This window comes from Triticum aestivum, chromosome 2D (assembly GCF_018294505.1).
Source record: "Triticum aestivum cultivar Chinese Spring chromosome 2D, IWGSC CS RefSeq v2.1, whole genome shotgun sequence".
NCBI classification, from domain to species: Eukaryota; Viridiplantae; Streptophyta; class Magnoliopsida; order Poales; family Poaceae; genus Triticum; species Triticum aestivum.
The window spans coordinates 579,844,518-579,916,606 of NC_057799.1; the positions used below are offsets into that span (position 1 = coordinate 579,844,518).

A 72,089-nucleotide genomic window follows, 5' to 3' on the forward strand; every position below is an offset into this window, starting at 1 on the left:
CCAACGAAAATGGTTTGTTGGATCTCGATCGTAGTGATACACATATTCATAATAATGAAGCCAAAAGATGCAAAGTTAATAATGATAGTGCAACTTATTTGTGGCACTGCCGTTTAGGTCATATTGGTGTAAAGTGCATGAAGAAACTCCATACTGATGAGATTTTGGAATCACTTGATTATGAATCACTTGATGCTTGCGAACCGTGCCTCATGGGCAAGATGACGAAAACGCCGTTCTCCGGAACTATGGAGAGAGCAACAGATTTGTTGAAAATCATACATACAGATGTATGTGGTCCGATGAATATTAAGGCTCGTAGCAGGTATCATTATTTTCTGACCTTCACAGATGATTTGAGCAGATATGGGTATATCTGCTTGATGAAACAGAAGTCTGAAACATTTGAAAAGTTCAAAGAATTTTAGAGTGAAGTGGAAAATCATCGTGACAAGAAAATAAAGTTTCTATGATCTGATCATAGAGAAGAGTATTTGAGTTACGAGTTTGGCCTTCAGTTAAAACAATGTGAAATAGTTTCACTACTCATGCCACCTCGAACACCATGGTGTAATGGTGTGTCCGAACGTCGTAATCGTACTTTATTAGATATGGTGCGATATATGATGTATCTTACCGATCTACCACTATCGTTTTGGGGTTATGCATTAAAGACAGCTGCATTCACATTAAATAGGGCACCATCAAAATCCGTTGAGACGACGCCTTATGAACTGTGGTTTGGCAAGAAACCAAAGTTGTCGTTTCTTAAAATTTTGGGGTTGCGATGCTTATGTGAAAAAATTTCATCCTGATAAGCTCAAACCCAAATCGGAGAAATGTGTCTTCATAGGATACCCAAAGGAGACAGTTGGGTACACCTTCTATCACAGATCCGAAGGCAAGACATTCGTTGCTAAGTATGGATCCATTCTAGAGAAGGAGTTTCTCTCGAAAGATGTGAGTGGGAGGAAAGTAGAACTTGATGAGGTAACTGTACCTGCTCCCTTATTGGATCACAGAAATCTGTTCCTGTGACTTCTACACCAATTAGTGAGGAAGTTAATGATGATGATCATGTAACTTCAGATCAAGTTACTACCAAACCTCATAGGTAAACCAGAGTAAGATCCGCACCAGAGTGGTACGGTAATCCTGTTCTGGAGGTTATGTTACTAGACCATGACGAACCTACGAACTATGAAGAAGCGATGGTGAGCCCAGATTCCGCAAAATGGCTTGAGACCATGAAATCTGAGATGAGATCCATGTATGAGAACAAAGTGTGGACTTTGGTTGACTTGCCCGATGATCGGCAAGCAATTGAGAATAAATGGATTGTCAAGAGGAAGACGGACGCTGATAGTAGTATCACTATCTACAAAGCTAGAATTGTCGCAAAAAGGTTTTCGACAAGTTCAAGATGTTGACTACAATGAGAGTTTCTCACTTGTATCTATGCTTAAGTCTGTCCGAATTATGTTAGCAATTGCCGCATTTTATGAAATCTGGCAAAGGGATAAACAAAACTGCATTCCTTGATGGATTTATTAAAGAAGAGTTGTATATGATACAACCAGAAGGTTTTGTCAATCCTAAAGGTGCTAACAAAATATGCAAGCTCCAGCGATCCATCAATGGACTGGTGCAAGCATCTCGGAGTTGGAATATACGCTTTGATAAGTTGATCAAAGCATATAGTTGTATACAGACTTGCGGTGAAGCCTGTATTTACAAGAAAGTGAGTGGGAGCACTACAGCATTTCTGATAAGTATATGTGAATGACATATTGTTGATCGGAAATAATGTAGAATTATTCTGCAAAGCATAAAGGAGTGTTTGAAAGGAGTTTTTCAAAGATAGACCTCGGTGAAGCTGCTTACATATTGAGCATCAAGATATATAGAGATAGATGAAGACGCTTGATAAGTTTTTCAATGAGTACATATCTTAACAAGATTTTGAAGTAGTTCAAAATAGAACAGTCAAAGAAAAGAGTTCTTGCCTATGTTACAAGGTGTGAAATTGAGTAAAGACTCAAAGCCCGACCACGGCAAAAGATAGAAAGAGAATGAAATTCATTCCCTATGCCTTGGCCATAGGTTCTATAAAGTATGCCATGCTGTGTACCAGATCAATTGTATACCCTACACTGATTTTAGCAAGGGAGTACAATAGTGATCTAGGAGTAGATCACTGGACATCGGTCAAAATTATCCTTACTGGAATAAGGATATGTTTCTCGATTATGGAAGTGACAAAAGGCTCGTCGTAAAAGGTTACATCGATGCAAGTTTTGACACTAATCTAGATGACTCTAAGTCTCGGTCTAGATACATATTGAAAGTGGGAGCAATTAGCTAGAGTAGCTCCATGCAGAGCATTGTAGACATAGAAATTTGCAAAATACTTACGGATCTGAATGTGACAGACCCGTTGACTAAAATTATCTCACAAGCAAAACATGATCACACCTTAGTACTCTTTGGGTGTTAATCACATAGCGATGTGAACTAGATTACTGACTCTAGTAAACCCTTTGGGTGATGGTCACATGACGATGTGAACCATGGGTGTTAATCACATGGTGATGTGAACTATTCATGTTAAATCACATGGCGATGTGAACTAGATTATTGACTCTAGTGCAAGTGGGAGACTGAAGGAAATATGCCCTAGAGGCAATAATAAAGTTATTATTTATTTCCTTATATCATGATAAATGTTTATTATTCATGCTAGAATTGTATTAACCGGAAACATAATACATGTGTGAATACATAGACAAACAGAGTGTCACTAGTATGCCTCTACTTGACTAGCTCGTTAATCAAAGATGATTATGTTTCCTAGCCATAGACATAAGTTGTCATTTGATTAACGAGATCACCTCATTAGGAGAATGACGTGATTGACTTGACCCATTCCGTTAGCTTAGCACCCGATCGTTTAGTATGTTGCTATTTCTTTCTTCATGACTTATACATGTTCCTCTGACTATGAGATTATGCAACTCCCGTTTACCGGAGGAACACTTTATGTGCTACCAAACGTCACAACGTAAATGGGTGATTATAAAGGTGCTCTACAGGTGTCTCCAAAGGTACTTGTTGGGTTGGCGTATTTCGAGATTAGGATTTGTCACTCCGATTGTCGGAGAGGTATCTCTGGGCCCACTCGGTAATGCACATCACTATAAGCCTTGCAAGCATTGTGACTAATAAGTTAGTTGCGGGATGATGTGTACGGAACGAGTAAAGAGACTTGCCGGTAACGAGATTGAACTAGGTATCGAGATACCGACGATCGAATCTCGGGCAAGTAACATACTGATGACAAAGGGAACAACGTATGTTGTTATGCGGTCTGACCGATAAAGATCTTCGTAGAATATGTGGGAGCCAATATGGGCATCCAGGTCCCGCTATTGGTTATTGACCGGAGACGTGTCTCGGTCATGTCTACATAGTTCTCGAACCCGTAGGGTCCGCACGCTTAAAGTTACGATGACAGTTTTATTATGAGTTAATGTATGTTGATGTACCGAAGGAGTTCGGAGTCCCGATGAGATCGGGGACATGACGAGGAGTCTCGAAATGGTCGAGACGTAAAGATCGATATATTGGACGACTATATTCGGACTTCGGAAAGGTTCCGAGTGATTCGGGTATTTTTTGGAGTACCGGAGAGTTACGGGAATACGTATTGGGCCTTATTGGGCCATACGGGAAAGAAGAAAAAGGGCCTCAAGGGTGGCCGCACCCCTCCCCTTGGTCTGGTCCGAATTGGACTAGGGAAGGGGGGCGCCTTCTCTTTTTCCCTTCCTCTTTTCCTATTCCATATGGGAGGTGGAATCCTACTAGGACTAGGGAGTCCTAGTAGGACTCCACACTTGGTGCGCCCCCTCCAAGGGCCGGCCTCCTCCTCCCTTGCTCCTTTATATACGGGGGCAGGGGGGCACCCCAGAGACACAACAATTGATCCTTGAGATCTCTTAGCCGTGTGCGGTGCCCCCCTCCACCATATTACACCTCGATAATACCGTTGTGGAGCTTAGGCGAAGCCCTGCGCCGGTGGAACATCATCATCGTCACCACGCCGTCGTGCTGACGAAACTCTCCCTCAACACTCGGCTGGATCGGAGTTTGAGGGACGTCATCGAGCTGAACGTGTGTAGAACTCGGAGGTGCCGTGCGTTCGGTACTTGATCGGTCGGATCGTGAAGACGTACGACTACATCAACCGCGTTGTGATAATGCTTCCGCTGTCGTTCTACGAGGGTACGTGGACAACACTCTCCCCTCTCGTTGCTATGCATCACCATGATCTTGCGTGTGCGTAGGAAATTTTTTGAAATTACTACGTTCCCCAACACTTTGGTCCCGGTTGGTAGCACCAACCGGGACCAATAAGCTTCCACGCGTCAGCATTTCAGGGGCTGGGTTTTTTTTGAAAGGAGGTGGTTTAGGCGTTTTGGGGGTTAATTTAGGTTGTTATAGGTAGCTAATAGAGAGATGTGTCCTCTCTTATCTCCGTGCTACTGCTATACTCTTATTTCTAAACATGACTTAGATTGAAGTGAGGCAACATGTGGTGCATGTCGAAAGTAATACTAATCCTAACTTGATCAAGCTTGGATTGTAGTACTTTCGACATGCACCACATGTATGTTGGCTTCACTTCAATCCAATCCATGTTCATTTCACCCACATATATATAATAACTCTTCATGCCCGCATCATGCATCATCATAATAACAAGTCCTACTAATCATCATCATACAACTTCTACTCGTTATTGATAACAAGTCATGCGATCATCATCCTGATGGTCATCGAACCAACCCTACTTAATTGTTCTTAGCACATGATCATCGGTATTATGCAGGATCTAAATACCCTATTTAAGGTAAAATAGCATAAAACAATATAGACCCTGACTCTCCATTATGGAGAATGGAGATCATCCTGTCTCCAATTCTTGCGCGGCGCTTCCTTTTGCTTCCAAGAACCTCCTTACGACAGTCCATACATTTTTTTTCCATTCTCTGATTAGCATGTCTCCACTTCTTTTAGAAATCCGGTATGGACAGTTGAGATTCGTAGGATGACCTGGATATATGTTCAAAACATGAAGGCTGCCATTCTGATACATCAAATGAGGCACACAATCCTCTGGGATTCTCTGTTGAAAAACATAGTAATAACTTCATAGTTAGCAATGATGTACTAGTTTTAGAAGTATGCAAAAGATGCACTGATGTCGTAATAGTAAAAAATCTTACCAGGGTATCTCCATGGTAGTTACCGTAGTTCAACACGTGCACTAGTGGCACGTATTGACCATAATGTTGAGGAGTTTGATTGTAGATATTGTAATTCTCAAGATCAATACAAAATCCGACCAGATGATTTTTCTCCTGATAAGTTAACTCGGAGCCATCGGTGTAGTGGGTTTTGTCTACCATGTTCCGCACATTGTTTGAACAATCAAAATAAGCTGTCAATGGAAATAAGCTGTCAACTATTTTGAAATAAACAATATAAATTAGTTAATAATTAACTATGTTTGAGAAACTCACATAGCAGTAGAACTGGAGGCGTATCAACAAGGACCCAAATGTCCATATTGTCTTGGTCGATGTCAGGATCACCAAGATCCATGGTGACAAGCATATCCTCATCAAAACCATACATCTTGCAAAATGCTTCCCAATTTTTGCAACCAAAATGGGTTACGCTCTCAGCATTATACAGATTTACTTCAAAATCCACATCATGATGGGTCCTTAGGTGAATTTTCTTCGTTTCAAAATTTTCATGGTCTTCAAAATCCATCCTCTCCAAGACATAGCGTCTTGCATGACATGGGATAAGCTATACTCGAATTGTAAAAGATGAAAATTACACATTGAAATAGTTGAAGTCATGCTTAATTACGAAAAAAACACTTGTCGCCGTTGCGTACCGTTTCAACATCGAAGGTCTCCTCGAGCTTAATGCTGAAGCGCCGATCATCGTCTAGGTGAGGCCTGTCGCACAAACCTCGATCGTCGTGGCACCAGCCGCACTCCCCCGGGAGACTTTCGTCGTCCGATGACGACATTTCCTACGTTCATAATTCAAAGATTAAATTTGTACAATTAAATATATGTACTACAAAAACTAAATTAGATCATTATTATTCATCTCGGGTGGACTATCGGTTTGTCGAGTCTTTTCTTGAAAACTCTCAGCGCACGTGGTGTATACATTCGACCGTTGATGATGGTCGCCCCTCCATTTGTCCCCGAGTGCATTACACCAAAATGTCTAGCACACGGGAACGAAGGAGAAGCGACCCCCACGACAACAGTCAGGATTCTTCGTCCTCTCATATATATATATATGGTGAAACTCTCCCTCACTGATTCCTCTCTGACATTTGCGACCGTCGGTGATGGTAGCTCCTCCTTTCGTTCCCGAGTGCATTACACCAAATTTTCTAGCACACGGGAACGAAGGAGAAGCTACCCCCACGACAACAGTCGGGATTCTTCGTCCTCTTATATAAGGTGGAGACTCGACAGACTTAAAGTCAACCCGAAATATTGTTTAATTATCTTTCTAAAAGAGGATTTGGCTGGTCTCACCTCGAGGTCGGAGGGGGTCGGTGATGGGGACGACGGCGGGGATGATGGAGGGGCCGGGGGCTCCTAGATTTCTGCGAAAACAAAAACCCTATAAGCTATCAACTAATCATATGCATACGCCTTGCATAGTGCTCTCCAATTTTAGCATTCAAAGTAGGAGTAGTTTTCCAATTTGAGCATTCGATAAGCAAAATCAAATCGCAAAATAAAGTAGTATTCAAATAAGGATGCATTCAATTATAAGCGAAACTACATCATCTCCATGCGTCCGTACATATCGTCGAATATTATGATGCGTCCGTACATATCGTCGAATATTATCACTAATACACCTCGAATACTATCATACATATAGCATCGCTAGTACAGCTAGAACCGTAGCGCCCGACGGGTATCGGCACGGGCGGTGGACACCCAAAGAGAAGAAACCATCACAGGATCGCTCCAGTGAGATCCCTGAAGAACCTGCCAGGTATTGTCGAACCTTCCCTCCAACGCAACCATGTAGCGACGGACGTGCTCGTCCTCCTCGCTGACACGGTGACATACCACCTCCGTGGTGTCCGGAAGCCTCGGCACCGTCACTGGCCCACGTGACCGCCACCAAACAAGGATCGGGTCAACGACGGGCTGGCTCCTCACCAACCTACGCCCCCCGGAAGGTAGCACCTCCCAAAACCAGCCCGGCGGAGCCCAGTCCCGGACATGGCCCCTCTGATCAAGCCGGCCTCCTCCGCCGAGTCGACGACGAGGATGCGGGATAGGCATCGTCGACGTCGATGCGGGAATAATTGCTCTAACTAAAAAAAATAAACTAGTTCTATTAATTTCCTTGCTAAAAATGAACTACTTCTATAGTAAAATAAATAATTTTATTAAATCGACTAGTTCAACTACTAATTAAACACTTACTATAAATAAAATAAAGTAGTACTTACTAAAAATAAACTACTTCTATATATAGTAAAATAAAGTAGTTTTATTAAATCAACTAGTTCAACTACTAAGCACTTACTATAAATAAAATAAAGCAGTACTTACTAAAAATAAACTACTTCTATATATAGTAAAATAAAGTAGTTTTATTAATTAATCAACTAGTTCAGCTAAAAATAAACTAACTTTAAATGCACTAACAGTAGAACTAATAGCCTAAAATAAAACTATATAGCCTAAAAATGCTATGAACAAAAAACTATGAACAAAAAAACTATACAGCCTAAAAATGCTATGAACAAAAAACTATGAAAAAAAGACTATGAACAAAAAACTATGAACAAAAAAATGCTAAAAATGCACTAACGGATCGGGATGGGAAGGGGCTCACTGGGGGCTCGAGGCAGGACGACGATGAGGCTGGTGACGAGGACGACGACGAGGCCGGCGACAATGACGGCGATGAGGACGGCGCGCTCGTGGGGGAGGGGTTACGCGCGCGCGCGGCGATGCCTTAGGGAGGAGCGGCTTGGGGGCGGCGACGGCGACGGCAAGGACGACGTCGACGGCGGGTCAGGGGCGCGGCGACGGCGTCGGGGCAGGGGCTCGGGGCGGCGACGACGACGAGGAACGGCCTGGCGGCGTCGGGGAGAATGGGAGCAGTTGGCGAAATTTTCACAAGTGCTACCTTATATAGCAAAACCAATGGTACCGGTTCGTGGCACCAACCGGTACTAATGCCAACCTATGGTCCCGGTTGGTGCCACCAACCGGGACCATAGGTGGGCATTGGTACCGGTTGGTGCCACAAACCGGTACGAATGCCCACCTATGGTCCCGATTGGTGGCACGAACCGGGACCATAGGCCTTGTGCTGGCACGGTGCGGTGGGAAGTTTAGTCCCACCTCGCTAGTTGGGAGGGGCTCGGAGTGGTTTATAAGCTTCGCTGCCGCCAACCACTCGAGCTCCTCTCTATTGCTGGCTTACGGGCCTAATCTCTACTTTGCCATGCCTGTTGGGCCTATTAGGCCTTCTGCGGGCCTGAATCCTGGCCCATTGTAGGGTTTCTAGTCGTATTCAGGCCGTGGATGTCCAGTAGGTGGCATTTTTTCCTTTTTTTTCTTTTTCTTTTTTTATTTCTACTTAAAACTAAATACTTATAGTTTTTTAGTGATTTCTTTTTGCTTTTAGGTCACAAAAATTATAAACTTTGTGTTAGTGCCATTAGTTTTAAAATTTGAATTTTTTTAAATGTATGTGAATCACTAGTTTTATGAATAAATTTACTATAAAAATAAATGCTATTAATGTTTTGAACAAAAAATACTTTGTTAATATAAGTTGCATAAATTTTATATAATTTTAGTTTCAAAAATACTAGAGGTTTATATAAGCTTTGTAGTTGATTCCTTTTGCTATTATAGTTTTATAAAAGCTTTTTAGTTGATTTTTTTTGCTATTGAAGAATATTATAGTTTTATTTTAGTTCATCATAACAGAATATTTTAATTGATTTCAGTTTTTTTAGTTGATCATAACAAATATTATAGTTTTATGCATTTTATTATTTTTCATGCATTTACTGCTTTTTTGAGCTATAAGACCCGGAAATTGAAAAGCATTTCAAATGAACTCCGAAAAGGTTGAAAATTGTCATGGTATCATCATTTCACCCACATAGCATGTGCAAGAAAGTTGAGAGGGTTATGGCAAAAACTAGATGCACTTCATGTACAAAACAGACAATCTCTTTCGAAGTATCAGGGTTTCGGACGAAAGCTCATCTGTTACAAAGGGATTTCATTTTTTGAACTTATTTGAACTCCATAGTTTTTCTGTGTTTAAAATGCACCATTCAAAGCCACATCATCAATTTTCAACCCTTTCTGACTTCATTTGTTATTTTCCATGCATTTACTGATTATTTTGAGCTATAAGACCATGAAATTGAAAAGCACTACAACTGAACTCTGAAAAGGTTGAAAGTTGGCATGGTATCATCATTTTACCCACATAGCATGCCCGGTATCAGGATTTCATATGGACATGGATGCACTTCGTGTACAAAACGGACAATCTGTTTCGAAGTATCAGGATTTCATACGGAAACTCGTCTGTTACAACAGGCATTTCAAATGAACTACGAAAAGGTTGAGAGTTGGCATGGTATCATCATAATAGTTGTGGAGAGAAAGTCTTCACTTTTTTTCGCTTGTGTGCTTTGTTTATTGCGCCGTAACCATGGATAATCTTCATCGTTTATCAGGATGCTTGGGTCAGCCTTGACTTTGAAGGGAGGAATTTCATGAAACTTTTCATAATCTTCAGACATGTCTGTCTTGCCCTCCACTCCCACTATGTCCCTTTTTCCTGAAAGAACTATGTGGCGCTTTGGCTCATCATATGATGTATTCGCTTCTTTACCTTTTCTTTTTCTCGATTTGGTAGACATGTCCTTCACATAGATAACCTGTGCCACATCATTGGCTAGGACGAACGGTTCATCTGTGTACCCAAGATTGTTCAGATCCACTGTTTTCATTTCGTACTGTGGGTCTACCTGTACCCCGCCTCCTGACAGATTGACCCATTTGCACTTAAACAAAGAGACCTTAAAATCATGTCTGTAGTCAAGTTCCCATATGTCCATTATGTAACCATAATATGTGTCCTTTCCTCTCTCGGTTGCTGCATCAAAGCGGACACCGCTGTTTTGGTTGGTGCTCTTTTGATCTTGGGCGATCGTGTAAAATGTATTCACATTTATCTCGTATCCTTTGTAAGTCAATACAGTCGAAGATGGTCCCCTGGACAACGAGTACAACTCATCACAAACAGTGGTGTCACCTCTGAGACGTGTTTCCAACCAACTGCTGAAAGTCCTAATGTGTTCACATGTAATCCAGTCGTCACACTGCTCCGGGTGTTTGGAGCGCAGACTGTTCTTGTGTTCATCGACATAAGGGTCACCAACGTAGAGTTCTGTAGAACTGTGTAGTGTGCTTGAGACCAAGAATGCCCGTCCCTGCATATTATTGAGTCCGCTCCTAGCGTGCCTTTTACAGTCAGTCTCCCATCATACCATGATTTAGGGAGATCTATCTTCTTAAGGCCAGGAATGAAGTCAACACAAAACCCAATGACATCCTCTGTTTGATGGCCCATGGAGATGCTTCCTTCTGGCCTAGCACGGTTACAGACATATTTCATTAGGACTCCCATGAACCTCTCAAAGGGGAACATATTGTGTAGAAATACGGGGCCCAGAATGACAATCTCGTCGACTAGATGAACTAGGACGTGCGTCATGATATTGAAGAAGGATGGTGGGAACACCAGCTCGAAACTGACAAGACATTGCGCCACATCACTCCTTAGCCTTGGTATGATTTCTGGATCGATCACCTTCTGAGAGATTGCATTGAGGAATGCACATAGCTTCACAATGGCTAATCGAACGTTTTCCGGTAGAAGCACCCTCAATGCAACCGGAAGCAGTTGCGTCATAATCACGTGGCAGTCATGAGACTTTAGGTTCTGGAACTTTTTCTCTGAAATATTTATTATTCCCTTTATATTCGACGAGAAGCCAGTCGGGACCTTCATACTGAGCAGGCATTCAAAAAAGATTTCCTTCTCTTCTTTGGTAAGAGCATAGCTGGCAGGACCTTCGTACTGCTTTGGAGGCATGCCGTCTTTTTCGTGCAAACGTTGCAGGTCCTCCCTTGCCTCAGGTGTATCTTTTGTCTTCCCATACACGCTCAAGAAGCCTAACAGGTTCACGCAAAGGTTCTTCGTCACGTGCATCACGTCGATTGAAGAGCGTACCTCTAGCTCTTTCCAATAGGGTAGGTCCCAAAATATAGATTTCTTCTTCCACATGGGTGCACGTCCCTCAGCGTCATTTGGAACAGCTAGTCCGCCGGGACCCTTTCCAAATATTACGTGTAAATTAGAGACCATAGCAAGTACGTGATCACCGGTACGCATGGCGGGCTTCTTCCGGTGATCTGCCTCGCCTTTGAAATGCTTGCCTTTCTTTCGACATTGATGGTTGGTCGGAAGAAATCGACAATGGCCCAGGTACACATTCTTCCTGCATCTATCCAGGTATATACTTTTGGTGTCAGCTAAACAGTGCATGCATGCGTGGTATCCCTTGTTTGTCTGTCCTGAAAGGTTACTGAGAGCGGGCCAATCATCGATGGTCACAAACAGCAACGCCTTTAGGTCAAATTCTTCCCCCATGTGCTTATCCCACACACGTACACCTGTTCCATTCCACAGCTGTAAGAGTTCTTCAACTAATGGCCTTAGGTACACATCAATGTCGTTGTCGGGTTGCTTAGGCCTTGGATGTGAATTGGCATCATAATGAACTTCCGCTTCATGCACATCCAAGGAGGAAGGTTATACATACATAGAGTCACGGGCCATGTGTTGTGATTGCTGCTCTGCTCCCTGAAAGGATTAATGCCATCCGCGCTTAAAGCAAACCATACGTCCCTTGGGTCACTTGCAAACTCAGCCCAGAATTTTCTCTCGATTTTTCTCCACTACGACCCGTCAGCGGGTGCTCTCAACTTCCCGTCTTTCTTACGGTCCTCACTGTGCCATCGCATCAACTTGGCATGCTCTTTGTTTCTGAACAGTCGTTTCAACCGTGGTATTATAGGAGCATACCACATCACCTTCGCAGGAACCCTCTTCCTGTGGGGCTCACCCTCAACATCACCAGGGTCATCTCGTCTGATCATATACTGCAATGCACCGCATACCGGGCATGCGTTCAAATCCTTGTACGCACCGTGGTAGAGGATGCAGTCATTAGAGCATGCATGTATCTTCTCCACCTCCAATCCTAGAGGGCATACGACCTTCTTTGTTGCGTACGTACTGTCGGGCAATTCGTTATCCTTTGAAAGCTTTTTCTTCAATATTTTCAGTAGCTTCTCAAATCCTTTGTCAGGCACAGCATTCTCTGCCTTCCACTGCAGCAATTCCAGTACGATACCGAGCTTTGTGTTGCCATCTTCGCAATTGGGGTACAACCCTTTTTTGTGATCCTCTAACATGCCATCGAACTTCAGCTTCTCCTTTTCACTTTTGCACTTTTCCCTTACATCAACAATGACCCGGCGGAGATCATCATCGGGCACATCGTCTGGTTCCTCTGGATCTTCAGCTTCCTCTTGATCTTCAGCTTCCCCCGTTGCAGCATCACCGTATTCAGGGGGAACATAGTTGTCATCGTCCTCTTCTTCTTCGTTGTCTTCCATCATAACCCCTATTTCTCCGTGCTTCGTCCAAACATTATAGTGTGGCATGAAACCCTTATAAAGCAGGTGGGTGTGAAGGATTTTCTTGTCAGAGTAAGACCTCGTATTCCCACAATTAGGGCATGGACAGCACATAGAACCATTTTGCTTGTTTCCCTCAACCACTTCGAGAAAATTATGCACGCCCTTAATGTACTCAGAGGTGTGTCTGTCACCGTACATCCATTGCCGGTTCATCTGCGTGCATTATATATAATTATGTGTGTCAAAAGTAAGAAAATTAGACAAGTATCTATCTAAAGTAAGATTTTTTTTCTTTCAGAAAGAAGATAAGAACAAGAGGCTCACCATGGTGGTGCCGGCGACGAGATCGGCGCGGGTGATCAACGGCGGTGAAGATGAGGACGGGGCATGACGGACCGCTAAACCTAGACAAATCTCGGAAAAATGGAGCTCAGGGGACGAGCTTCGAGAGGAGAAAGCTTAACTAGTGTGGCTCGGGCATTTCATCAAACACCTCACATGCATAAGAGGTGAGCTAGGGCACCCAAATGCCCTTCCTCGCCGGCCAGCAAAAAAAGAGCACTGTGGAGTGCTCTGCTCGCCGGCGATGGGGTATATATAGGCAACTCATTTGTCCCGGTCCGTGGCTGGAACCGGGACTAAAGGCCATCCTTCTGTCCCGATTCCTGCCACGAACCGGGACCAATGGTTGTGGGCCAGGAGCGAGGCCCATTGGTCCCGGTTTGTGCCAAGAGCCGGGACAAATGGGCCCAGACGAACCGGGACCAATACCCATGAGGCCCCGGCCGGCCCCCTGGGCTCACGAACCGGGACAAATGCCTCCATTGGCCCTGGTTCGTGGCAGAACCGGGACTAATGGGCTGGCCAGGCCCGAACGAAAGCCCCTTTTTCTACTAGTGGTACCAGGTAGATACCATAACATAATAAATGTGATGCTACTATGTGTCATGCATGACAATAGATGAGACCATCTATGATACTAATCTATAATACTATGCACTATGGATGTAGTATCATGCACTAGTATCATATGCATGATACTAGTATATGATACTCCCGGAGCGCATTTTCAGTGCACGGCGGCATTGGCGCACTTTATCTAGGCCGTGTGCTGCATGCTTCGAGATGGAAACAACAAGTGCCAGCGTGTAATATTGATAAAATACCAAACTCCAAACTCGTTGTATTGTTGTGCTACACGCTCATGGTACGGTCCGGGATCTAAGTCTAGTGCATGCATAGTGGCTCCTTGGTGGGACTAGATGCTAAACTCAGCACAAGTCCATGTTTTGTGGCTCATAGTCATCAAAATGTGCCGGCGTCAGTGCATGGGTGACGTCCCTGCTAGGACCCGCTCGTTACGTGTAAACAGTTCAGTATATAATGGAGGCCGGGGCAACATCACAACTAGAAAATCTGTAAGGAGGAGAGGGAGCGCGGATCTGAATCTGCAATCTTCAAGGAACATGGAGTTCATTGACATGGATGGGCCGCTAAGGTTACATTCCCACTGTTTATACTATTTGATTTCATATTTTTACAATATCCTGATAAACTGCTTTCGTTTTAGATTTGATAGACTGCTTTCATTTTAGATCAACTGCTAGCTGGGTTCATTCTATGCGGCCTCCGTTACGAGCTCATGATGTTTTTTTTAGAAGAGCTCATGATGTTTTGTGTGGGCAGTCAACATGCTCATCTGGATCTTCTAGAGCTTGCCCGACGATAAACGATATGTTCGTCCAGCATGGGAATCATGGGGTTGGTCGCATGTATGATGCGATACACACATCTGAAGCAGAGAGAGTAGACGAGAACAACGACGAGGGATCAGGTTCGTGTGCTTTGGGGATAAGTACTTCTCAAAGCATGGAAGCGGTTATTTTGGCCAACGGATTGCACCCGCTATCTTGCATCTGAAAGTGGAAAATGTTGGTCCGAAAAAAGAAAAGATAAGTACTTCTCAAAGCATGCGTCTGAAAATTTTCATATCATGCACCCCGTTTACTTGATCGATTAATTAAAATAAAAAATTATTAATAGTGTGTGCTTGATTGGTCCTGGCAGCTCGTATAGATGCATGTGCTTGTGCAGTGACCATGGTTGTGAACACTGCGGTGGAGCGTGGTTGTGTCCGTCTACTGTATGTTGGAATCGTGCTCGAGATGTGTCAACTGTGTGTGGCGTGCTTTGCTTGGCAAAATTTCCTAAGCATGATAATTGGTACGCATTCGATGCGCCGGGTTGGGGTAGTACTAGATCGATCTTTTTTTTTTAAGGATAACTGCATATTTCTTAACCAACAAAGGTTACAAACATCACATAAGCAACATCGCCGAGAGACCACACGTGTCCCAACACAAATGCTAAAAGGACCCCCAAAGATGCCGAAAACCACCAAGCCCTGAACCGAGGGCACACCATCACCAGAAACGGTTCTCTGAGTCCAAGATGAGCCCCACCGCGAACGGAGAGGCATAGCCGCTGTGGCACGTCGACCGTGCAAATCCTCGTCTTCAGCTTCGGCACCTCCGTTCGACGAATCCGGAGAATCACCGGATCTGCCGCCACAAACCACCACCCGAGTGCTGGGCCACCAAATCTCTCGTCAGACGCCGCGGCCACCGCACGAGTGACCAACGACGGCCCGAGGACTCCTGTACAGGACTCCAACGGCTTCCCAAGACGAGCGGCAGGAATCTATGCCGATGGCTCGTCGATCCTGCCCGGGAAGACGAGCTCGAGGTGGATCGAGCCCTGCAATAACAAAACAGCGACAAAACGCACCTGAGCTGCGGACGCCACCGACGACGGAGCCCGTGGGCCAGAGCAGGGCCAGGACGAAGACATACTCGCGTGCAGCTCCTCCCGAGCTAGAGCCAAGGACGACGCCAACGAGCGCCCAACCAGATCGAGCGCTCGATTCGGAGCACACACAAGTAGCTGACCTGAAGCTGCCACCATGAACGAGGGCGACGAAACAATGCAGCACCCGAAGCACACCAAGTCGCGGGCGTCTCCACCACCCTCGCCGCCCGGCCGAAGCCAAGTGCTACGCCTAGGAGCCCACCCCGATAGCAAAAGCCTAGCTACAGAGCCACCAAACTACTCTGTATACAAAGCCCACACATGGATCTGGCCCCCCTCACCTCACAACGCCGACGAGAGCGGCGGAAGCTAGGGGACCCGACGAGATCGACGGCGGGAGCCCAGGGAGGTCGCCAAACGAGTCACCTCTCCTATGTGTATTGAAGCGAGAGGAAAGGGATGAAGACGCCGCTCGGTTTTGTGGCTGTACTAGATCGATTTCCTCCACCATGCATGCCGTTCATTAAGGCCTCCTTTGGTTTTTGTAGGAATCTTGTAGGAATTTCATAGGATAGGATTTTTGAAGGAAAAATTCCCATGAGGCTCTTTGGTTATAGGAATGCATTCCTATTCCTATGTAGGATAGGAATCAATCCTTCACATTTCAAAGGATAAAAAACATTAGCCTAAACTCAATGAAAAAATTCCTATCCTATGCATCAAATGACATGCCTTTCTCTATAGGAATTGAGATGCATGTCATCTCACTTCCTATAATTTTTCTATTCCTATGATGAATCAAAGGAGGGCTAATTGGTAGGCACGAGTTTTCGCCGACCGAGCGGACTGGGGCACAAGTCGGGAGCCGCGCTAGACGGGACAGGGCGAGGTGGGATCTGCATGCAACGCAAGAAATCTCGCATGCATCAGCCAGCCCATTAATTGAATGTGTACGAAAAGAAAAGAATGCATGGAATTTCTTGTGTAGGAAAACGTTCAAATCCTCCTGACCTGTGTGGTGACTAGTGCTATTGTGCTAATAACGATTAGCACTGGTGGAATGTGCACTGGTGTATGCCAAAACCTTGCTCTTCGCTAATGACTATTACAACTTGCATTGTGTTGATTAAAAAAACATGAATCTGTCTTAAACTGTACATTGAGAGTTTCATAAAACTTGATTACTGCCTTCAGACTCATTAAGCGTGGTTCACCATGACGAACTGTACATTAAATGTTTGAAAAAGAAATTGCATGCGAGTGACAAGACGGCCGAACGTGGTAGGCCAGGCTAATCATGTTTAGCACATAGTAGTGCATATAGAAGAGGGTGACTTCTTCAAAATGCACGCCGTCGAGCGAATAGTTCCTGGACAACGGTCGCAGCTACAGAACTATAATTAGACTAACGAGTAGTTATGGTGAACTAACTAAAATAATTTAATGTGAACGAAAGTTATGTGTGTGTGGGGTGGTAGGGGGGGGGGGGGCAGAAACGTGTGGGGCCAAGCGAGTTGCCATGCATTCTGACAGGTGGTGACCTGGTCCACCGAACCGGTACATGTCTTCATCAATTACGTGTGCCATGGTTGAGTACAAGTTACTACCTGAGCCAGAATTCGGCATACCGAGGAGATGGATTGGGGAACATTTGCTGCTACCAGTGAACGAATCCAGGGCCAAACTATGGGCTATACCAGTCATATACTACATGGTGTAATAGAACCGCTACGTTGATATACATTAATTCATAAATGCGCTATGGCGATTCACATGTAATCGAGTGGTGCCGATAAGCATACCACTGGACGCCGTGCACCAAAAGAGCTTTTCGATGATACTCCCCACTATGACCAGTCTAAGAAACTGCAGGCCTTCTTTAATTTCTGGCCTGGATCAGTTTCTTCCTGTGCATGGTTACGTTTTGTCCGTGAGACTCCCCCCTCCAGAGGCAATGGTCGGTAATTTGTCATGCAGAGCTCGTTGAACCCGCTACTCTCAAGGGCGGTGCCTAGGACTTCCGGCGACCGCGTAAGAAACAGAAGGCACTCGTGCTTGAGCCGATGAAAATGGTGCCGATTTGCCAGCGCGTGCATGGACATGATGGTCTCTGCGTCGATCCTCCGCACAGCTCTTCCTCGCACATGAGCTTCAGCCTGTCCAGCCCGTACCTGTCCGCCGCGACAAGCAAACGCTGCATCACCGCAGCGCTGCGGCCGCCTTGGTCGTTGCATATATGACGGCAGTATGTCCGTATAGATATAGCGAAGCATCATCTTGAAGATGGCCGACCTCATGCCGACAACCTTGATGCGCCGCATGTCCTTCTCCGCCATGGGGCCAAAGAGCTGAGCCTCGAAGACGGGCGACCGCTCGGCCAGGATAGAGCTGTGCGCGCGGAAGTTTCGGCCGCGCACCCGAAACCTGACGTCCGCGCGTCTTCCGTTCGCCAGCATGCGCTCGAGGTGGCCGGGCAGCTCCATCGGCCGGGACACGACGTTGATGACGGTGAGGACGTACTGTAACGTGAAGCCGCCGTCCCCGAGCTCGGACAGCGGTTTCAGCTCTGTGCCCCAGCAGTTGTTGGGTTCCACCGCAGAAAAGACTCCCTCCAACACGCCGAAGCTAGCTGCCGATTCCTCTCCCTCGTTACCCAGCACGCTCAGCGTGTACTTGGTATCCACAAGCCCGGCTGGGCTGAGAAACCACAAGTAGGCCATGGCATTGCTGGCCTGGTCGGCGCCCCACCACCCGTATGGGTGCAACTCGATGCCCACGCGGAAGGTGACGTCGCCGATCCATGGCTCGAGGTCGCACCAGCGGAGACTCCTTGCTGACGGTGAGCACGCACCATGTCGTGAAGCAGCCATCGCCTCCGCGGACCTGCTAACGAACCTGGGTCGGGCCCGCTCGTACGTCCTTGCGCTGAGAGAAGACATGCACCTTGGCGCGCCGGCTGACCACCTCTGCCTGGCCTTCACGTATCCTTGGCTCCGCCGAGGTACCCGTATGAGGCGTTGTCGCGACACCTGTATAATGGCTGGCCCCATCCGGCCCGGGTAGAAGTTGATCTCCCACCATGTTTTACAACTCGATCGAATCTTTTTTTTCATGGTAATACATGTCTCATTTATATCATAAAAAACAAAGTACAAGTCACGTAAAGACCGACATGACAAAACCGAAAAGATATCAGAACATCTCTGAGCTTGACACCAACGCCCGTCACCTGCCTCCGGCACCACCACAGCAGCCACCGAAGAAAAAAATGACGAATCACCTCCTCACCCGAGCTCGACGCGGCTCCATCGCTGATATGCAGCTTTGCGGACCTCCAAAGTGTCTCACCAAAAGTGAAGCCCTTACCGTTGAACGAATCAGACCGGGGCAACACCCCGGACACACCATCGAACTCCAGATTTGGCACCCCACCACGACTAAAACGCTGAAGGAGGAAACCATATCTGCCATCCACGAACCACGAGCCCAGCACATGCTCCGTCTTCCAGATGTCGTCGATGCAGACCATAATATGCATCCGCTCCTGGAGTACCTCCCAAGCTCCGCGCCGACGCTGGAGCAAACGCCGTCGCAACGGCGGAGCCCGAGGACACAGGTCCATCACGAGGATGCCGCCACCGTCACGCCATCCTTGCTTAAACAGACTGGTTTCCAAATCCATCCCCAACCATAGGATCGATGGCCTCGTCAGGGAAGGATATGAAGAATCTTTATTCAGTCATCATCGCCGCCGAAGCAAAGACGATGAACAATATAAAAACCTAGACTACGAGAGAGTAAAAACGATCCACACGCGTGGATCCAGCGACCACCCTCACCGCCGACGACCGAGGTCGCCGGCGGAGGGGAGCCGCCGGAGAGCGGCGTTGGAAGATCGGCCTTCCAGCCGCCAGGGACGAGAGGAAAACAGGAAAGAGTCGCTATCAAGACTCACGAGCCAACTCGATCGAATCCATCCGTCTGCATCCCCTGCGCACGTGCGTAGCTCTCTGGCCGTACGTAGTACTCACTCTATGTACGTGCACCTTTGTTGTTGTTGTTGTTGATAAAAGCGCAAGCGCACGCACCGTTTTTTTCCTTGGCTTGGATTCGAAAGATTCCAACAGTACGCACGCGGCGCCAACGCGACCCTCCTGTTGATGTTGACCAAAGCGCAAAGACACTTGGTCGATTGCTACGCTTTTCTGTTTCCCCGATCAAATCAGAAAACAAGAAACAAACTGCTACTCCCTCCGTTTCATATTACTTGTCGCCCAAGCGGATGTATTTTAGCACTGAAATATGTCTAAATATGTTCATGTCAGCGACAAGTAGTATGAATCGGAGGGAGTAGCTGATTGTCTTCACACGCATATGCATGTGCACATGCACTCCTTCACACGCACATCACTCTATTCAAAAAAGACAACTCGGATAACTCGGCAAGCAATTTATAGATAGGCGGTCCCCTTACAAACTCAAAGCCAAGCCTGCAAACTCAAATTGTATCATGACGAACATGATTTTTGCACAACAAAGATAAAATGTCTTGTCAGAAATTATATATGACACGGTCGCCTGCAGCACATGCGATGATAGAAATAGACCCTAGAACTTGAAGAGAGAGGAAATTTTGGTTTGATTAGAATGCACCACCGCTGTTGTCTCCACCATCGACGACGCACCGTCACGACACCCTAACCTTAACTTGTCTACAACTCGACACCATGGTTTCCCGACCCCTCACAAGGCCGGGGAAATCAGCGACCCACAGGCACAATGCGAGCGGTGCACGATGGGGACCAATGATTGTCTCTTATTGCCTCATGGGGGACCGGGCTAAGAAAAATGTCTCCTTTTCATTTCTAGACCTCAACCAAAAATCAATTTAAAAGAGGCGTGGCTCCTGTTCAGGCTCAAACAAAACAGGCCTTGCATTACCTGGTTGGTTTGCCCAAGATGCGGTAATCCAATGTCACACAGGCAATGCCAATCTGTCTACCGGGGCGTTGGGTGATATTCGAGGGGTGACCGCGGGATGTGCACCGGAGCCGGGGCCACGGGAGAGGTCGCGTGGCGGCCGAGAGCTTCAGGAGGGCGGTGACGGGAGTTCCGACCACGGGAGCAAAAGAGCTCATCGGGCAACACGAAGAAGCTTTGAGAGCACGACATGCGTTGTGGCATTGCCGACGCAATGTATCGGCGTTTTCTAGTGCATGAGAGAAAACAATAAATGACAACCCTTTGATGAGTGGGTCCCACGTGGCGGAAAAGAAATAGCGGATGCGGCTGGAAAGTAATCATTTCAACATTGTTTTTGTTTACTACTCCGTCCGGTCCTTTTTAGTCTGCATATAAGCTTTGTCGGAAGTCAAAGTATCTCTACTTTGACCAAACTTATAAAAAAATATCAACATTCATAATGCTAAATCGACATTGTTAAATTCATTACGAAATGTAGTTTCATAGTATACATATTTGATATTGTAGATGTTGATATTTTTTAAATATAAATTTGGTTAAACTTTGCAAAGTTTAACTTGATACAAATTTAATATGTGGAGTAAAAATGACCGAAGAGAGTATATCTATTTATACCGAACTCGTTTTATATCCAATAGTAATAATACATGAAGAAACCCAGGCTATAGAGTTGGTAGTAGGCTTTTACAAGCAGTAGGTACTAGGAAGCGTGATCCGCGTGAAGTGTGGTATCTGCCGTCGGATCTGGGAGAGAGGAGAAATGAATGGGCGGTTGAGATCAATTGGCAGTCCATGATCCGTGGGAGGTGGAGATTGGCCAATCAGAGCTCCCCGTGGGAAACTGGGAGATGCCTTTGCGAATTCATTCCCGCGCTCAACTTTCACCTCTTCGCTCGTGCAACTACTATTTTGGATGGTTGCCGCCGTATCTCTACCCGAAAATTTGGAGTTTCCCCGCGCGCGGCGGACAGAAACAAAGAAAGAGAGGGAGAGAGATTTCAAACGAGAGAAGAAAAGTCAAAAAGAAACCCCAACGTCCCAAGTCCCAGCCCAAGGAGGGCGGCCCGCAGCTTGTGTCTGTCTTCTCCACCCAACTTCTCTCCCTCTCGATCCCCCACCCAAAAGCCAACCAGCCGCCGCCGCCGACCCCCATCCCGGCCACAACTCCACCACCGGCGCCCTCTCCCCCTCTCTCCGTGGATGCAATCTCGCTCGAGCCGCTCATCCTGCGGTCAGTTCCGCCTTCCCTTCATCCCTCCTCGCGCCGGAAACCCTAGCCGCCGTCCATGGCGACCTACGGCAGGCACATGGCTCGACGACGGTGCTTGGTATGCATCCCTCCTCTCCTCCTCTTACTTCTTCTCCTTCTTCTCCCTCTCTGACCCCGTCTCGTTTGTGTAGGTACTTGCCATGGATCGGAGCCTCCTCTGCCCTGTCACACCTGATGCTACTGCATCAGTGGACTGATTAGGGAGAGACGAGTAGTATGGGTTGGGCTGAGCCCATGGCTGACTGGGCCGTCTGTGGCCACCAGCGTGCGTGTGTGTTGGGTACTTAATCCCCTGTGTACTAGTGAGACAGGCATGAATGAAGAGATAACTGATTCCCTATCCACTTTCGTCTCTCCCTCACCTACTGCTTCTTCCTCCTCTCACCCAAAATTCCCCTCCTGCGGCTATCCAATTCCTTGCTAGAGTTCAGGTCATTACAATTTGGTATCTCAGAGCCAGCAAATTCTTCCGCGATTTTTTTCCGGAGCCGCCCCCATAATCTCTTGGCCAGATCGGTAACATCCACCACATCAGGTGCGATTTTGCTTCGGTGAAATTGCTCGAAATCCTGTGTGGGGTTCGATCTGCTCGGAGCGGGTGCGACGGCGCCGTCCAAGCCTTCGGTGCAGACCCGGCAGATCATCGCCGCGATGGGGGAGCAAACAGCGAACCTCACGGCCCTCATGGAGAAGCTGCTCTCCCGTTTCGATGACGAGAAGCTGGTGGCGGACAAACGTGCAGAGGAACAAGCCGCCTTCAACACGCATGTCTCCAAGGAGCTGCAGAACCTATCCAAGCAGATCGGGCTTACCCAGGCCGAGGTCGACGACGTGCGCAAGGCCATTTCTCCCTCCACCTCGTCAATGTCGTCCACGGCTTCCCAGGTCGTCGATCCCCTGTCGTCCGCGTTGGGCACCGCAGCACCGCGTCCAGGAGATCCTCCACTTGTGCAACCGCGCCTGCAAACTGTTGGGGAACGTAGCAATAATTCAAAAAATTTCCTACGTGTCACCAAGATCAATCTAGGAGATGCTAGCAACGAGAGAGAGGGAGTGCATCTTCATACCCTTGAAGATCGCTAAGCGGAAGCGTTACAAGAACGCGGTTGATGGAGTCGTACTCGCGGCGATTCAAATCGCGGAAGATCCGATCTAGCGCCGAACGGACGGCGCCTCCGCGTTCAACACACGTACAGCCCGGGGACGTCTCCTCCTTCTTGATCCAGCAAGGGGAGAGGAGAAGTTGAGGGAGAACTCCAGCAGCACGACGGCATGGTGGCAATGGAGCTCGTGGTTCTCCGGCAGAGCTTCGCTAAGCACTATGGAGGAGGAGGAGGAGTTGGAGGAGGAGAGGGCTGCGCCAGGCAAGGGCTGTGGCTGCCCTCCCACCCCCTCACTATATATAGGGGGAAGGGGAGAGGGGGCCGGCCCCTCTAGATGGATCTAGAGGAGGAGGCGGCGGCCAGGGGAAACCCTAGATGGGTTTGGGCGCCCCCACCCCCTAGGAAACGTGCCCCCAACCCGGGAGGGGCGGCTGCCCTAGGGGTGGCGCCCCCATCTCTCCTGGTTACGTGAGAGGGGTTGGGAGGGGCGCACAGCCCCTTAGTGGGCTGGTTTGCCCCTTCCCCTTGGCCCATAAGGCCCCCCAATGCTTGTCGGGGCCTCCGAAACCCCTTTCAGACATGCTGGCCATAGCCTGGTACCCTCGGAACAATTCCGGACTCCAATACCCTTCGTCCAATATACCGATCTTCACCTCCGGACCATTCCGGAGCTCCTCTTCATGTCCGGGATCTCATCCGGGACTCCGAACAACCTTCGGTAACCACATACTATTTCCCATAACAACTCTAGCGTCACCGAACCTTAAGTGTGTAGACCCTATGGGTTCGGGAACCATGCAGACATGACCGAGACGTTCTCCGGCCAATAACCAACAGCAGGATCTGGATACCCATGTTCGCTCCCACATGTTCCACGATGATCTCATCGGATGAACCACGATGTCGGGGATTCAATCAATCCCGTATACAATTCCCTTTGTCCATCGGTATGTTACTTGCCCGAGATTCGATCATCGGTATCCCCATACCTCGTTCAATCTCGTTACCGGCAAGTCTCTTTACTCGTTCCGTAACGCATGATCCCGTGGCTAACTCATTAGTCACATTGAGCTCATTATGATGATGCATTACCGAGTGGGCCCAGAGATACTTCTCCGTCATACGGAGTGACAAATCCTAGTCTCGATTCGTACCAACCCAACAGACACTTTCGGAGATACCTGTAGTGCACCTTTATAGCCACCCAGTTACGTTGTGACGTTTGGTACACCCAAAGCATTCCTACGGTATCCGGGAGTTGCACAATCTCATGGTCTAAGGAAACGATACTTGACATTAGAAAAGCTCTAGCAAACGAACTACACGATCTTGTGCTAAGCTTAGGATTGGGTCTTGTCTATCACATCATTCTCCTAATGATGTGATCCTGTTATCAATGACATCCAATGTCCATGGTTAGGAAACCATAACCATCTATTGATCAACGAGCTAGTCAACTAGAGGCTCACTAGGGACATGTTGTGGTCTATGTATTCACACATGTATTACGGTTTCCAGTTAATACAATTATAGCATGAACAATAGACAATTATCATGAACAAGGAAATACAATAATAACCATTTTATTATTGCCTCTAGGGCATATTTCCAACAGTCTCCCACTTGCACTAGAGTCAATAATCTTGTTCACATCACCATGTGATTAACACTCAAAGTTCACATCGCCATGTGACTAATACCCAAGAGTTTACTAGAGTCAATAATCTAGTTCACATCATCATGTGATTAACACTCAGTGAGTTCTAGGGTTTGATCATGTTATGCTTACGAGAGAGGTTTTTAGTCAACGGGTCTGAACCTTTCAGATCCGTGTGTGCTTTACAAATCTCTATGTCATCTTGTAGATGCAGCTACCACGCGCTACTTGGAGCTATTCCAAATATCTGCTCTACTATACGAATCCAGTTTTCTACTCAGAGTCATCCAGATTAGTGTCAAAGTTTGCATCGACGTAACCCTTTACGACGAACTCTATTACCACCTCCATAATCGAGAAAATTCCTTAGTCCACTAGTTACTAAGGATAAGTTCGACCGCTTTCATGTGATCCATTCCTGGATCATTATTGTACCCCTTGACTAACTCATGGCAAGGCACACTTCAGGTGCGGTACACAGCATAGCATACTGTAGAGCCTACGTCTAAAGCATAGGGGACGACCTTCGTCCTTTCTCTCTCTTCTGCCGTGGTCAGGTCTTGAGTCTTACTCAATACTCACACCTTGTAACACAACCAAGAACTCATTCTTTGCTGATCTATTTTGAACTCCTTCAAAATCTTGTCACGGTATGTATTCATTTGAAAGTACTATTAAGTGTTTTTGATCTATCCTTATAGATCTTGATGCTCAATGTTCAAGTAGCTTAATCCAGGGTTTCCATTGAAAAAACTTGTCAAATAACCCTGTAAGCTTTCCAGAAATTCTACATCATTTCTGATCAACAATATGTTAACAACATATACTCATCAAAAATTCTATAGTGCTCCCACTCACTTCTTTGGAAATACAAGTTTCTCATAAACTTTGTAAAAACCCCAAATCTTTGATCATCTCATCAAAGCGTACATTCCAACTCCGAGATGCTTACTCCAGTCCTTAGAAGGATTGCTGGAGCTTTGCATACTTGTTAGCATCTTTCAGGATTGACAAAACCTTCTGGTTGTATCATATACAACCTTTCCTCAAGAAAATCGTCGAGGAAACAATGTTTTGACATCCTATCTGCAAGATTTCATAAATAATGCAGTAACTGCTAATATAATTCCAATAGACTCTTAGCATCGCTACGAGTGAGAAAGTCTCATCGCAGTCAACTCCTTGAACTTGTCGGAAAACATCTTAACGACAAGTCGAGCTTTCTTAATGGTGACACTTACCATCATTGTCTGTCTTCCTTTTAAAATCCATCTGCTCCCAACAGCCTTACGACCATCAAGTAGTTCTTCCAAAGTCTATACTTTGTTTTTATACATGGATCCTCTCTCGGAATTTATGGCCTCGAGCTATTCGTCGGAATCCGGGCCCACCATCGCTTCTCCATAGCTCATAGGTTCATTGTTGTCCAGCAACATGACTTCCAAGACAGGATTATGTACCACTCTGAAGTAGTACGCATCCTTGTCGACCTACGAGGTTTGGTAGTGACTTGGTCCGAAGTTTCATGATCACTATCATATGCTTCCACTTCAATTGGTGTAGGTGCCACAGGAACAACTTCTTGTGCCCTGCTACACACTAGTTGAGGTGACGGTTCAATAACCTCATCAAGTCTCCACCATCCTCCCACTCAATTCTTTCGAGAGAAACTTTTCCTCGAGAAAGGACCCGTTTCTAGAAACAATCACTTTTGCTTCCAGATCTGAAATAGGAGGTATACCCAACTGTTTTGGGTATTCTATGAAGATGCATTTATCCGCTTTGGGTTCGAGCTTATCAGCCTGAAACTTTTTCACATAAGCGTCGCAGCCCCAAACTTTTAAGAAACGACAACTTAGGTTTCTCTAAACCATAGTTCATATAGTGTCGTCTCAATGGAATTGTGTGGTGCCCTATTTAAAGTGAATGCGGTTGTCTCTAATGCCTAGCCCATAAATGATAGCGGTAATTCGATAAGAGACATCATGGTATGCACCATATCCAATAGGGTGCAGTTATGATGTTCAGACACACCATCACACTATGGTGTTCCAGGCGGTATTAGTTGTGAAACAATTTCCACAATGTCTTAATTGTGTGCCAAACTCGTAACTCAGATATTCATCTCTATGATCATATCACAGACATTTAATCCTCTTGTCACGACGATCTTCAACTTCACTCTGAAATTACTTTAACCTTTGAATAATTCAGACTTGTGTTTCATCAAGTAAATATACTCAGCATCTACTCAAATCATCTGTGAAGTAAGAACATAACGATATCCACTGCGTGCCTCAGCACTCATTGGACTGCACACATCAAAATGTATTACTTCCAACAAGTTGCTTTCTTGTTCCATCTTACTGAAAACGAGGCCTTTCAGTCATCTTGCCCATGTGTTATGATTTGCATGTCTCAAGTGATTCAAAATCAAGTGAGTCCAAAAGATCCATCTGTATGGAGTTTCTTCATGCATATCTACCAATAGACATGGTTCACATGTCTCAATCCTCTCAAAAACGAGTGAGTCCAAAGATCCATCAACATGGAGCTTCTTCATGCGTCTTATACCAATATGACTCAAGTGGCAGTGCCACAAGTATGTGGTACTATCATTACTATCTTACATCTTTTGGCATGAACATGTGTATCACTACGATCGAGATTCAATAAACCATTCATTTTAGGTGCAAGACCATTGAAGGTATTATTCAAATAGACAGAGTAACCATTATTCTCCTTAAATGAATAACCGTATTGCGATAAACATAATCCAATCATGTCTATGCTCAACGCAAACACCAAATAACAATTATTTAGGTTTAACACCAATCTCGATGGTAGAGGGAGCATGCGATGCTTGATCACATCAACCTTCGAAACACTTCCAACACATATCGACATCTCACCTTTAGCTAGTCTCCGTTTATTCCGTAGCCTTTTATTTCGAGTTACCAACACTTAGCAACCGAACCGGTATCTAATACCCTGGTGCTACTAGGAGTACTAGTAAAGTACACATTAATATAATGTATATCCAATATACTTCTGTCGACCTTGCCTGCCTTCTCATCTACCAAGTATCTAGGGTAGTTCTGCTTCAGTGACCGTTCCCCTCATTACAGAAGCACTTAGTCTCGGGTTTGGGTTCAACCTTGGGTTTCTTCACTAGAGCAGCAACTGATTTGCAGTTTCATGAGGTATCCCTTCTTTCCCTTGCCCTTCTTGAAACTAGTGGTTTTACTAACCATCAACAATTGATGCTCCTACTTGATTTCTACTTTCGCGGTGTCAAACATCGCGAGTTGCTCAAGAATCATCATGTCTATCCCTGATATGTTATAGTTCATCACGAAGCTCTAATAGCTTGGTGGCAGTGACTATGGAGAACTATCACTATCTCATCTGGAAGATTAACTCCCACTCGATTCAAGCGATTGTAGTACTCAGACAATCTGAGCACATGCTCAACGATTGAGCTTTTCTCCCTTAGTTTGCAGGCTTAAGAAACTTGTCAGAGGTCTCATACCTCTTGACGTGGGCACTAGTCTGAAATCCCAATTTCAGTCTTTGGAACATCTCATATGTTCTGCGACGTTTCAAAAACGTCTTTGGCGCCTCAATTCTAAACCGTTAGCATTACGCACTGAACTATCACGTAGTCATCAGAACGTGTATGTCAGATGTTTGCAACATCCACAGATGACGCTCGAGGTTCAGCACACCGAGCGGTGCATTAAGGACATAAGCCTTCTACGCAGTAATGAGGATAATCCTCAGTTTACGGACCCAGTCCGCATAATTTCTACTATCAACTTTCAACTAAATTTTCTCTAGGAACATATCTTAAACAGTAGAACCAAAGCGTAAGCTATGACATAATTTGCAAAGACCTTTTGACTATGTTCATGATAATTAAGTTCATCTGATTATTTAATGAACTCCCACTTAGATAGACATCCCTCTAGTCATCTAAGTGATACATGATCCGAATCGACTAGACCGTGTCCGATCATCACGTGAGACGGACTAGCAATCAACGGTGAACATCTCCATGTTGATCGTATCTACTATATGACTCATGTTTGACCTTTCGGTCTCTTGTGTTCCGAGGCCATGTCTGTACATGCTAGGCTCGTCAAGTCAACCTAAGTGTTTTGCATGTGTAAATACGGCTTACACCCGTTGTATGCGAACGTTAGAATCTATCACACCCGATCATCACGTGGTGCTTCGAAACAACGAACCTTCGCAACGGTGCACAGTTAGGGGGAACACATCTCTTGAAATTTTAGTGAGGGATCATCTTATTTATGCTACCGTCGTTCTAAGCAAATAAGATGTAACCATGACAAACATCACATGCAAATCATAAAGTGACATGATATGGCCAATATCATCTTGCGCCTTTTGATCTCCATCTTCGAGGCGCGGCATGATCACCTTCGTCACCGGCATGACACCATGATCTCCATCATCATGATCTCCATCATCGTGTCTTCATGAAGTTGTCTCGCCAACTATTACTTCTACTACTATGGCTAACGGTTAGCAATAAAGTAAAGTAATTACATGGCGTTTTTCATTGACACGCAGGTCATACAATAAATTAAGTCAACTCCTATGGCTCCTGCCGGTTGTCATACTCATCGACATGCAAGTCGTGATTCCTATTACAAGAAAATGATCAATCTCATACATCACATATATATAATTCATCACATCCTTTTGGCCATATCACATCACATAGCATACCCTGCAAAAACAAGTTAGACATCCTCTAATTGTTGTTGCATGTTTTACGTGGCTGCTATGGGTTTCTAGCAATAACGTTTCTTACCTACGCAAAAGCCACAACGGTGATATGCCAATTGCTATTTACCCTTCATAAGGACCCTCTTCATCGAATCCGATCTGACTAAAGTGGGTTAGACAGACACCCGCTAGCTGAAGGAAATATGCCCTAGAGGCAATAATAAAGTATTATATATTTCCTTATATCATGATAAATGTTTATTATTCATGCTAGAATTGTATTAACCGGAAACATAATACATGTGTGAATACATAGACAAACAGAGTGTCACTAGTATGCCTCTACTTGACTAGCTCGTTAATCAAAGATGGTTATGTTTCCTAGCCATAGACATGAGTTGTCATTTGATTAACGAGATCACCTCATTAGGAGAATGACGTGATTGACTTGACCCATTCCGTTAGCTTAGCACCCGATCGTTTAGTATGTTGCTATTGCTTTCTTCATGACTTATACATGTTCCTATGACTATGAGATTATGCAACTCCCGTTTACCGGAGGAACACTTTGTGTGCTACCAAACGTCACAACGTAAATGGGTGATTATAAAGATGCTCTACAAGTGTCTCCAAAGGTACTTGTTGGGTTGGCGTATTTCGAGATTAGGATTTGTCACTCCGATTGTCGGAGAGGTATCTCTGGGTCCACTCGGTAATGCACATCACTATAAGCCTTGCAAGCATTGTGACTAATGAGTTAGTTGCGGGATGATGTATTACGGAACGAGTAAAGAGACTTGCCAGTAACGAGATTGAACTAGGTATCGAGATACCGACGATCGAATCTCGGGCAAGTAATATACCGATGACAAAGGGAACAACGTATGTTGTTATGCGGTCTGACCGATAAAGATCTTCGTAGAATATGTGGGAGCCAATATGGGCATCCAGGTCCCGCTATTGGTTATTGACCGGAGAGGTGTCTCGGTCATGTCTACATAGTTCTCGAACCCGAAGGGTCCGCACGCTTAACGTTACGATGACAGTTTTATTGAGTTTTGATGTACCGAAGGAGTTCGGAGTCCCGGATGAGATCGGGGACATGACGAGGAGTCTCGAAATGGTCTAGACGTAAAAATCGATATATTGGACGACTATATTCGGACTTCGGAAAGGTTCCGAGTGATTCGGGTATTTTTCGGAGTACCGGAGAGTTACGGGAATTCGTATTGGGCCTTAATGGGCCATACGGGAAAGGAGAGAAAGGCCTCAAAAGGTGGCCGCGCCCCTCCCCATGATCTGGTCCGAATTGGACTAGGGAAGGGGGGCGCCCCCTTCCTTCTTTCTCCTTCCCCCTTCCCTTCTCCTACTCCCACAAGGAAAGGAGGAGTCCTACTCCCGGTGGGAGTAGGACTCCCCCCTTTGGCGCGCCTCTCCCCTTGGCCGGCTGCCTCCCCCTTGCTCCTTTATATACGGGGGCAGGGGGGCACCCCAGAGACACAACAATTGATCCTTGAGATCTCTTAGCCGTGTGCGGTGCCCCCTCCACCATATTACACCTCGATAATACCGTTGCGGAGCTTAGGCGAAGCCCTGCGGCGGTGGAACATCATCATCGTCACCGCGCCGTCGTGCTGACGAAACTCTCCCTCAACACTCGGCTGGATCGGAGTTCGAGGGACGTCATCGAGCTGAACGTGTGTAGAACTCGGAGGTGCCGTGCGTTCGGTACTTGATCGGTCGGATCGTGTAGACGTACGACTACATCAACCGCGTTGTGATAACGCTTCCGCTGTCGGTCTACGAGGGTACGTGGACACCACTCTCCCCTCTCGTTGCTATGCATCACCATGGTCTTGCGTGAGCGTAGGAAATTTTTGAAATTACTACGTTCCCCAACAGTGGCATCCGAGCCTGGTTTTATGAGTTGATGCTATGCACGAGTAGAACACAAGTGAGTTGTGGGCGATATAAGTCATACTGCTTACCAGCATGTCATACTGCTTACCAGCATGTCATACTTTGGTTCAGCGGTATTGTGAGATGAAGCGGCCCGGACCGACATTACGCGTACGCTTACGCAAGACTGGTTTCACCGTTCGGAGCACTCGTTGCTTAAAGCTGACTGGCGGGTGTCTGTCTCTCTCACTTTAGTTGAACCGAGTGTGGCTACGCCCGGTCCTTGCGAAGGTTAAAACAGCACCAACTTGACAAACTATCGTTGTGGTTTTGATGCGTAGGTAAGAACGGTTCTTGCTAAGCCCGTAGCAGCCACGTAAAACTTGCAACAACAAAGTAGAGGACGTCTAACTTGTTTTTGCAGGGCATGTTGTGATGTGATATGGTCAAGACATGATGCTATATTTTATTGTATGAGATGATCATGTTTTGTAACCGAGTTATCGGCAACTGGCAGGAGCCATATGGTTGTCGTTTTATTGTATGAGATGCAATCGCCATGTAATAGTTTTACTTTATCACTAAGCGGTAGCGATAGTCGTAAAAGCAATTAGTTGGCGAGACGACAACGATACTACGATGGAGATCAAGGTGTCGCGCCGGTGACGATGGTGATCATGACGGTGCTTCGGAGATGGAGATCACGAACACGGTGCTTCAGAGATGGAGATCACGAACACGGTACTTCGGAGATGGAGATCACGAACACGGTGCTTCGGAGATGGAGATCACAAGCACAAGATGATGATGGCCATATCATATCACTTATATTGATTGCATGTGATGTTAATCCTTTATGCATCTTATCTTGCTTTGATTGACGGTAGCATTATAAGATAATCTCTCACTAAAATTTCAAGATAAAAGTGTTCTCCCTGAGTATGCACCGTTGCGAAAGTTCTTCGTGCTGAGACACCACGTGTTAATCGGGTGTGATAGGCTCTACGTTCAAATACAACGGGTGCAAAACAGTTGCACACGCGGAATACTCAGGTTAAACATGACGAGCCTAGCATATGCAGATATGGCCTCGGAACACAGAGACTGAAAGGTCGAGCGTGAATCATATAGTAGATATGATCAACATAGTGATGTTTACCATTGAAACTACTCCATCTCACGTGATGATTGGACATGGTTTAGTTGATTTGGATCACGTAATCACTTAGATGATTAGAGGGATGTCTATCTAAGTTGGAGTTCTTAAGTAATATGATTAATTGAACTTAAATTTATCATGAACTTAGTCTTGATAGTATTTTGCAAATTATGTTGTAGATCAATAGCTCGCGTTGTTGCTTCCCTGTGTTTATTTTTGATATGTTCCTAGAGAAAAATTATGTTGAAAGATGTTAGTAGCAAAGATGCGGATTGGATCCGTGATCTGAGGATTATCCTCATTGCTGCACAGAAGAATTATGTCCTTGATGCACCGCTAGATGACAGACCTATTGCAGGAGCAGATGCAGATGTTATGAACGTTTGGCTAGCTCAATATGATGACTACTTGATAGTTTAGTGCACCATGCTTAACGGCTTAGAATCGGGACTTCAAAGATGTTTTGAACATCATGGACCATATGAGATGTTCCAGGAGTTGAAGTTAATATTTCAAGCAAATGCCCGAGTTGAGAGATATGAAGTCTCCAACAAGTTCTATAGCTAAAAGATGGAGGAGAATCGCTCAACTAGTGAGCATGTGCTCAGATTGTCTGGGTACTATAATCACTTGAATCAAGTGGGAGTTTATCCTCCAGATAAAATAGTGATTGACAGAATTCTCTAGTCACCATCACCAAGTTAGTAGAACTTCGTGATGAACTATAGTATGCAAGGGATGACGAAAGCAATTTCCGAGCTCTTCGTGATGCTGAAATCGACGAAGGTAGAAATCAAGAAAAACGTCAAGTGTTGATGGTTGACGAGACCACTAGTTTCAAGAAAAGGGCAAAGGGAAGAAGGGGAACTTCAAGAAGAACGGCAAGCAAGTTGCTGCTCAAGTGAAGAAGCCTAAGTCTGGTCCTAAGCCTGAGACTAAGTGCTTCTACTGCAAAGGGACTGGTCACTGGAAGCGGAACTACCCCAACTATTTGGTGGATAAGAAGGATGGCAAAGTGAACAAAGGTATATTGGATATACATGTTATTGATGTGTACTTACTAGTGTTTATAGCAACCCCTCAGTATTTGATACTGGTTCAGTTGCTAAAGAGTAGTAACTCGAAAACGGGAGTTGCAGAATAAACAGAGACTAGTAAAAGGCGAGGTGACGATGTGTGTTGGAAGTAGTTCCAAGATTGATATGATCATCATCGCACACTCCCTATACTTTCGGGATTAGTGTTGAAACTAAATAAGTGTTATTTAGTGTTTGCGTTGAGCATGAATATGATTTGATCATGTTTATTGCAATACGGTTATTCATTTAAGTTAGAGAACAATTGTTGTTCTGTTTACATGAATAAAAACCTGCTATCGTCATACACACCAACGAAAATGGTTTGTTGGATCTCGATCGTAGTGATACACATATTCATAATAATGAAGCCAAAAGATGCAAAGTTAATAATGATAGTGCAACTTATTTGTGGCACTGCCGTTTAGGTCATATTGGTGTAAAGCGCATGAAGAAACTCCATACTGATGGGATTTTGGAATCACTTGATTATGAATCACTTGATGCTTGCGAACCGTGCCTCATGGGCAAGATGACTAAAACGCCGTTCTCCGGAACTATGGAGAGAGAAACAGATTTGTTGGAAATCATACATACAGATGTATGTGGCCCGATGAATATTGAGGCTCGTAGCAGGTATCATTATTTTCTGACCTTCACAGATGATTTGAGAAGATATGGGTATATCTACTTAATGAAACAGAAGTCTGAAACATTTGAAAAGTTCATATAATTTCAATGTGAAGTAGAAAATCATCGTAACAAGAAAATAAAGTTTCTACGATCTGATCGCGGAGACAAATATTTGAGTTACGAGTTTGGTCTTCAATTAAAACAATGTGGAATAGTTTCACAAATTCGTGCCACCTGGAACACCACAACATAATGGTGTGTCTGAACGTCATAACCGTACTTTATTGGATATAGTGCAATCTATGATGTCTCTTACCAATTTACCACTATCGTTTTGGGGTTATGCATTAGAGACACCTACATTCACGTTAAATAGGGTACCATCTAAATCTGTTGAGACGACATCTTATGAACTGTGGTTTGGCAAGAAACCAAAGTTGTCGTTTCTTAAAGTTTGGGGTTGCGATGCTTATGTGAAAAAGTTTCATCCTGATAAGCTCAAACCCAAATCGGAGAAATGTGTCTTCATAGGATACCCAAAGGAGACAGTTGGGTACACCTTCTATCACAGATCCGAAGGCAAGACATTCGTTGCTTAGTATGGATCCTTTCTAGAGAAGGAGTTTCTCTCGAAAGAAGTGAGTGGGAGGAAAGTAGAACTTGATGAGGTAACTGTACCTGCTCCCTTATTGGAAAGTAGCTCATCACAGAAATCTGTTCCTGTGACTCCTACACCAATTAGTGAGGAAGTTAATGATGATGATCATGTAACTTCAGATCAAGTTACTACCAAACCTCGTAGGTAAACCAGAGTGAGATCCACTCCAGAGTGGTACGGTAATCCTGTTCTAGAGGTCATGTTATTTGACCATGACGAACCTACGAACTATGAAGAAGCGATGGTGAGCCCAGATTCCGCGAAATGGCTTGAGGCCATGAAATCTGAGATAATATCCATATATGAGAACAAAGTATGGACTTTGATTGACTTGCCCAATGATCGGCGAGCCATTGAGATTAAATGTATCTTCAAGAGGAAGACGGACGCTGATAGTAGTGTCACTATCTACAAAGCTAGAATTGTCGCAAAAGGTTTTCGACAAGTTCAAGGTGTTGACTACGATGAGAGAGTTTCTCACTCGTATCTATGCTTAAGTCTGTCTGAATCATGTTAGCAATTGCCGCATTTTATGAAATCTGGCAAATGGATAAACAAAACTACATTCCTTAATGGATTTATTAAAGAAGAGTTGTATATGATGCAACCAGGAGGTTTTGTCAATCCTAAAAGTGCTAACAAAATATGCAAGCTCCAGCGATCCATCTATGGACTGGTGCAAGCATCTCGGAGTTGGAATATACGCTTTGATAAGTTGATCAAAGGATATAGTTTTATACAGACTTGCGGTGAAGCCTGTATTTACAAGAAAGTGATTGGGAGCACTACAACATTTCTGATAAGTATATGTGAATGACATATTGTTGATCAGAAATAATGTAGAATTATTCTGCAAAGCATAAAGGAGTGTTTGAAAGGAGTTTTTCAAACAAAGACCTCGGTGAAGCTGCTTACATATTGAGCATCAAGATCTATAGAGATAGATCAAGACGCTTGATAAGTTTTTTTTCAATGAGTACATACCTTAACAAGATTTTGAAGTGGTTCAAAATGGAACAGTCAAAGAAAGAGTTCTTGCCTGTGTTACAAGGTGTGAAATTGAGTAAGACTCAAAAGCCCGACCACGGCAGAAAATAGAGTTTCCTGAAGTATCCCTTCTTTCCCTTGCCCTTCTTGAAACTAGTGGTTTTACTAACCATCAACAATTGATGCTCCTACTTGATTTTCTACTTTCGCGGTGTCAAACATCGCGAGTTGCTCAAGGATCATCATGTCTATCCCTGATATGTTATAGTTCATCACGAAGCTCTAATAGCTTGGTGGCAGTGACTATGGAAAACTATCACTATCTCATCTGGAAGATTAACTCCCACTCGATTCAAGCGATTGTAGTACTCAGACAATCTGAGCACATGCTCAACGATTGAGCTTTTCTCCCTTAGTTTGCAGGCTTAAGAAACTTGTCAGAGGTCTCATACCTCTTGACGTGGGCACTAGTCTAAAATCCCAATTTCAGTCTTTGGAACATCTCATATGTTCTGCGACGTTTCAAAAACGTCTTTGGCGCCTCAATTCTAAACCGTTAGCATTACGCACTGAACTATCACGTAGTCATCAGAACGTGTATGTCAGATGTTCGCAACATCCACAGATGACGCTCAAGGTTCAGCACACCGAGCGGTGCATTAAGGACATAAGCCTTCTACGCAGTAATGAGGATAATCCTCAGTTTACGGACCCAGTCCGCATAATTTCTACTATCAACTTTCAACTAAATTTTCTCTAGGAACATATCTTAAACAGTAGAACCAAAGCGTAAGCTATGACATAATTTGCAAAGACCTTTTGACTATGTTCATGATAATTAAGTTCATCTGATTATTTAATGAACTCCCACTTAGATAGACATCCCTCTAGTCATCTAAGTGATACATGATCCGATTCGACTAGACCGTGTCCGATCATCACGTGAGACGGACTAGCAATCAACGGTGAACATCTCCATGTTGATCGTATCTACTATATGACTCATGTTTGACCTTTCGGTCTCTTGTGTTCCGAGGCCATGTCTGTACATGCTAGGCTCGTCAAGTCAACCTAAGTGTTTTGCATGTGTAAATCCGGCTTACACCCGTTGTATGCGAACGTTAGAATCTATCACACCCGATCATCACGTGGTGCTTCGAAACAACGAACCTTCGCAACGGTGCACAGTTAGGGGGAACACATCTCTTGAAATTTTAGTGAGGGATCATCTTATTTATGCTACCGTCGTTCTAAGCAAATAAGATGTAACCATGACAAACATCACATGCAAATCATAAAGTGACATGATATGGCCAATATCATCTTGCGCCTTTGATCTCCATCTTCGAGGCGCGGCATGATCACCTTCGTCACCGGCATGACACCATGATCTCCATCATCGTGTCTTCATGAAGTTGTCTCGCCAACTATTACTTCTACTACTATGGCTAACGGTTAGCAATAAAGTAAAGTAATTACATGGCGTTTTTCATTGAAACGCAGGTCATACAATAAATTAAGACAACTCCTATGGCTCCTGCCGGTTGTCATACTCATCGACATGCAAGTCGTGATTCCTATTACAAGAAAATGATCAATCTCATACATCACATATATATAATTCATCACATCCTTTTGGCCATATCACATCACATAGCATACCCTGCAAAAACAAGTTAGACATCCTCTAATTGTTGTTGCATGTTTTACGTGGCTGCTATGGGTTTCTAGCAATAACGTTTCTTACCTACGCAAAAGCCACAACGGTGATATGCCAATTGCTATTTACCCTTCATAAGGACCCTCTTCATCGAATCCGATCTGACTAAAGTGGGTTAGACAGACACCCGCTAGCTGAAGGAAATATGCCCTAGAGGCAATAATAAAGTATTATATATTTCCTTATATCATGATAAATGTTTATTATTCATGCTAGAATTGTATTAACCGGAAACATAATACATGTGTGAATACATAGACAAACAGAGTGTCACTAGTATGCCTCTACTTGACTAGCTCGTTAATCAAAGATGGTTATGTTCCCTAGCCATAGACATAAGTTGTCATTTGATTAACGAGATCACCTCATTAGGAGAATGACGTGATTGACTTGACCCATTCCGTTAGCTTAGCACCCGATCGTTTAGTATGTTGCTATTGCTTTCTTCATGACTTATACATGTTCCTATGACTATGAGATTATGCAACTCCCGTTTACCGGAGGAACACTTTGTGTGCTACCAAACGTCACAACGTAAATGGGTGATTATAAAGGTGCTCTACAGGTGTCTCCAAAGGTACTTGTTGGGTTGGCGTATTTCGAGATTAGGATTTGTCACTCCGATTGTCGGAGAGGTATCTCTGGGTCCACTCGGTAATGCACATCACTATAAGCCTTGCAAGCATTGTGACTAATGAGTTAGTTGCGGGATGATGTATTACGGAACGAGTAAAGAGACTTGCCAGTAACGAGATTGAACTAGGTATCGAGATACCGACGATCGAATCTCGGGCAAGTAATATACCGATGACAAAGGGAACAACGTATGTTGTTATGCGGTCTGACCGATAAAGATCTTCGTAGAATATGTGGGAGCCAATATGGGCATCCAGGTCCCGCTATTGGTTATTGACCGGAGAGGTGTCTCGGTCATGTCTACATAGTTCTCGAACCCGAAGGGTCCGCACGCTTAACGTTACGATGACAGTTTTATTGAGTTTTGATGTACCGAAGGAGTTCGGAGTCCCGGATGAGATCGGGGACATGACGAGGAGTCTCGAAATGGTCTAGACGTAAAAATCGATATATTGGACGACTATATTCGGACTTCGGAAAGGTTCCGAGTGATTCGGGTATTTTTCGGAGTACCGGAGAGTTACGGGAATTCGTATTGGGCCTTAATGGGCCATACGGGAAAGGAGAGAAAGGCCTCAAAAGGTGGCCGCGCCCCTCCCCATGATCTGGTCCGAATTGGACTAGGGAAGGGGGGCGCCCCCTTCCTTCTTTCTCCTTCCCCCTTCCCTTCTCCTACTCCCACAAGGAAAGGAGGAGTCCTACTCCCGGTGGGAGTAGGACTCCCCCCTTTGGCGCGCCTCTCCCCTTGGCCGGCTGCCTCCCCCTTGCTCCTTTATATACGGGGGCAGGGGGGCACCCCAGAGACACAACAATTGATCCTTGAGATCTCTTAGCCGTGTGCGGTGCCCCCTCCACCATATTACACCTCGATAATACCGTTGCGGAGCTTAGGCGAAGCCCTGCGGCGGTGGAACATCATCATCGTCACCGCGCCGTCGTGCTGACGAAACTCTCCCTCAACACTCGGCTGGATCGGAGTTCGAGGGACGTCATCGAGCTGAACGTGTGTAGAACTCGGAGGTGCCGTGCGTTCGGTACTTGATCGGTCGATCGTGAAGACGTACGACTACATCAACCGCGTTGTGATAACGCTTCCGCTGTCGGTCTAGAAGGGTACGTGGACAACACTCTCCCCTCTCGTTGCTATGCATCACCATGGTCTTGCGTGAGCGTAGGGAATTTTTGAAATTACTACGTTCCCCAACACTAGCCACCTTATGCATCAAGTGCATGTCAGTCGGTGGAACCTATCTCACGTAAGTGTGATTGTAAGGTCGGTCCGGGCCGCTTCATCCCACAATGCCGCCGAGTCAAGATAAGACTAGTAACGGCAAGCAAATTGAACAAATCATCACCCAGAACTACTTTGTGTTCTACTCGTCCATAGAATCTACGCATAGACCTAGCTCATGATGCCACTGTTGGGGAACGTAGCAATAATTCAAAATTTTCCTACGTGTCACCAAGATCAATCTAGGAGATGCTAGCAACGAGAGAGAGGGAGTGCACCTTCATACCCTTGAAGATCTCTAAGCGGAAGCGTTACAAGAACGCGGTTGATGGAGTCGTACTCGCGGCGATTCAAATCGCGGAAGATCCGATCTAGCGCCGAACGGACGGCGCCTCCGCGTTCAACACACGTACAGCCCGGGGATGTCTCCTCCTTCTTGATCCAGCAAGGGGAGAGGAGAAGTTGAGGGAGAACTCCAGCAGCACGATGGCATGGTGGCAATGGAGCTCGTGGTTCTCCGGCAGAGCTTCGCTAAGCACTACGGAGGAGGAGGAGGAGTTGGAGGAGGAGAGGGCTGCGCTAGGCAAGGGCTGTGGCTGCCCTCCCACCCCCCTCACTATATATAGGGGGAAGGGGAGAGGGGGCCGGCCCCTCTAGATGGATCTAGAGGAGGAGGCGGCGGCCAGGGGAAACCCTAGATGGGTTTGGGCGCCCCACCCCCTAGGAAACTTGCCCCCCAAGCCGGGAGGGGCGGCTGCCCTAGGGGTGGCGCCCCCACCTCTCCTGGTTACGTGAGAGGGGTTGGGAGGGGCGCACAGCCCCTTAGTGGGCTGGTTTGCCCCTTCCCCTTGGCCCATAAGGCCCCCAAACGCTTGCCGGGGCCTCCGAAACCCCTTTCGGACATGCTGGCCATAGCCTGGTACCCCCGGAACAATTCCGGACTCCAATACCCTTCGTCCAATATACCGATCTTCACCTCCGGACCATTCCGGAGCTCCTCGTCATGTCCGGGATCTCATCCGGGACTCCGAAAAAACTTCAGTAACAACATACTATTTCCCATAACAACTCTAGCGTCACCGAACCTTAAGTGTGTAGACCCTACGGGTTCGGGAACCATGCAGGCATGACCGAGACGTTCTCCGGCCAATAACCAACAGCGGGATCTGGATACCCATGTTGGCTCCCACATGTTCCACGATGATCTCATCGGATGAACCACGATGTCGGGGATTCAATCAATCCCGTATACAATTCCCTTTGTCCATCAGTATGTTACTTGCCCGAGATTCGATCATCGGTATCCCCATACCTCATTCAATCTCGTTACCGGCAAGTCTCTTTACTCGTTCCGTAACGCATGATCCCGTGGCTAACTCATTAGTCACATTGAGCTCATTATGATGATGCATTACCGAGTGGGCCCAGAGATACCTCTCCGTCAAACGGAGTGACAAATCCTAGTCTCGATTCGTACCAACCCAACAGACACTTTCGGAGATACCTGTAGTGCACCTTTATAGCCACCCAGTTACGTTGTGACGTTTGGTACACCCAAAGCATTCCTACGGTATCCGGGAGTTGCACAATCTCATGGTCTAAGGAAACGATACTTGACATTAGAAAAGCTCTAGCAAATGAACTACACGATCTTGTGGTATGCTTAGGATTGGGTCTTGCCCATCACATCATTCTCCTAATGATGTGATCCCGTTATCAATGACATCCAATGTCCATGGTCAGGAAACCATAACCATCTATTGATCAACGAGCTAGTCAACTAGAGGCTCACTAGGGACATGTTGTGGTCTATGTATTCACACATGTATTACAGTTTCCAGTTAATACAATTATAGCATGAACAATAGACAATTATCCTGAAGAAGGAAATACAATAATAACCATTTTATTATTGCCTCTAGGGCATATTTCCAACACAAACTCCCTCTCCGGAGTCCCGTGCCGCGCCGCCGCCGAGCGCACTTCCGATTCCACAGGCCATCAACGCCACCGCCCCCTTCGCGTGACTCACCAACGAAGGGCCACCTCTGTTGGCTCGCCCAGACTCTGTTCGCCACCAACAACCTCTGCTGCCGCTCCATGAAGAGTCGTACACCAAGCCGCCCAAGCACAATTTCCCCCGTTTCGATGGCGAATTACCTCGGGTATGGCTCGATCGATGTCTCGCGTATTTCGAGCTCTATCGGGTGCCACAACACAGCTGGGTGGCGACAGCCGCGCTGTATGTTGACGGACATGCGGCACTCTGGCTTCGGGCATATCGGCAGCAACATGCCATGATCTCTTGGGAGATGTTTCGTCAGGCGATTGAAGAAGAATTTGGCCCGGAGGAGTTCGAATCGTTGATGCACAACTTACTATAGCTTCGACAGACGGGCAGTGTTACAGAGTACAGGCAACAAGTCGTAGTGTATATGTACAATTTGCTAGCCTTGGACGCCTCTCTCAGCACCAAGTTCTTCATCACTCAGTTTTTGCTGGGCCTCAAGGATGAACTGCGTGCTGCTGTGCGCATTCAAGCTCCCAACAGTATCACGTGAGCAACGCTCTTCGCCCACATCCAAGAGGAGGAGCTGGATCAACAACGTCCACGCTATCGCATCACCAACCCGGGGCGCCCTCCTCCAACCGTGCCGGTGCCACCTGCAGTTCCTGCACCACGCGCGGCACCCGCGCCTCGCCCAGCGACTGATGATTTTGGTCATGAACGACAGCTTCGTGACTACCGCCGACAACACGGCCTCTGTTTTCGCTGTGGGGACAAGTACTCGAGAGAGCATCAGTGTCGGCGTACAGCACAATTACTTACCATTGAAGTCGGAGAACATGGCGAGGTGCTTTCCAATGAGGCAGTGCGAGCGTTGGAACTACTTGATGAACCAGCACTGCCAAACCGTACCTGTTGTCTCCTGTCTGCCCATGTTGTAGAGGGGACTGAAGCGGCGGATACGATCAGGCTAAGAGCAACTGTCGGCAATCAGACCATGCTTCTGTTGGTTGATTCTGGCAGCACACATACGTTTGTTAACACTGCATTTGCACAACGCATTGGCGCCGCCACCACGAGCATTTCTCCGATCGCAGTGCGTGTCGCCAATGGGCAGCAGCTGACATGCACAGAAGTGGTGCCCCAGCTCAAGTGGCACACCCATGGTCATGAATTTTGCACAGATATGGGAGTCCTGGACTTGGGAGTGTATGATGCAGTCCTTGGGGTGGATTGGCTGGCGTGCCACAACCCAATGCAGAGCGATTGGGGATTGAAAACAATGCGGTTCACCAAGCAAGGAAACACGATTCTGTTGACTGGCGTCAGAACCGAGGACCAACCGGCGATAACGGCCCTGGATGCAACTTCTTTGTGGAAAATGCAGGAAGAGAATGAAATTTGGGGAGCTGCCCTACTAGAGATTCACTCCCAGCCACCTGATAGCAGTGGTGAACCTGTACCCCCAATCATTCAGCAAGTATTGACAGACTTCAGAGATGTCTTTGCAGAACCAATGGAGCTACCACCTCACCGACAATATGATCATGCAATCAGTCTGGAACCAGGCGCAGCGCCCATCAACTCAAGACCATATCGTTATTCTCCCTTACAGAAGGACGAAATAGAACGGCAAGTCACCGAGATGTTGCGCACGGGATTGATCACACACAGTATGAGTCCCTTTGCGGCTCCGGTCCTCTTAGTGAAGAAAAAAGATGGGACATGGCGATTTTGTGTGGATTATCGGCGTCTCAACATGATCACCATCAAGAAAAAGTTTCCACTACCCGTAATCGATGAATTGTTGGATGATCTGGCCGGTGCAGCATTCTTCTCCAAGGTTGATCTCCGTGCGAGATACCATCAAATCCGAATGCGGGAAGGAGATGAGGAGAAAACAGCTTTCAAGACTCACCATGGGCATTTTCAATTCAGAGTGATGCCATTTGGTGTCACAAACGGACCACCAACCTTCCAATGCCTCATGAACTCCGTCTTCTCGGGGCCAAATCGTAAGTTTGTCATCACGTTTTTAGATGACATCCTTGTTTTCAGCCAAACCTTGCAAGATCACGTGGAGCACTTGCGTACGGTGTTTGGCATTCTTCGTCAAAATCAGCTGTATGCCAAGGAATCAAAGTGCTCCTTCGCCCAACCAAGCATCGAGTACCTCGGCCACATCATCTCAAGGGAGGGCGTGGCGACTGATCCAAGCAAGACCAGCGCAATGCGGGCGTGGCCAACACCAACCAATGCTACGGAACTCCACGGGTTCCTCGGCCTGACGGGCTACTACCGCAAGTTTGTTCCTCGATACGGCATCCTCGCCAAGCCCCTTATGCAGCTGCTCACCAAGAAAGGGTTCGTGTGGACTGAACAAGCACAAACGGCATTCGAGCATCTCAAGACTGCGATGGTGAGCACGCCGGTATTGGCCTTACCAGATTTCTCCCAGCCGTTCTCCATTGAGACAGACGCATGTGATACCGGCGTGGGGGCGGTTCTGGTCCAAGACGGCCACCCCATCGCTTACCTCAGCAAGGCCCTGGGCGTGCGCAACCAACGCCTATCAATTTACGAGAAGGAGTTCCTCGCAATCACCATGGCAGTCGACAAGTGGAGGGCGTACCTGCAACGAGGTCCTTTTGTGATAGTCACAGATCACAAGAGCTTATGTAGTCTGGGGGATCAGCAGCTAGAAACGGAGCTCCAGCAAAAGGCCATGTCGAAGATGGTCGGGCTCCAATTCTCATTCAAGTATAGGCGTGGCCCGGACAATGGCGCCGCGGATGCTCTGTCTCGCGTCGGGCACCTTCTATCTATTGACGCACTTTCGATCTGCCAACCACAGTGGCTGCAAGAAGTAGCTAACTCCTATGAGACAGATACCGAGGCGCAAGATTTGCTGCAACGACTTGCTATCACCAGCCCGGATGAGCAAGGTTATGAACTGAGGCAAGGGGTCATCCGCCTGCACAACAAACTGTGGATAGGAGCAAACACTGCACTCCAAACAAAGTTGATCAATGCGTTTCACGCGAGTGCTGTGGGCGGGCATTCTGGAGTGATGGCTACTTACCAGCGAGTCAAGAAACATTTCACCTGGCGAGGCCTCAAACCAGCGGTGGAGGATTTTGTTCGTCAATGCTCAGTATGTCAGCATGCCAAACATGAGCACATCAAGTCCCCAGGCCTGCTCCAGCCCCTGCCAATACCCACCGAGCCATGGCAAGACCTCAGCATGGATTTTATCGAGGGCCTGCCAACGTCCGAGGGCTATGAAGTGATCATGGTTGTCGTCGACCACTTCACCAAGTATGCTCATTTTGTACCCCTCCGTCACCCGTTCACAGCAGCCTCGGTGGCCCGCGCCTTCTGGGATAACATTATCAAACTGCACGGAGTTCCTCTGTCCATCATCTCAGATCGTGACAAAATATTCACAAGTAACATGTGGCGTGCCCTGTTGGACGCGGCTGGCACCAAGCTCAGTTACTCAACTGCTTATTATCCTCAGACGGACGGACAAAGTGAGCGGGTCAATCAATGTTTGGAAATGTACCTTCGGTGTGCTGTTCATGACACCCCGACGCACTGGCGCAAGTGGCTTCCCACGGCAGAATTCTGGTACAATACTTCACATCACTCGTCACTCAATACATCTCCATTTCAAGCCCTGTATGGCAAAGAACCGAACCTGGGCGGCCTGCCATCGCTTGGGGCGCACCTGCCAGAGGAAGCAGGCAAAGAACTGGATTGGGTCAAGCACAATGATCGACTCCGCGCGCAGCTGGCGCGTGCCCAGAACAGATGCAAGCAGAAGGCATACAAGAATCGCACTGAGCGCTCTTTTGTCGTGGGTGATCAGGTACTCCTCAAGCTCCAGCCATATGTCCAATCCACGGTGGCTAACCGCCCGTGCCCCAAGCTGGCATACAAATTCTTCGGTCCCTTCACCATCGAGCAACGTGTGGGCACCATGGCATACAAACTGGCGCTACCACCGGGCAGCCGCATCCACCTGGTGTTTCATGTCTCCCAGCTGAAGCCCTTCACGCCGGACTACACACCTGTCTTCGCCGAGCTGCCGCGCGCTCCTGACCTCTCTGCCGCACCTCTGCAGCCGGTGGCAATCCTGGATCGACGCATGGTCAAGAAGGGGATTGCATCCATCGTACAAGTCCGTGTCCAATGGTCGTCTCTATCACCAGACTCCGCTACATGGGAGGACTACACAGTGCTGCGTCACCGGTACCCGACGGCTCCTTGCTGGGATGATGTTGCTTCCGCTCAAGGAGGGGAGCATGTCACACCTGATGCTACTACATCAGTGGACTGATTAGGGAGAGACGAGTAGTATGGGTTGGGCTGAGCCCATGGCTGACTGGGCCGTCTGTGGCCAGCAGCGTGCGTGTGTGTTGGGTACTTAATCCTCTGTGTACTAGTGAGACAGGCATGAATGAAGAGATAACTGATTCCCCATCCCCTTTCGTCTCTCCCTCACCTACTGCTTCTTCCTCCTCTCACCCAAAATTCCCCTCCTGCGGCTATCCAATTCCTTGCTAGAGTTCAGGTCATTACATGCCCGCCCGGGATGCGGCTCTTGTGCTCGTCAAGGTCGTCCTTCCTCCGGTCCCTGTCCCAGGACAAGCAGAAGCAGCAGCAGCGTCAAGGTCTGCTCCCCTCCCCTCCCCTTCCATTCCCTGATGCATGCTTCACTTCTCTTCTCTGATGGGTTGCGTTGGGTTGTGTCAGTCGCAGGACCCGACGGCGGCGGATGAGGAGGAGGACATGGACCCTTGATGGTCGCCCCCCACGACCTCTTTTCTTCATCGACGCCAAGGACGACCCAGCCAGCCATCAAGCAAGCAAAACAAAGGTACCCTCTTCTCTTCATCCCCAATCCCAACCAAATCCATCATCTTCCTACCCTACCCTACCCATCCTGGGAGGGGGAGCTGCAGTATTTTCGAGTTCAAGACAGTACTACATTTGTTGCTGTTATGATGATGCTTCTTTCTCTTTTTTTTTGACCCTGGATGCTTCTTTCTCTTGTCATCTGTTGAATTTAGAAATTATTTCTTGTCATGAGCACTCGAATCTAGGACATTACATTTATTGTATCAGATACGATGAGGCTTTCTTGTTATCTGCTAGTACGATGCTGACTTGTTCTTCTTCCTTGTGTAGTGCACTATGCTGCAGATCGAGCACGCCATCGGATGGATCCATCAAGGGCTTCTTGGAATTGAAGGTGCCGGGAGAGGAAGGCTGCCTGCTTGCCCGACGACGCGCTTCCACTCCACTGATTGGTTCGTCGTAGGACATGATGGAGGAGGAGAAAGATTCTCCCGCTGGCCTGCTGATGGGTTCGTCCGAGCAAGACCTCTTCTCTTCATCAACACCAAGAGCGACCACAACCAACACTCAAGCACAGGTACCCTCCTCATCCCCACCAAATCTGTTGTCTTGTTAACCTGGGAGTGTGTGGTGCGCACATCGCGTTCGAAATTAGGATGTACAACTAGTTTCCAAAACCTGGAGTAGCTAGTAATCTCCTTAGTTGTTGAACAGGGCTGCATGATTTGTATAGCATCGATACACACATTCATGGTCCAGCCCCTGTCTTTTTTGTTTCAGCTGTAACAGACTCATCAACTGAGCTAGCTAGTTTCATTAACCTCCTATGGATTTATTTGCTCTATAGGAAAGAAAATCTAATATGCATGCTTCTAGCTTTTATGCTTGGAAATATTGTATATATATACAGAGGCGTTTCTTCTAGTTTGCTGCTGTATATTTAACATTCTTCAACTGTCTAACTTGTAGTGCTCAATCTCTGTGATCATTATTTTATTGCTTCAGCAAAAAAACTGGGTATTGTATAGCAATCAAATGATGTGCCAATCGATGGCCTCAATTGGCTCTCGGTAACTCCACTGATGATATATTGTTGCCATCTCCTAAGCTTGTTTGTGCTACATGCCTGTTAAGTTATCCATTTCTTCCGCTATGCTCTGCTGTACGTGCAACCTTTAAGTCCTCTTGCAGCTATGAAACTTAAAGTGAGCCATGAGTTGGGCTGGGAAGCCTCTGCCTCTCACTTGTGAGATCAACATTGATGTTGATTTGTTCCTGTGTAGAGTACATACATACTGGATGGATACAACTCTTGTTCTTTTTAGCAAATGGTTTCAGTTTAGAGTAAGTATAGGCTCAATTATGTTGACTAGTACTTGATACTGCTGCTGTCACATACCACTTGTCAGATACTAGAACATTGTACTATACTAGTATACTTGTACTGATATGCTTAAGCAGATTTACCTTGTCTTTGCAACTGGCTATTTCGAGAAGAAAAAATGCAGTATATTTATTTATTCATTGACCAAATGTAACAAACATTATCAGGAGGGTGACTGATCTGATTTGAGGGGACCAAGCATCAAGTTTTCTCCCTTGCTAAATGCACAACACCCAACACAAGCGTGAGTTTACTATCCTTGTGTATTTTGTACCAACTCACTCTCTACTTCTTCTGACATGATCACCATAATATGGAAACTGGAAATTCTCTTTGCATAATAGGGTTCTAAGGAATTGCTTCGATTCATATGGGCCAATAGCTCCTGTGCGACGTTTTTGAGGTGAATTGGCAAAAGTGCGACGTTGTTCGAGCGAATGGCTGTGGTGCGACACATTTGAGCGTGTAAATAGCCCAGGGCCACATGGGGTGTTAAATGTGGTTAAATTGGTCGTCAACCAAGCCCGCCCGTTTATGTTAGGACATGTGGGTCCAACTTAATTGTTCCTCAAAACAGCTGACCGTGCCCTGCCGCCCGACCGTGCTGGGCCCGCCACTCTGCCCCCCTTCTTCTCCGGTGGCGGCGGATCTTGCGTTCTCGGTGGCGGCGGCGGAGCCCTCGTTCTCAACGGCAGCGGAGCCTTCATCATAAGAAAATGGTGAGTGAATTCAAACCCTAGTCGCCCTCCCGTTCCTCTCTCGGGCCCGAAGATCTCAGCTCGTTTTCTCTGTTTTCACTTGCGGAATCGATAGGTTGTGAGGGGAGTCCGTGGGCATACTGAGATGGAGCCGCCAGATTCAACTTCGAATAGGTAATGCGCCTCTCTCCGATCCAATTTTGCATGCAATTAGGGGGTAGCCTCGTCTGCTCTTTCTCACGGGCTCACACTGTCCGCCACTGACAGAGGGGATGCTGCCGCTCGGACCTTCGAATTGATAGTCAATTTCTTTCCATCAAAGGCAAAATTAGTTGATGGTAGCATACAGAACATTGAGAGAGACACAATTGTTAAATGGGAGGTTGAGTTTACAGAGATTGATCCACAAGTTCTACAGAACATGGGAGAGACGGCAGTGAAGAAATGGGTGGAAAAAATTGGGGAGAATATAGTTTGGGGTCCAGAGCAAGAAGTATCACTGTTGCGGTTTGATGATTGGAAAGGAGAGTATGTGATAATAGAAGATGGTGAACAGATTGTTGAAGAAATCGATCGGCAAAACGGCTGGACAAGCAAACGGGCTAATTTTTTTGCTAAGCTCGTTGATCTGAACATTTTTTCGAAGGTTGGATATGTGCCATCATAATTGGCTGCGCAGATGGTAGATGATGATTGGGCTACACAGAGGCCATTGATTCCCATGTGTACTGAACTTACAGTAATAGCCGAAGAGGGACAGGTGACTGGAACTGAAACTGAAACTGCAGCAACTGTTGATTGGAATGTAGTTGAATTAGATGAGCCTACTGATTTGGTCATTGCACCAATGCCTGACATTGAGATGGCCAAACTTTTTGGCATTCCAGTCGATGACAGAGATAAGCAGAAGAGGGGCGAATCTAGTTTGCCTGCTAATGCTGATGAAGAAGTAGATGGACAGTTGATGGAACAAGCTGCGGATGAAGTAGATGATGCACATGATGATGAGCTGGTGCATGTGTATGACAAAGAAAACCCTGTCATTGAAGTAGGCAAGTTGTTCCCAAGCATGAAGGAGTTTAGGATGTGTTTCAAGACTTATGCAGTGAAACATGAGTTTGATGCCAAGACTGTTTGGACTGATAGAAAGAAGTTTTATGGGAGGTGCAGAGGATTTGATGGTAGTGTGAAGCCTTGCAAGTGGTACATATCTGCTAGACTGCAACCTGATGGAAGTACTGTCAGGGTTAACCAAATCCCCAATCAACATACTTGTATTACAAGTTCACAGAGAGTATCAACCATGACATCACAACTTTGGGTTGCAGAAAAGATCACCCCAATTTTAGCCAAACACCAAACACTACTGCCAAGAAACTCAAAATAGACTTGGAAAAGATGTACCCCATTAAACTGAAATATACCACAGTGTGGAAGGCAAAACAAAGGGCAATGAAAAATTTATATGGTGATTGGGCAAATACATTTAGGATGCTTTACAACTTCAAAGCAGAGGTGGAAAAGAGGTCACCTGGCAGTGTTGTGGAGATAGATACAGAGGTATCAGCCGAAGGTGAAGTCAAGTTCTCCAAGTTTTTTATGGCTTTGAAGCCTTGCATCGATGGGTTCAAAGCAGGGTGCCGTCCATATTTGAGCATAGACTCATCATTTTTGACAGGCAAGTGGAATGGTCAGTTGGCAGCATGCAATGCTCTAGATGGACACAACTGGATGTTTCCTATTGCTGTTGGCTTGTTTCAGTCAGAAACAGAGGCTTCATGGACATGGTTCATGATCCAGTTGAAAAGATGCCTAGGGCCAATGTCACCTTTGGCTATACACACAGATGCATGTAAGGGGCTTGAAAATTCAGTGAAAAATGTTTTCCCACATGCAGAGCAGAGGGAGTGCTTCGGTCATTTGTGGATGAATTTGATCAAAAAATTTAGAGGAGAAGAATTTGGGCGCATGTGGCCATCAGCAAGATCTTACACTAGACAGACACACAAATATCATCTTGATAAGATAATGGCAGCATGTGATGAGTTTGGTCCATGGCTGAACACCTACCATTCTTTGTTATGGTACAGGTCTGCATTCAACACTGCCATCAAGTGTGACCACATCAACAACAATTTGGCAAAGAGTTTCAACAACAAGGTGAAGGAGTTAAAAGATTTGCCTGTGCATGACATGGTTGACCAAATCAGGATCATGCTCATGCGGTTGTGGGAGTTGAGAAGAAGGATAGGTGATTGTCTGCAAGGTGATAAGCTTCCAGCAGTGGTACACCAGGTGGTCAATAGGAGCAGATGTCTTTCACATTTGTTTGTTGAAAAATCTTCACCTTGGGGTGCTGAAGTTAGAGATAACAAAACTGGAAGGAGACATGTTGTTAACACTGAATTGCATGATTGCACTTGCCTCGAGTGGCAACACACTGGTAAACCATGTGAGCATGCCATTCTCTTCTTAGCATCCCAACCGAAGATAAACATGCACCCATATTTGCATGAATATTATTCGGTAGCAAGATTCAAAGCTGCATATGCTACTCCAATTCCAGCACTTACAGATCAGTCTCAGTGGCCTGAAGTGGACACTGAATTTTCCATGTGTCCTCCCTTGACGAAAAGAAAGGCTGGCAGGCCTAAACAGAGTAGATTCAAGGCATGGTTTGAGAAAGGTGGGAGTAGTAAGAAGGGAAAGGAAGATGGAAAGCCAAAAAGGGCCCAAAAAGGTAACAAAAACAGATGCAAGTTGTGCCAGGAACTTGGCCACAGAGTGGGATCTGTCAAATGCCGTTACACTCCTGATAAGCCAAAGTATGTTCTTGTGTATTTTTGTGTGTTTTGATTTGGTGCTTTTTTCCAATTACTATATCTATAACATTTTCCCAATGGCCAGGAGGAAGCGAGCAAGTCAGCCCCTTGTTGTTGAACAATGTTGGCCAACAAAAAAAGCAAGAGTCAATGGCGGTAGAAAGAAGAGAAGTGTGCCTGAGCCTGAGCAGACTGAAGAAAATCTTGCTGCAGGCAACATTCAGACTGAAGAAACTGCTCTCGAGGTTGAAACTGAACCTGAGCGTGTCGAGGTTCAGACTGAAGAAACCCATGTTGAGGTACACACCGAAGAAACTGAACCTGAGCGTGTCGAGGTTCAGACTGAAGAAACCCATGTTGGGGTACACACCGAAGAAATTGAAACTGCTGTCAACATTGAGACTGAAGACACTGATCATGAGGGTGTTGGCGAGGTGTTGAAAAGACCAGTGAAGAAAACCAAGATGATCAGTGAACTTGTGTATTTAGTAGAACCAAAAACAAGAAGTGCTAAGGCGAAGAAGGGCACGCGACGTGGTAGGAAGAGGTAGAACAGAGAACAGCTTGAAAATTTGGGGCATGTAATAATATTTGTAACTTGGTGCGTACTGATAGTCACTATGTATCCCCGTATTTCTATTCGAACTTGTTTGTTGGTACCTTGTCTAAACCAGCCAAATAAAATTAAAATTTAAATTCAAATTTGGACTCAAATTTGAATTAGGGATGGGATATTGATGTTTTAATGCTATCTAAAGTACCTCAACTGAAATATGTTTGCTTGCTAATCATTCCGAGCCCTTTTGGTAAGTTGAACTCATAGTCATGAAAAGTGTGTCTCAAATGACCTCCAAAGGTAGGATAAACGGCCTCATATTTAAGCAAGTTTTTTTGGCACCTTGTCTAAACCAGCCAAATAATTTTTCTACACATCTATTCTACCTATATAGTGTAAATCTAAAGTCTCACTATTTATTGAATTAATTTTCTATTATTTTCTTTTTTTTTGAAAAAACAAGGTTTAATAGAAAATTATATATAAAACAAGTTTAAAACATGAAAATGAGAAAAGTAAGTTAAGATCTTTCTTAGTCAATCCAAAATGAAGTTTTGGTGAGGTTTTCACACTTTTCATTTTCAAAACCCCAACTACTCTCGGGTTCCCACTACTCTCTCTCCCTTGAACTCCATACTACATTGTTCGAGGAATGACAATTTTGTGAAGGATTTTTCGTAAAAATGTATGTAAACCATATTTATATTTTTTTCTTGTTACTATACGACATAATAAGACTATGTGCGCAAGTTTTATATTTTTTTGATTTTTTTTGAATTAGTTATGCTCAACCCTAATCAGCCAAAACCCCTCAAAACCCCTCTCAAAACCCCTCAAAACCCCGCACACTACCGGGTCGTCGATCGTTGTGCGTGGACGGTTGAGATCAGGCGCTAGGGTTAGCTACAGTGTGCATCGATCCGCATGAGACGCGCTGATTGGTTGAATCAGTGGGGTTTGGATCAGCCTCTCTCGTTGGGGCATCAGGACCGTTCATTTGAATCCAACGGCAAGAGTTGATGCGGTGCATGGACCAAGCCTACGCAGTGCCCTTTCCATCGTTGCATGCGTGCCCGTGCCTACCCGCAGCATGCATGCCCACCCGCAGAACTGCGCCCGTGCGTTGCATGCATGCCCTCGACGTAGCCCTGCTCCGCCACCCCTATCGACGCAGTAACATGTCGCATGCCTACCATTACAATTGATGCATCGTCGCATGAAAGCATGCGCCCGGCCACAACGCAGCAGCCCGATGAAGACAACCAAAAAGCCAACGTTGCATTGCGTGCTGTACATGGCGTGCTCCTCTTTGAGGATGCAATACTGGCATGGGGTATCGATGGGGCTATCGATGTGGGTATCGATGCCCAGTTCAAACGGCGTGCTGCCCGTTACAAGATGGGCAAATGAAGGCGTCCATTATTGTCACGTCTCCCATCGACCAAACGTTGCCCTCAGCCAGGCCCTAGCAAGATGTGCAAATTAATGGGCTACAGCATGAATGCACGGGTGGCACACGCAGAGAACTTCATGCAGGCGTGTCCCCTTGACCCATGACGGCACAGACGCGTCCGTGAGCCCGTCCCCCTTGACCCGCGACCGGTTGCACAGAAGGATCGCAGCCCGTTTCCCACGCTCGTGTACACACTTTCATGGGGCGCCACCAAACGCCGCCCGCCCATTAATTCTACGGGGTGAAACCACGTCGCACTTGGGCTATTTAAGCCGGGCACTATCGTCTTCCTCTCCCTCCTCATCCACACCCCATCCTCTGCCTCCTCTGCCCTCCTTCTTCCTTCTTCTCCATCAAACCCGATCGAGCCCTCGAGCCACCCCGCCACCATGCAGTACAACGGCCCCACCTACCGCTTCCCCCCAACCGTGCCGGAAAGGCTCTACCCGGCCGGAGTGTATGTAGAGAGAACCCTTAGGGTTTGGGCGATCTCGAGGTGGAGGGGCGCAAGGGAGTTAACGGAGTACTTCCTTGCGGTCGGCTTCCGCCACCTCCCCCGCGGCTCTTCTCGGATGTACCATCTTGAGGAGGTCAACCACAACGGCGTTGTGGTTGGGCTCCTCGCCACGTTCACTAACCCTTTCGATGCTTTCCATCTCCTCGGGCGAGCGTATTGGGTTGGTTGTGAGTTCATAGCTTTCACAACCTACAATATCTTCACCGACTTCAATGGCATCTTCCCCAACAACGGCGTTATGCACACGCTCCCGTACCCCATCAACAACGGGGAGGAGTGAAGGGCGGCGCCCGGAGGAGCGAGGTGGCCCCGGAGGAGGAGGACAAGAAGAACCCGAAGAACCCGTGTTTGGTGGCCCCCTATCTATCTATCTAGCTTGCTATAGATCTGTCGTATTAGTTTTTTAAGTTGTAATCGTTATGCTACTATTATTAAGTTTTATTAGTACTTTAAGTTGTAAGGCTATCATGGAGTTGTAAGGCTATCGTGGAACTATGGGTTGCAATCGTTATGCTTCTATATAATCGTTATGCTACTATATATATTGTGTCTTTCGTCTATTATTTGTGGATTGCTATGGATTGTTTTTGCTTATTATTCGTGTATTGCTATGGGTTGCTACGGGCCCCGGTTTCTACACCCCAATCACCACACACACCATCTTTAAAATATTGGCCAAACCATGGACATGCAACTAGGAGCCCCATGCAAACCCACTATGGACATGGGTGCAACTAGGAAATGCAAACTAATTTACTTCGGGCACTTCATGCAAGCATCAACTCATTTAGTTCATGGAACCGTAGACATGCATAAAAACAATTAACATTTAGTTTTAGTGCATCAAAAAATGATCCATCACAAAATTTAGTGCAAGAAAAAGGCCAAAATAAAAACAAGTAACATTTTATTGGGCCCCATTTTATTTGCCGAAGTTAGAGGTGGGCTGGTGCCCCTACGCGGGTGGGCTGGTCTTGGCCATGGTTATTTTCTCAGGGCCCATTTTCTCACGGCCCAACATCTATTCGGCAGCCCAGTCTTGTTTTGTACTAGAAACTAAATTTGGGTGTGTACTCTCTTAACTGAAAAACAAAAACAGAGGAAACAGAGCATAAACATTACAATAATTCAAGGAAGTTTTGCTTCATACTTATTCAAATTCATCTAACAAATGATCCCTGGCTAACTCAAACTATTGGGCACCCCTGAAACTAGTTGACACACTAACTGAAACTCTAAAAAATTCTAGCGATTGATGAACATCAAGTAAAATAAACCCATAGCAATGACACAACCATAAAATGCTCCAGCCATCATATTTGCTTGCTGCTTCAAATCGATCAGATGCTTTAATTGCTTGCCAATTTTCTTCAATTCACACTTCAGTTCTGCACTGTGCATCATCGGATCGGCTCTGTCCGCCAAATTGGGGGCTTGTTCCACGGCAAGCCGCCCCCCAAAATTGAGCTCTTGGGTTCCGGTTGATCCCTCCAATTTCAACCTTTCAACATAGTTATCGAGCCACTCAAAATGCCCACATTTCTTCAGAACCTGAAAAACAGGGGGCCGGCGGCGCATGAATCTTAGATCCACCGCCCTAATTCGAGGAAAAAAGAAAGAAATCGGGAGAAATTAGACCATAGGATTGGTCAAGAACACAGATCTAACCTGCCCCGGCTGTGGCTTGCTCAAGCATTTCACAAACTCGCGCCCACGGTTGCCATTTTCTTCCCTCACACAAGTCAAACGCTTCAGAGGCTCCATGCGCGGGCAATCGGGGCATCTTGTCAACGGCAGTGGACCGTACTGCGTCCATGATTGGCGGGAGGCCGAAGTCGAGCTAGACATCACTCGCCGGCGGCGCGCTTCGTTGCCGGAGCAGAGGAAGAAGAAGGTGGGAAAGGAAAGGGGCAGGGCAAGCAAGGGAGGGCGGGGGGGGGGGGGGGGGCTGGCTCGGGCTCGTGGCTGGCTTGGGTCGGGGCATGCTGATGAGCACGGGCATGCTTGCGTGGATAAGTTGTGGGTCCCACCCGCATGCGAGTAACTGCTAGGGCCCGCGTGTCATAACTCGAATCGCTAACCCCTCGTGTTTTTCATTTCATGGTTAAACAGAGCCATGTCGCATTGGAGCTATTGTTTGCTTCTAAAACATCGCATCACAGCCATTCATTCCAACAACGTCACACTCCTTCCAATTCGCATGAAAAACGTCGCACAGGAGCTATTGGCCCGATTCATATATGGGGAGAAACCTGCTTACCTCGCTCAGATGCAGTATCTGAAACTATTGTAAGTACTACTGTGACGTATAGTGCTTCACGCCTTCTCAGTTTGCTTACACTGAGTATTCTACTTGTGTTTGTTATTTAAATTTGGCAATCGTTAGTATGGGCTGAAATGAAAATCCATATTCTTATACTAATGGGTGATACAACTCAACATGAATATGAAAATCATGTGTAGTGCACTATGCTGCAGATTGAGCATGCCATCGAATCCATCAAGGGCTTCTTTGACCTGAAGGTCCTCGCTTGTGCCACGGAAAGGCTGCCTGCTCGCCCGACGACGCTGTTCCTCTCCGCTGATGGGTTCATCATAGGACGTGACGGAGGAGGAGGAGAAAGATTCTCCCGACGGCCTAGCAACCACATGGACCCCCCCCCCCCCCCCCCCCCAAATCGGTTGTCTTGTTACCCTGGGAGTGGGAGCTGCACACATATCATTTGAAATTGAATGTACTAGTAGTTTCTAAGACCTGGAGTGGTAATCTGCTTAGTTGTTGGACCTGGCTGAGTGATTTGTATAGCATCAATAAACACATGGATGGTCCAGGCCCGTTTGTTTTTTTGTTTCAGCTGTAACAAATTCATCAACTAAGCTAGCTAGTTTTTGGTGCACACGCTTCAGTCTGTCTCCATCCATGTAGGTTGGAGGTGCATAAGCAGATTATATATATGTATTGGATTTCATCATGAATAAAAATGACATGTTCAACTTCAAGATTTAATTTGTATGATTGAGAACATCGCTTTTCACGTTGACAAGTAAGTTGGACCGGTATACAGATAAGACATAGATGACCCTTCCATGTTCTGTTGTCTTTTGGCTACACTGACAGTTAATTTTGACCTGAAGGGAAGTATTTGCAGCAGGAATACTATCTTTCTATCACTGTATTTTGAATTATGATATTGAGGATAATTTTGTCCTATTCTTAAGACAATGCTGTATATATACATAAGCGTTTTGGTGGTCAAGTATATATGCTACTTTCTTGTTGAATGATCTGTATGTCCATATTTATAATATGTTATTCTATATGATTCCTGTTAGATAGACATGTGAGGAAATGAGGAGCACTCGTGAACATTAGAGGCCAACAATTGTACTGATTGCTGGTCATGATTTGTCGTGTTATTAGAGTGATCGCATGTGGACGTGAAGAGTTGGTCAGTCATGTTATGAGTACTCTGGGAGGAGAATCAAGTATTTATTTCATTAAAGAATATGGGAGGAGAACCATGTATTTCATTAGACAAGCACTTGTATTTGTATGTTTGAAGTCATGTATCTAAATACTTGAGTTTTGAATTGTTGATTTAGCAGCATCAATCATTCTTCTGCTATGTTCTTAAGTGATAGAAAGTACAAGGCGTTGTGCAGTAGTATTCTTCCTCTTGGGGAAAATAAATAGATTAACAACCTGATCATGTTTCCGAGTCATACAAGTGCGTTACTTTCGAGGAAGAAGAGAGATGCGCACGTAACAGACTAACAACCTGATCATGTTTCCTAGTCATACAAGTGCGTTTCGTGCGAGTAGAGATAGCCATGCCAGCCGTGCATGGGGGTGGGCTTTGACATGATCATCTCACGTGATTGACTCCCAATAGTAGGGTTGTAGCAGTGGTAGCAGTATGCAGCCTAGCATTAAGCATGACAACTTGTTTAGGCTGTTAGTTGTCGATTTTGACATCGTGACTCTTTTTTTATGGTGCACGGTGAAGAGAACAAGTTTACCTTCTTTGTTCTGGATGGTAATAAGTGGCTGCAAAGAAATATTCTCAATGGAACAATACTAACTATGTTAGCTTTTGTTCGATCACTGCAGAGGCAAGGCCAACTCATGCCTTTAGTGTTGAATGAAGAAAAACCCTGAATTGCAGGAGCAATGCCTCCTGTTCTCTTCTCGCTGCTGACACCGCTGATTGCAGCCACTGGTTCTTCCTCCCCAGCATAGGTGGTAAGCTCTCCTCTCTCTCTCTCTCTCTCTCTCTCTCTCTCTCTCTCTCTCTCTCTCTCTCTCTCTCCCTCCCTCCCTCCCTCCCTCCCTCCCTCCCTCCCTCTCTCATCGTGGTCAATTTTGCGCGGGCCATTGTGCCATAGCAACTTGTAGGATTCTCAGGTCTCATTAGTTGCTTGTATGCTCTGTTTGTATGTATGTAACCTCAACAAGCAACCTGTTCCTTCCAACACAATGGAATAGTGTGTCATACAACTCACAGTGGAACAATATCTATCTAGTGTAGACTCGTATAGTTCCAGCCTTTCAGGTGTCCCTTGTTCATTTTCTAGTGTAGAGTTGTTTAGCTTCTATATTCTTTTGTTTGAATCGAACCAACTTGTGTACTTCAGCAACCGCTGTTTACTTTTCTTACGCCCTCTCATTTTAATTTACAACATGCATAGTTTGTATGTATGCTTTTTATGTCTATGAGACCTCAACTAACATGCTGTACAAGGAAATGGAAGTAGCGTGTGCCTGTGTTACTCATAGAGAGAGGCGTTTTGGAGGCCGAGCTTCACAAAGGCCTTTATTTTTGAAAAATTCAACTTCAAACTTTTATGGCTAAAAAAAATCTGAAAAAAAAAATATGCGTGTATGTAAGGATGTAACCCACATGTGTGTAAAAATTCATGATGAAATACCTTGAGTTGCGACCTATGCAAAAAAGACAAATTCATGGCCTGGAAGGATGAATAGTATCATGTGTTAAACAGCCCTAGATTTGTTTTTTTCACACAGCCATCATTTCAACGTATTTTGCAATGAAAATTTACACACATGTGTGTTATGCCTTCATGTATATCTGTGTTTTTTTTCAGAATTTTTTGAAACATAAAAATATGAATTTTGATGAAATTTGGAATTTGAATTTGGAGGCCTCATTGGAGGCCGAGCTCCAAAAGGAATTTCCGTTACTCATAAGGGAACATAATGTATCTAGTGTAGTTGTCTTGTATAGTTCCAGCAATGATCTTGTTTATGTTTTTGATGTGATACATACTTGAACTTCTCAATATTCAAACTTTTTCCCTCTGTTTGTGTAGTTCATCGGGAGCACACCATTGGTGTACCTCAATAAGGTCACCAACGGCTGCGTCGCCGCCTAGCTCGAGTCCATGGAGCTCTGCTTCGGCGTCAAGGACAGGTGAGCTAGCTGCTCCTTTCTTTCTAGATCCCCATGATTTCTTCATTTGTTTTTGGATTTGGGCTCACAATTTCTTATTTGTCTTTCCCTTGTGTAGGATTAGGTACAACATCATCACCGACGCAGTGTCGGTGTACAAAAAGAGGGGTGCGTTTTTGTACCCCTATACCTGTGCACGGGCAGTCAGAGCCGCGCCTACGGTCACACCAAGCAGAACAGGGGAGATGAGCCAAGGTAAGACCGAAGCCCAAGATAATCAGAGCAACGCCAAGGCCAAGACCACAAAGAGCAGAGGGACGAAGCAGGTTCCCCCGGCAAGACCCTTGCCGGGGGCAGCCCCGGCAAGAATCTTGCCGGGGCAGCTCGCCCCACACCAACAGAGCGAGCCACCCTTGAGCCCACGGTCCCTAACGCCATCATCCACGTGGGGCCAGGGGCTCGAGAAGGCACCTCTGTGGTGGCATGCAGATCTTTGTGAAGACATATTCAAGATCAGATGAGGATTAGAAGACGACGATCCTCGGCAAGATCTTTGCCAAGGAAGACCACCAGACCCCCGGCAAGGCCCTTGCTGGGGACGACAGCGCGCCACGGCAAGACCCTCGCCGGGCCACACGGCAAGACCCTCGCCGGGCCACCCGGCAAGGCCCTCACCAAGGACGCCAGCAGGGCCCCCGCCAGGCCCACGTCAACCAAGCTTCCACCGCCATTCACATGCAGCTGCCAGCCCAACCAGCTGGGCGGGCACCTGCGTGGCAACATGCAGCTCCCAGGCCAACTCATCGAGCGCCTATGTGGCGTCATGCAGATCTTCGTGAAGGCTCCACCACCGCGCCACCTTAGCTGCCTGCCTGCCTAAATGGCACCGCACGCATCACTGGCCGAGGCGCGTGTCGAAGCGAGGAGGAGCGGCGACGGACGGGACGGGCCTTGCCCCCATCCCCGATAAAGCAAGGGGACACCTAAGCTACGGATTGAATGTGTCTTGTCCTGTAATACGGGCGATAAGCCCAGGGCATTGTATGCCTTTCCACCTCCTGTGTGCCACTGTGGCAGCCCCTTCTGACTATAAAAGGAGGCCCATGGCATACTGGAGAAGGATTCGGCTCTTTCGAACCACGCACTGACCACAGCTAGTTCGAGAGCTCAAGAACTCTCTGAAATACACCCACCAAAGCAGGACTAGGGTTTTACGCATCCTCACGGCCTGAACCTGGGTAAACGATTCTTGTGCTGTCTACTAGCCCTGCTCTTCTCGCAACCCCGTGCCCTGTCAACCGTAGTAGGGATTCTTCTGATCCCATAGGTGTCGTTCCACACCGACATCTTTGGCGCGCCAGGCAGGGGGCGCAATTGTGAGAATCTGGTCTAGTAGTTTTCCTAGCAGTTCTTCGTCGCCATGGCTCCTAAGACGGCCACGGCGATCGGCTCGTTAGGAGCCGAACGGCCCGTGCCGGTGCGGACGAGCAGTGGACCGGTCGCAGACAGGACCCGGGCCGTGGTCCGCGAGCACCAGCATCGCCCAAGCAGTTAGAGCCTGGCGAGTGGCGTCGTTCGCGCGCCAGACGATCGGCTGCACGTCGCCAGATCCAAAGACAGAGCTAGGCCCCCCGCAGGCGGCGCGGGGCCCTCCAGGGGTGTCGTTGTGCCACCTCCGGGCGGCGCAGCTACCTCCAAGACGCCCACACCGGCGACCACCGCGCGCTCTTCCCATGGTGTGCGTGTCGAGCAGCGTCACCACGTTGGTGACCCTGGGCACCACCATGGGAAGAGCCCTGTGCGTCATCTGCAAAATGAAGGGGTTTAGCACGCTCGCCGAAGTGCTGGCGAAAATGGCACACAGCCGCTGGGTCGTAACGGAGCTCCTAACGTAGTTAGAAGTCGAAGCGCACCGCGATCCACGCAGCTGTCGCCGCCGCCCACACCAGCGGAAGCTTTGGCACGCGCGCAGCTGCTCCTCGACTTCCCTCCTACCGCGGAGAAGCTCGACGAGTGGAGGGCCACCATCCGGAGCTTAGTCGCCGTCACAAACAAAGACGATCCGCGACCGATGAGGCCCTCGGGTTGGCGCTCCACCGAGCCACCACATGCTGGCGCTGGGAGGACCAGGGGAGCTGTGGCCACGGTGCACTCTCCTCCTCCTCGCCAGCCGCCGCAGGCGTCGGCCCGTCGTGACGACGCTTGTGATAACATCTCGATAGCGTCGTCCAACCCGCGGACCCTCCGTGACCAGCGCCAGGTCCTTCGGGAGCGAGCCCACGAAGACGCTCGAACCACCGTTGAGCGTCGGCGCGAAACGCGCCGCCAGTCGGACAAGCGGGCGGGACCCGCTATGGACCACCCGGCACTGGGGGGCCCCGGCAGCCTACCTTATGAGGTGGGCTGCCTGGCCTTTACCCGTAAGCTGCGGCAGTTCCAGTGGCCGTCCCACCGCACGTTCAAGCCCGACGTCGGCGAGAAGTACACTGGCAAGACCCATCCGTCTGAGTTCCTCAGCATCTACACCATCGCGATGTAGGCTGCTGGAGCTCGCGACGACAAGGTGCTCGCCAACTATTTCCCCCTGGCGCTGAAGCCTAACGTGATGTCTTGGTTGCTGCACTTGCCGGTGGATTCCATTTTTTCTTGGTCGGATCTATGCCATGAGTTCGTTGGCGCCTTCACAGGAGGCCACCAAGCTCATGGCCAGGCTAGTGATTTGCATATCATTCCCCAATAGGAAGGGGAGACCCTGCGCAAGTACATCCAGAGATTCAGCCGGGTGCAGTACAACATCCCCGACGTTCATCCCACCGCTGTGATTAGCGCGTTCCACCAGAACATGCGCAATCGCAAGATGCGCGAGGAGCTGGCGATGACCAAGTTTAAGGATGTGGCCGAGCTCCATGTTCTGGCCGATAGATGCGCCCGGGCTAAAGAGGGAAGGATGTACCCCGACGAAGACGCCGGCGCGGAAACCGACTCTACCGATGAAGACGCCGCCACCCCGACGAAGAAGGGCCGGCGTCGCAATAGGAAACGCAAAGGCAAGACCGTGCTTGCCGTTGAGGGATCTAACGATACCGGTGCTGGCAAGAAGGTTAAGGCAGACGCCCCCGGCAAGGAGATTGCCGGGTGCGCCGCCTGCCGGGCCATGGCGGCTACCGACAAGCCAGGAAGCTCCGGCAACCAATACTGCAAGATCCACCGCACCAAGGGCCACGACCTCCAGAACTGCCGACAAGTCGAGCTGCTTGCTGAGAAGCAAAAGGCTGAGTACGAGAGGCAGGACAAGGAGAAGGACCAGGACGGTGCTGAGGGATCTGGCAAGAAGCGTGGCGGCCAAGGAGGCCGCCCCAGCAAGGACAACCAGCAAGAGAGGCCCGCCCGGGGCCGCAACAAGAAACAAGAAGACGATGATCACGACGAGGACGACAAGTCTGGTGAGCAAGGTTCCAGAAGGCTACGGAGGCCATGTGTGTCGATGGCTGCGCCTCGCTGCATACTTCTCACCGCCAGCTCAAGCAGTGGGCGAGTGAGATTACAGCAGCAGAGCCGTCGTTCGACGCTCAGAAGCCGCTGAAGTGGTCCAGCACGCCCCTCATCTTCGACGCCGAGGACCACCCTGACCGCACTGCCGCGGTCGGGTGTTTGCCATTGTTGGTCTCACCAATGATACGCAACCTCAGGGTGAACAAGATGTTGGTTGACGGCGGGGCCGGCCTGAACCTGATCTCGCCTGTCGTGATCAAACGGTTGCAAATCCCTGATGAAGACCTCAAGGAAACGTGCACGTTTCAAGGGGGCAATCCGGGGAGGAGCCAGCCGAAGGGAAAGGTCACACTGCCCGTGACATTTGGAGGAGAGGTGAACTACAGGACGGAGAGGATCGTCTTCGACGTGGCCGAGATCCCCTTGCCCTACAACGGGATCCTCGGCCGCCCGGCACTAGCCAAGTTCATGGCGGCGTCGCACTACGCCTACAACATGCTCAAGATGCCCGGGCCGTTGACCATCATCTCTGTCCCCTCTGACAAGAAGGACGCGCTGATCTGCGCCGACCAACTCTACCGGGAAGCAGTTGCCGCAGCTGCCGTCAAGGCACCTGCTCCTGCCGCTGAAGGCCCGGGAGGGAAGAAGAAGCTCGGCAAGACCTCTCGCACCCACTCCGGCAAGCGCACCTCCTCGGAGTGTTGTGCTACCGTCGAGGACGTGCCAGAGAGCTCTACCGACAAGAGCAAGAGATCCAGAGCCGAGCCGCCGCAGACCAAGAAGGTGCCTGTCAGGGAGGATGGCACGGGAGGGGCCTTCACCATAGGCTCCACCCTCGACAGCAAATAGGAAGGCGCGCTCGTCACCTACCTGCGGGCGAATGTCGACGTGTTTGCATGGCAAGCATCTGACATCCCCGGTGTTCCCAGGGAGGTGATTGAGCACCACCTAGCTGTCTGCCCCCACGCGCGGCCCGTCAAGCAGAAGGTCAGAAAGCAGGCTCTGGAGAGGCAGGAGTTCATCACAGAAGAGATCAGGAAGTTGAAGCGGCATGCTTGGTGAAAGGAGTGCTCCACCCGACGTGGTTGGCTAATCCGGTAGTGGTGCGCAAGGCGAATGGGAAGTGGAGGCTGTGTATTGATTACACAAATATCAATAAGGCTTGTCCTAAGGACCCCTTCCCGTTGCCGCGCATCGACCAGATTGTTGACTCCACAGCCGGGTGTGATCTGTTATCATTCCTCGACGCCTACTTAGGCTACCACCAGATCTTCATGACAAGAGAGGATGAAGAGAAGACAGCATTCATCACCCCATGTGGTATGTATTGCTTTTTACGGATGCCTTTCGGGTTGAAGAGTGCTGGCTCAACATTCGCAAGAGCTCTCCAAATTGGTTTTGAACCTCAGCTCCATAGAAATATGGAGGCATACATGGATGACATAGTGATCAAAACCAAGGACGGGCCAACTCTTGTGCAAGATCTGGAAGAGACATTTGCCAACCTGCGCAAGATCAACCTCAAGTTGAATCCTGAGAAGTGTGTCTTCGGCGTTCCCTCCGGCAAGCTTCTCGGGTTCTTTGTGTCGCAGCGCGGGATCAAGGCAAACCCAGACAAGATCAAGGCTATTGAGCAGATTGAGGCGCCCAAGCGGATCAAAGATGTGCGTCGGCTCGCCGGCTGCGTTGCCGCCATGAGCCGATTCATCTCCAGGTCCACCGAGCGCGCCCTTCCCTTCTTCAAAATCTTGAAGAAGGCGGGCCCAATGGAGTAGACCCCAGAAGCCGAGGCAGCATTGCAGGATCTGAATAAATACCTTTCCTCCACGCCAATACTGGTTGCGCCTAAACCACAAGAGCCGTTGCTGCTATATCCGGCGGCGACAAATCAAGTGGTCAGTGCCGCACTGGTGGCGCAGAGGGAGGTCGACGAGGAGGCAGTGACGGCGGCAGAACCAGCGGATGGCAAGCTAAAGATTCCCCCGGCAGGACTTGGTGCCGGCAAGGCGCGACCCCCGGCAGAGTCTGATGCCACCGAGGCAGTGCCCGGGCAGTCAAGTGAGGTGGTGCAGAAGAAGAAGATGATGCAGCACCCGGTTTACTTTGTCAGCTCCCTCTTGCAGGGGGCTAGGTCGAGGTATTCCGGTGTGCAAAAATTGCTCTTCGACCTCCTTATGGCCTCGAGGAAGCTGCGTCATTACTTTTCAAGCCCACGAGATCATTGTCGTCACCCGCCTCCCGTTGCAACGGATACTGCATAACCCAAATGCAACCGGAAGGATTGTGGAATGGGCCTTGGAGCTATCAAGTTTCGGTTTGAAGTTTGAAAGTACCTCGACAATCCAGAGCAGAGTCTTGGCAGAGTTCATTGCAGAATGGACCTCAACGCCTGATGAAGAAATCCAGGAGACCACTCTCCCCGGTAAGGAAGCAGACCATGACTGGATCATGTACTTTGATGGGGCTTTCTCGCTGCAAGGCGCCGGTGTCGGTGTGCTGCTCGTCGCACCCACCGGAGAACACCTCAAGTACGTGATCCAGATGCACTTCCCCAGGGAGATGTCCACCAACAACACTGCTGAGTACGAGGGATTGCTTGCCGGTCTCAGGATCGCAACAGACCTCGGGGTTAAGAAGCTCATCGTCAGGGGTGACTCGCAGCTTGTTGTCAGACAAGTCAACAAGGATTATCAGAGCCCATTGATGGAAGCTTACGTAGATGAGGTGAGGAAGCTGGAGGAACGCTTTGACGGTATCCAAGCGGAGCACATCCCCCGAGTGGAGAACGACATCGCCGATTACCTGTCAAAGCGTGATGCACTCAAGCTACCTGTGGAACCAGGTACCTTTCTGCTCCGGCTAACTCAACCATCCGTCGAGCCATCAACGGGGCAGAACAAGCGGAGGAAGTCAGGTCCCGGCAAGTACTTTCCTACCGAGCCCCCTGGGGCCGCCGGCAAGGGTGCTGCCGTGGACGCTAAGCCTGCCCAAGAGCAACTGGCTCCGGCAGGGCGTCAAGCCCTGGCCGTAGAGACAACCGCTCCGACGGCGGAAGAAATGCCTTTGGTCCTTGCCGTCGAGCCCCAGGCTCCGGCATGGGCGCAGCATACCGTCCATTTCCTCCAAACAGGGGAGCTTCCTGAGGAGCAGGAAGAAGCGGAAAAAGTAGCCCGTCGGTCCACCCTGTACCAGTTCGTCGATGACGCCCTGTACAGGAGAAGGCCAAACGGTGTGAAATTGAAGTGCATCCCCCGGGAGGAAGGACTGGAGCTGTTGGCGGAGATACACGGAGGCATATGTGGTCCCACATAGGGTCGAGGGCCCTTGCCGGGAAGGCATTCCGGCAAGGTTTCTTCTGGCCCACCGCCCTCCAGGATGCGACGGCACTAGTAACCAAGTGTGAAGCGTGTCAGTTCCATTCAAAGAAGCTTCATCAACCAGCTCAAGCCCTTCAAACAATCCCTCTCTCCTGGCCATTCTCGGTCTGGGGGCTCGACATACTGGGCCCTTTCCCCCGCGCTGTCGGGGGCTTTGAGTACTTGTACGTTGCAATCGACAAGTTCACAAAGTGGTTGGAAGTGGAAGCAGTGAGAAAGGTGACTGCTCAGTCAGCCGTCAAGTTCTCCCCACGGAACTCATATACGGGTCACCTCGAGTGCTCGCTTATGATGATCTTGAGCAAGAGCAGTTGCGCCAAGATGACGCGACGCTCCTTGAGGAAGATCGTCTTCGGGCGGCTGTGAGAGGAGCACACTACCAGCAAGCCTTGCGCCGCTACCATAGCCGCAGGGTTCATGCCCGAAGCTTTGAGGAAGGCGACCTTGTTCTTCGGCACGTTCAGTCGGCCAAGAATTCCAACAAGTTGACGCCAAAGTGGGAAGGCCCTTATCGGGTAATACGAGTCACCAGGCCCGGCGCAGTCCGCCTGGAGACCGAAGATGCCGTCCCCGTGAGCAACTCCTGGAGCATAGAGCATCTTCGCAAGTTTTACCCGTAAGGCGCGGCTTCCGGGCCTCCCGGCAAGCTACCTTTTGTACAAGCTTTGCCGGCAAGGCACGTGACCCTTTGTACAAAGCCAGGCGCAGACCCTGAGCATAAATAAACGAAGCGCTGGCGCCCTAAGTTATAGCATGCATGCTAGGTCGAGTCTGTTCCTTGGTTAGGGTTGATAGTGCTCAGCAGCGACTAACCCCTAGCTTAGAGGTCGAGTGCGCGTCTATCTGTTTCTCTTCTGTCCTCTTTTGGTTCGCAGGGCACATGAGCACTTCTGTCGAGCTACTTGGAAGAAAGAAAACGGACCGGCGTCCCGATCCCGGCAAACCAGAGTTGCCGGGGGCTGCAAGCACAAGGATCCAACCGCGGCAAGATGAGATTGCCGGGGGGCTGCAGATCCAGATAAGTCTTCTATCCTCTGTCGTGCATTTCCGAATAGAACTGGGGCATGTGAAACCTCATTTTTTATCTCTAGGCTGTCGTGCTCCCCTTTTTCCTATACCTAAGGATTATTTCCTGGGTCCGGATTTGGTTGTAGCCGCGGCGGCAAGGAGGTAGAACGAAGAGCCTAAAGCCCACTTCATCCCTGCCTCCGCCAAAACCGCAAGAACGGTCGAGTGGAGTGGGGGGACGGCAAGGCCTGTTGCCGGGCGAAAAACGTTTATCTTAAACAATAACAAGGATTCGCTCCTTGTCGCGGGATTTACCTACGAACAAAAAACCCGACAAGCATCCCTTTTTCGTTAAAAACATCCCATACAGGTACAGTTCATACGGAATGAAAAACATGAGCAAGGGGATTACAAGTTCTAAATTTAACGAAGGCCCGCAGGCTTACAAACTAAAAAAGAGATAAGATGCCCGTAATCCCTTTCTTGTCCCTCTCCTTAGGAGGCAGGTCAAGGAGGCGAAAGGGCAAAAGGGGCGCCTAGGCGAGCTACGAGCAGCAGAAAGCACCAAGAGAACACCTCGGTGGCCGCCTACGGGTGGGCCGGTGATGACAGTGCCGGGAAAGGAGCTGGAAGACGAGGCGGCAGGACCGGCAATACGCGATGAAGGTGTCGGTGCCCGCGTACTCCGAGTTGACGGCCTTGTCGCCTGCCTTCTTCCTCTTCCGCAGCCTCCCGACGCCAGCCGCCCAAGGAGACGGCCCCGAGAAGTTCAAGGAGCTGGCCCCACCCCTGGCAAACCTCTGCCGGAGGAGCGGCCAGGTGCAGATGCTGCTGCTGCCGCACCCGCCCAGGTGCGGGGCGTCCGACGCCTAGTCGGACTCATCCCCGTCATTTGCCCCGCTGTCCTCCTCATCACTTTTGCTTGAGGAAGAGCTTCCATCGTCGGAATCTCCATTAGAGGAGCTCTCCACGCAGCACTTCAGGCGAGTTCCGAACTCTCCGAAGACCTTGACGGAGAGCACTGCGTTGGTTTTTCCTTGAAGAGGAAAGGGTGATGCAGCAAAGTAGCGTAAGTATTTCCCTCAGTTTTTGAGAACCAAGGTATCAATCCAGTAGGAGGCTACGCGCGAGTCCCACGTACCTACACAAAACATATAACTCCTCGCAACCAACGCGATAAGGGGTTGTCAATCCCTTCACGGTCACTTACGAGAGTGAGATCTGATAGATGTTATAGGATAATATTTTTGGTATTTTTGTGATAAAGATGCAAAGTAAAATAAAAGCAAAGTAAAAAACAAAGGAAATAACTAAGTGTTGGAAGAATAATATGATGAAGATAGACCCGGGGGCCATAGGTTTCACTAGTGGCTTCTCTCAAGAGCATAAATATTTTACAGTGGGTGAACGAATTACTGTTGAGCAATTGACAGAATTGAGCATAGTTATGAGAATATCTAGGTATGATCATGTATATAGGCATCACGTCCGAGACAAGTAGACCGACTACTGCCTGCATCTACTGCTATTAGTCCACTCATCGACCGCTATCCAGCATGCATCTAGAGTATTAAGTTCATGAAAACAGAGTAACGCCTTAAGCAAGATGACATGATGTAGAGGGATAAATTCATGCAATATGATAAAAAACCCATCTTGTTATCCTCAATGGCAACAATACAATACGTGCCTTACTGCCCCTACTTTCACTGGGAAAGGACACCACAAGATTGAACCCAAAGCTAAGCAATTCTCCCATTGCAAGAAAGATCAATCTAGTAGGCCAAACCAAACTGATAATTCGAAGAGACTTGCAAAGATAACCAATGATACATAAAAGAATTCAGAGAAGATTCAAATATTGTTCATAGATAATCTTGATCATAAACCCACAATTCATCGGTCTCAACAAACACACCGCAAAAAGAAGATTACATCGAATAGATCTCCATGAGAGAGGGGGAGAACATTGTATTGAGATCCAAAAAGAGAGAAGAAGCCATCTAGCTACTAACTATGGACCCGAAGGTCTGAGGTAAACTACTCACACTTCATCGGAGAGGCTATGGTGTTGATGTAGAAGCCCTCCGTGATGGATGCCCCCTCCGGCGGAGCTCCGGAACAGGCCCCAAGAAGGGATCTCATGGGTACAGAAGGTTACGGTGGTGGAATTAGGTTTTTGGCTCCGTATCTGATCGTTTGGGGGTACGTAGGTATATATAGGAGGAAGGAGTACGTCGGTGGAGCAACAGGGGGCCCACGAGGGTGGAGGGTGTGCCCTGGGGGGTAGGCCCCCCTACCTCGTGGCCTCCTCCTTTATTTCTTGACGTAGGGTCCAAGTCTCCTGGATCTTGTTCGTTCTGAAAATCATGTTCCCGAAGGTTTCATTCCGTTTGGAGTCCATTTGATATTCCTTTTCTGCGAAACTCTGAAATAGGCAAAAAAACAACAATTCTGGCCTGGGCCTCCGGTTAATAGGTTAGTCCCAAAAATAATATAAAAGTGGATAATAAAGCCCAATAATGTCTAAAACAGTAGATCATATAGCATGGAGCAATCAAAAATTATAGATACGTTGGAGACGTATCAGGCATCCCCAAGCTTAATTCCTGCTCGTCCTCGAGTAGGTAAATGATAAAAACAGAATTTTTGATGCGGAGTGCTACTTGGCATAATTTCAATGTAATTCTTCTTAATTGTGGTATGAATATTCAGATCCGAAAGATTCAGGACAAAAGTTTAATATTGACATAAAAATAATAATACTTCAAGCATACTAACAAAGCAATCATGTCTTCTCAAAATAACATGGCCAAAGAAAGTTATCCCTACAAAATCATATAGTCTGGCTATGCTCTATCTTCACCACACAAAGTATTTAAATCATGCACAACCCCGATGACAAGCCAAGCAATTGTTTCATACTTTTGACATTATCAAACTTTTTCAATCTTCACGCAATACATGAGCATGAGCCATGGACATAGCACTATATGTGGAATAGAATGGTGGTTGTGGAGAAGATAAAAAAGGGAGAAGATAGTCTCACACCAACTAGGGGTATCAACGAGCTATGGAGATGCCCATCAATAGATATCAATCCGAGTGAGTAGGGATTGCCATGCAACGGATGCACTAGAGCTATAAGTATATGAAAGCTCAACAAAAGAAACTAAGTGGGTGGGCATCCAACTCGCATGCTCACGAAGACCTAGGGCATTTTGAGGAAGCCCATCATTGGAATATACAAGCCAAGTTCTATAATGAAAAATTCCCACTAGTATATGAAAGTGACAAAATGAGGGACTCTCTATCATGAAGATCATGGTGCTACTTTGAAGCACAAGTGTGGTAAAAGGATAGTAACAATGTCCCTTCTCTCTTTTTCTCTCATTTTTTATTTGGGCCTTTTCTCTTTTTTTGCCTTTTTTTCGTCCGGAGTCTCATCCCGACTTGTGGGGGAATCATAGTCTCCATCATCCTTTTCCTCACTTGGGACAATGCTCTAAAAATGAAGATCATCACACTTTTATTTTCTTACAACTCAACAATTACAACTCGACACTTAGAACAAAATATGACTCTATATGAATGCCTCCGGCGGTGTACCAAGATATGCAATGAATCAAGAGTGACATGTATGAAAGAATTATGAATGGTGGCTTTGCCACAAATACGATGTCAACTACATGATCATGCTAAGCAATATGACAATGATGGAGCGTGTCATAATAAACGGAACGGTGGAAAGTTACATGGCAATATATCTCGAAATGACTATGGAAATGCCATGATAGGTAGGTATGGTGGCTGTTTTCAGGAAGGTATATGGTGGGTGTATGATACCGGCGAAAAGTGCGCGGTATTAGAGAGGCTAGCAATGGTGGAAGGAAGAAAAGTGCGTATAATCCATGGACTCAACATTAGTCATAAAGAACTCATATACTTATTGCAAAAATCTACAAGTTATCAAAGCAAAGTATTACGCGCATCCTCCTAGGGGGATAGATTGGTAGCAAAAGACCATCGCTCGTCCCCGACCGCCACTCATAAGGAAGACAATCAATAAATAAATCATGCTCCGACTTCATCACATAATGGTTCACCATACGTGCATGCTACGGGAATCACAAACTTTAACACAAGTATTTCTCAAATTCACAACTACTCAACTAGCATGACTCTAATATCACCATCTTTATATCTCAAAACAATTATCAAGCATCAAACTTCTCATAGCATTCAACACACTCATAAGAAAGCTTTTACTATTCTTGAATACCAAGCATATTAGGATTATTTAAGCAAATTACCATGCTATACAAGACTCTCAAAATAATCTAAACGAAGCATGAGAGATCAATAGTTTCTATAAAACAAATCCACCACCGTGCTCTAAAAGATATAAGTGAAGAGCAAAACTATATAACTCAAAAGATATAAGCGAAGCACATAGAGTATTCTAACAAATTCCAAATCATGTATGGCTCTCTCAAAAGGTGTGTACAGCAAGGATGATCGTGGTAAACTAAAAAGAAAATACTCAAATCATACAAGACGCTCCAAGCAAAACACATATCATGTGGTGAATAAAAATATAGCTCCAAGTAAAGTTACCGATGGAAGTAGACGAAAGAGGTGATGCCTTCCGGGGCATCCCCAAGCTTTGGATTTATGGTGTCATTAGATTATCTTGGGGGTGCCATGGGAATCCCCAAGCTTAGGCTCTTGCCACTCCTTGTTCCATAATCCATCAAAAAAATTTACCCAAAACTTGAAAACTTCACAACACAAAACTCAACAGAAATCTTGTGAGCTCCGTTAGCGAAAGAAAACAAAAGACCACTTCAAGGTACTGTAATGAACTCATTCTTTATTTATATTGGTGTTAAACCTACTGTATTCCAACTTCTCTATGGTTTATAAACTATTTTACTAGCCATAGATTCATCAAAATAAGCAAACAACACACGAAAAACAGAATCTGTCAAAAACAGAACAGTCTGTAGTAATCTGTAACTAACGTAAACTTCTGGAACTCCAAAAAATC

At 47.1% G+C, this 72,089-nt stretch overlaps 1 protein-coding gene and 1 pseudogene across 5 annotated transcripts; one reads left to right on the plus strand and one right to left on the minus strand.

The window, feature by feature from the left end:
• Positions 1-17,527: 17,527 nt before the first annotated feature.
• LOC123055966 (BTB/POZ and MATH domain-containing protein 2-like) lies at positions 17,528-18,550 on the minus strand (annotated as a pseudogene).
• Positions 18,551-45,930: 27,380 nt separating this feature from the next.
• LOC123050124 (uncharacterized) lies at positions 45,931-48,925 on the plus strand. Of its 5 annotated transcripts, XR_006423710.1 has the most exons (6): positions 45,931-46,134; positions 46,217-46,340; positions 46,652-46,898; positions 47,873-48,424; positions 48,519-48,577; positions 48,671-48,925. XR_006423710.1 is itself a non-coding variant. In XM_044472962.1 (4 exons), the coding sequence occupies exons 1-4, from the start codon at positions 46,043-46,045 to the stop codon at positions 47,878-47,880; spliced, it is 471 nt and encodes a 156-aa protein (XP_044328897.1). In that variant the 5' UTR covers positions 45,931-46,042; the 3' UTR covers positions 47,881-48,925. The 5 variants fall into 5 exon arrangements, 2 of the variants coding, with proteins under 2 accessions (XP_044328897.1, XP_044328896.1); XR_006423708.1 differs by having other exon boundaries at positions 47,873-48,577; XR_006423709.1 differs by having other exon boundaries at positions 48,519-48,925.
• The last annotated feature ends 23,164 nt before the right edge of the window (positions 48,926-72,089 follow it).

Bases quoted from the DNA above. Each gene is read 5' to 3' on its own strand.
- LOC123050124 (XM_044472961.1), top strand. From the start codon at position 46,043: ATGCCCGCCCGGGATGCGGCTCTTGTGCTCGTCAAGGTCGTCCTTCCT. The intron at 46,135-46,216 runs GTCTGCTCCCCT...GGGTTGTGTCAG, and splicing joins GAAGCAGCAGCAGCGTCAAG to TCGCAGGACCCGACGGCGGC. The intron at 46,341-46,651 runs GTACCCTCTTCT...TTCCTTGTGTAG, and splicing joins ATCAAGCAAGCAAAACAAAG to TGCACTATGCTGCAGATCGA.